Source organism: Populus euphratica, unplaced genomic scaffold (genome assembly GCF_000495115.2).
Source record: "Populus euphratica unplaced genomic scaffold, PopEup_1.0 scaffold48.1, whole genome shotgun sequence".
NCBI classification, from domain to species: domain Eukaryota; kingdom Viridiplantae; phylum Streptophyta; class Magnoliopsida; order Malpighiales; family Salicaceae; genus Populus; species Populus euphratica.
Window position 1 is genome coordinate 242,580 of NW_011499879.1, and position 61,864 is coordinate 304,443.

A 61,864-nucleotide genomic window follows, 5' to 3' on the forward strand; every position below is an offset into this window, starting at 1 on the left:
ACAAGTCCTTGAAACGAGAGCGAGACGAAAGTAACAATAGCATGGGCAACAGAGAAGGCCAAGAACTCATAACTTCAGGAGATGGAGATGGAGAGATCACAAGAAGACCACGAGGCAGACCTGCCGGATCCAAGAACAAGCCTAAGCCCCCAATTATCATCACACGGGATAGCGCAAACGCTCTACGCACTCACTTGATGGAGGTTGCTGATGGATGTGATATTGTTGAGAGTGTTGCTACATTTGCTAGGAGGAGACAACGAGGGGTTTGCATTATGAGTGGAACTGGAACAGTAACAAATGTAACCCTTAGGCAACCAGCTTCACCAGGTGCAATTGTGACTTTACATGGTAGATTTGAGATATTGTCACTAGCTGGATCATTTTTGCCGCCCCCAGCTCCACCCGCAGCTACTGGCTTGACCATATATTTAGCTGGTGGACAAGGGCAAGTTGTGGGTGGGAGTGTTGTTGGTCCACTGACTGCTTCAGGTCCGGTTGTGATTATGGCAGCCTCATTTAGCAATGCTGCTTATGAGAGGCTCCCACTAGAAGAGGAGGATCCACAAATGCCTATGCAAGGCGGTGGAATGGGGTCACCAGGAGGAGTGGGGCAGCAGCAACAACAGCCACAGCAACATCAGGTTATGGCGGAGCCAAACGCGCAACTATTTCATGGATTGCCTCCTAATCTTCTCAATTCTATTCAATTACCAGCTGAGGCGTATTGGGCCACCGGTCGACCACCATACTAACAAAAGATAGATCCAACGCCATGTCAATTAGTTCAGTTTCCCACGATGATCACTTGCAGCTTACCAAGGAGGCGACAGGCTTTGTAGCTAGGGAATTTGGGTTGTTACTTGAGCATTTTCAGGTTTTGTTATTTCTTTTTCTTTTTTTTTTCTTTAGTTGTTGTTAATTTGCATTTGATAATTAGCTTAATTATATGCCTGATTGATGATTGAAGGACTGTAAATTTTAAGATCTATATTGCTTGGGTATGATTTCATGTTAATAAGTGATGCAAACTTGTCCCATTTTGACGACGATGAAAAAAAGGGAGAAAAACAGCCACAACAATGGGAGGGAAGTACACTCTTTCTATCAATTTTTTTTCTTGAACTCTCTTATAATAATGTTCCTACGAGGTTTGATCATTGTGCCTTCATTTGGGACCGAAATTCCCTCAGTCCATTCTTGTTAGAAAAAGCTTAGCAACAGAACCCACTCTCCTCTCTCAAACCAAGACATTAAAACACAATTTTTCTATATATATAGGTACATTTTTTATCATTTCCTCCTCATAACTACAATAAAAGAGTAATAAAAGTAATGAGAGTAGTATATTTAGTGTTGCCACGCTGATAAGGTCAAAGCAGGTTCAATTAAAAGCTGGTTAGTGACGGTTTCAAGGAGCAGGCAAGGTGTAAACTATTTACGAGAAGAGCAAAGAGGTGCGGGCTTGGAGGTTTCATGTCTTTTACTTGAGAAGTTACTAGGGTTTGAGATACAGAAAGATATATGAAAATATACAGGGGGTGCTGGTTTACACTTGCACTGCTATATATGAACTAGCTCCTTTTCGAGGCAAACCATAGCACTTCCATAAGAAAGGCATTATATTGTCTCTCATTTGGATTCAAAGAATAAGGGATTGGACACCTGTAATTTCAAGATCATATAAATTAAAGAAAACATACCCAGATTATCCGCACTGAATTAAAACTTGCTTTGTTGTAAAAGCAATATTTGAAGTTAATTGAGGTTTGTCTACATTCTTCTTTGGTGACACTACTAGCTACATTCAAATTTTGCATGCCTTATTGTTCTTTTCTCCTTTATCTTCCCTGATGATATCTCAAAAAATCTAAATATCTTGAATGCAAGATTTATATCTTAGATTATTAGTTAATCTTTTTATTCTGATAAGCTCATTTATCTTTTTATTCTGATAAGCTCATTTATTCTCTCTACTTGAGATGGCAAGTGGTTCGTGCCCTGATACCTGCAAAATGTTTAGTGAATTCAAAAACTCTTTGATGTTTAAATACATATTTTTTTTAGAAGAAAAGTCATTATATCTTAGATAGATATTCTTCTAAAATAAATATACGATAGAGAATGAAGATTCCACCTTCTTTGGCTGAAAGGTCTCTTGTGTATTTATAACTCATGAATTTGTTTATATAGAGAAGGGGAAAATTGTAAAATCTCCTTCGCAATTTTGTAAGGAAAAATATATTTAATTTATTAGAGGAAAATATCTTTGACTTTATCAAAGACAAATATCTTTGATTTTATCAGAAAAAATCAATGACTTTATTAAAAGAAAAGCAATGTTTGACAACGCTTAAAGATGTTGGGTCTGGTAACCTTGCCAGACCCATGTATGATTAGACTCGGCACTTAGCTAAGTTTATATCTTAGATTATTAGTTAATCTTTTTGTTCTGATAATCTAATTTATTCTCTCTACTTGAGATGACAAGTGGTTGGCGCCCTGATACCTATAAAATGTCTAGTGAATTAAAGGACTCTTTGATGTTTAAATATATATCTTTTTTTAGAAGAAAAGTCATTATATCTTAGATAGATATTCTTCTAAAAATAAATATATGATAGAGAATGAAGATTCCAACCTCTTTAGCTGAAAGGTCTCTTATGTATTTATAACTCATGAATTTTTTTATGTAGAGAAGGGAAAAATTGTAAAATCTCCCTCGCAGTTTTGTAAGGAAAAATATATTTGATTTATTAGAGGGAAATATCTTTGACTTTATCAAAGACAAATATCTCTGATTTTATCAGAAAAAATCAATGAATTTATTAAAAGAAAAGCAATGTTTGACAACGTCTAAGGATGTTGGGTCTGGTAAACTTGCCAGACCCATGTATGATTAGACTCGGCACTTGGCTAAGTTTAAGGATGCTAGGTCTTGTAACTTTGTCAAACCTATGTGTGAACTATACCTAAGGAGGTTAGGTTTAGTAGCCTTGCCAGACTTGAGTATGATTAGGCTCGGTGTTAGGCTGAGCTCAAGAATATTAAGTCTGGTAGCCTTTTCAGACCTATGTATATTTGAACATAGTGCTTAGCTGTGTTTAAGGTTTGTTTGAACCATCCATCTAGCCCCAAGTTATTCTCAACGAGGATCCAAGTAAAAAACATATATGAAACACATTTATCCATTAGTTGTCCCTACAGTCTTTGAGTATTCAATATTCAAATATTTTGAAAGGTCAAAAAAGATTTAATGAAAGATTCTAAGTTCTGTGAGATCTTGTTTATCTCACGCAGAACTATTGAGATCCTTTTGGTTGGGTGGCTTGCCCATATTAGGGTAGGTGTTCCTTAGGAAGCAAAATGATGGCTTTATATTTAATACAATAATTAAGTAGGTTTATGGAGATTCTAGATGACACGAAAGGTCATCATTCATCTAACAACATGAGTGAAAAAGGTTGTTTTTATAATTGTAGTCTTTCTTACTTTTATCTTTTCTTTTACCTTCACTTTTTGTGGTTCCTAAAAAACTACTATATAGAAAAGACCTTAATTTATCTTTATTCTAATCTAAGAGTAAAAAACTTATTTTTGGTATTTTTCATCTTTATTTTTTTTCCTTTTCTTGCCTTTAAATAGAAAAAATAAATCTAAGAAGAGTCAAATCTATCTCTAAAAATAGAGATGTTGCTTCCCCTAAAAAAGAGTTCAAGTTCTGACATAAGAATGAAAAAAACAATCAAGGATAGGGGTCTATTAGATTGGATCCAAGAACAAGAAAGGGTGACACACTATCATCCACCTCTTATAGGGAAACAAGTAGCTTTTCTTGTATGAGTCCTTCTTTTACTACTGCTAGGGAACCTCGGGAGAGAAAAAGATTACCTCAAGCCCATGAGAATTACACCACTAATAGTTTATGTGCTAAGGATATAGAATTTATTGCTTGTCTTCATTCAAAAGAGTACAAACTCAGATGCCCGATGAGACTGCATGTATTAGCCAGTAAACCCAAGGCTCTGTCCATTATCATTTTAAGACTATAGCCCCCTTTTGTATATATTCAATATAATATTCCTTTTCTCTTTAAGGGTTCATGAGATAAGCGTTTTGATATTACCAGCCAGATCTTAGCTAGTTACATCTCAACAAGTGGATCATTTTATCATTTTTTTAATAAGTTTGTAGGCTCGTTAAAATAAATGGTACAGTTAGTGTCTTCAAGAATTTTTTATAATCTACCTTTGGTGGTGATTAGGGATGTTAATAACCTAACTCTTGAAAAAAAACAATCAATGGTCTTTTAAAATGTTTCTCACAAACGGTGTCAATGATGATGTCCTAAAAATTCAAGTAGCTTGGGAGCAAAGCCTATGTCTTATATTATCAGTTAATACCTTATCCATTCTACCTAATCGAGATAGCAAGTGGATGGTGCATTAATACCTGCAAAAGACCTTCTTTGGCGAATTCAAAGACTCTTTAATGCGTAAGTGAGTATTTGTTTTAGAGGAAAAGCTATAATATCTTAAAAATATATTATTCTGAAATATGTAGTGGAGAATAAATATTTTGATCTATTTCGCTTAAAAGTCTTTTATGTATTTATAGCTCATGAATCTTTTTATGGAGAGAAGGGGGAAAGTGTAAAATCTCCCTTATAATTTTAATGAAAAAAATATCTCTGACTTTATTAGAGAAAAATCTTTGACTTTATCATAAGAAAAACAGTGTTTGGTGTTGTCTAAGAATGACGAGTCTGGTAACCTTTCCAGACACATGTATAATTGGACTAATTGTTTGGACTAGTTCAAGGACGATGAGTCTAGTGGCTTTTCTAGACACATGTATGATTGGGCTAAGCATTTAGTCGAGTCCAAAGATAATGTGTTTAGTAGCCTTTTCAGAAACACGTATAATTAGGTTAAGCATTTGGCGAAGTCTAAAAATGCTAGTTTTAGTAACCTTTTTCACACCTGTGAATGATTGGGCTCAATGCTTGGCTGAGTCTAACAATACTAGGTTTAGTAGCCTTGTCAAACCCGTATATAATTAGGCTTAATATTTAGCTGAGCACAAGAATGCTAGGTTAGATAGCCTATTCAGATTCATGAATATTTGGACTCAGCATTTAGTTATACCCATGGTTTGTTTGGATCATCCACCTTGCACTGGTTTTTCTCAATGAGGATCCAGGTAAAAAACATATATGAAAAATATTGATCCATCACTCTTTTTTGTTGTTCATCTAAATTTGCAAAATAAAGATTGGTTCTTGGACCTGAAACTACCAATTGTTTTCTTCTTTTAGTAAAGTCTATATGAATTAAGTTCACTTTTATTAATTTTGATAGCTTTGAAACCAACTCTTTTTATGTTAGGAGCTTAAACTTTGCTATTTTAATTGGTGATATTACGTCTTGATCATACAACTTGGATCTCTTTTTCTTTCATTCCTTTTCTATCTCAAAAGTATCCACACTTTGAGAGACTACATTCACTAACACCTTCCTAGTCGAGACAAGTCTTTTGTATTTTTTTTTATTGAAATTGATTTATATACTATTTCACTCAAGTTAATTTTAGGAATATTGTTAGAGAAAAAAATTAGGAGGAAATTTATTTTTTAAACAAAGCTTACCTTGTATATAGTTGATCCTTACGAGTTGAGATAATCTAAATTTGTACACGGATTTAATGTTTGATAGTTACTGTCATCCTTCATGCTAGTGTTGGGCAACTCGATTAACTATCCATCTCAAATAGACATGAATTTGTTAGTTCCTTTAAAGATATATAGAGGGATAGAAATATAAAAGCTAAATGCTATTTGCATTTCATTAAAAGACATTTTTTCTTAGTAGGTACTATAATAAGATAAATATTTTTTATTTTCCTTTTATTTTTTCCTGTAATCCTTATGTTTTATCACGTACGAGATTGTAATAGGATTTTACCATTCATGCATGACGCACAACAATGCTTTAATTTTAGATTTTAATGATGATTTTGCAGATAATGCTAAATAGTTCTGCAATTTACTTATTTTTTCATATCTAAAATATGGAAGAAATTGAAATTGTGTTATTTTTGTTACCTAGTTTGTACATTCTTAATATATATTTGATCTTTATTTCTTTGTTTTTATCATGAATTTTTTTAATTCTAATCTCATATATATTTATATATTATTTGTGAGGGCTATTGACGGGGTTTGATATATCTCCTCCACTGAGTTGATTGATTAATAAAACCACTAATAACTCATTAGAACAGGGAAGTCTATTTAATATATGATTTGGTACCTCTAAAGCAGTAGATCACTAATCATTGTAGAAATCAAAAATTCAAAGGAAAATTTTATTGCATATTCTTGAAAAGAAAATTGTACAAACATGAAAAATGGTATCAATTATGTTCTCAAGGTGATGTGTCTTGATCGAATAGGAATTATGAGCGTCTTTCACAAAAAAAAAAAAAAAAAAAGAGAACGAAAGAAAGAAAAAGAAAGATTTGTTTATTGGTACACATCATAGAAGATATAGGCCGATTATAATGAAATCAAAGAGCAATGAATTGGTAATTGAAGAGGACAGATAACCTAGTGGCTTTATTTATAAAATCAAAATAGATAGTTGTCTAATTTGTAGGAGAGGTGGTGAGCTACCAAAAAATCTAATTAATTTAGTAGCAAGGTATCTATCTATAATATGTTAATCTTTTAGTTTTGAGTAAATCAATTCTTTTTAATTAAAGTAATTGATAGTAATATCGAATATCTGTAGACAAAAATAGCTGATAATTAATATCTATAAAAGTTTATGTTTATAGCTTTTGGGCCTCTAGAATATCTTTTTAAAAATTAAACTCTAAAATATATATATACTAAAAAAATAAATATGGTCAGTTTGTTGGATTCGGTTTTATCAACAGGAAAACAAATCCATTTCTTATAAAGCTCACCTTTCTAAATCATTAACGATGTGACTTCGTGTAACAAAAGATGATGCCTTTTGTTTTTTCTAACATTAATTTTAGCATGATAAATTATTGTCTTTCGCCATCCGCATACAATTGACCATGTGAACGTATCAAAATTATGACATAAATGGTTTTCTATTTGAAAGTCTCGGATTCAATCATTGAAAGCAAGATGGGATTTGGGGAAGAGAAAGAATACCCTTATCTTATAGCCAAGGAGACATAAATGGGCTTGGGCTTTCGGAGGAGCTCATGCCTTGTTGTCAAAGGTGATGTGAAGCCATGTGTGCACATGTATTTGATGTCTAGAACCTTGATTGAAATTATCGATTAATTCTATGAGCCTGTCGGCCTAATGATTTAATTATTGTGACTGTTTCGGTTTAAGTGCACCCTACCCTCCAGCCAGTTTTCAGTTTTCAGTTTTTACCATACACAGTTTGGTAACACCTATGGCTGCGGGTGCCTCCTCTCATGTTTTTAAGGGAACGCGACAAGAAAGGGTGAAGAGAAATGAAATCTTAGATCGCAAGGAATTGTCTTTTATGACGAGTCAAAGCCTGCTATTCAAAACAAATTACTGCACAAATCAATCTTAGGTTTTTTTTTTTTTTTTTTACAAGAAATACTTTCATGTTAGTGTTCACCTGTTCATTTCATCTACAAACAAATTTATACACTCCCCACCAGCAATGAGGGGGAAGGTCTCACTAGGGTTAACAAGATGGTAACTTCTGTACTCAAACTTACGGCAGACCACAGTACAAACCCGAGTATAACAAGACTTAGACAGGAACAGAGCTGACAAGTTCTTATTAGCTGAAAGCCTTCCTGCTTTTTTTTCTGTCAAAAGAGATCCATCATTTCACAAGGAATTAATTTTGTATTTGATGCGCTCTAGTTTATCTTCAACGCAACCAGCCACTTCAAATTCATCAATGATCTATTCGTAGTCGTCTCATTTCAGCTTGGAAAGTGGGACTGGAAGTCAGCGTTCGATGGGCAAGTGTCCTTATATCCTCCCTCAAACAGTCTCGTGAAACACGAACCAGTTCCCAGAGTGCACCTCCGCTAATCATGTCTTTTGCATTCACTTCTGCATGGAGTAAAGGCTAGCATCTCAGATGATATTCAATGGGCGATCAGCTTGTTCGTTCAAACTTCAAAAGAAGGGAAACAAAATTACCATGTTGTGCTAAGTGACAGAGCGCAAGCTCTACATGGTGCCTGATTTGTGCGGCTTCACTTTTAGCATTCTGTACAATCCATGGAAGCGCTCCATCCTCAATCAAAAGAGATCTTCCGGCCTTGGTTCCTGCACAATTAAGTGCCGACATTATGCTTCATGTAAGTGTCATAGACAAGGAGAGGCTTCACTTGGATTTTAACACGGCACAAACAATTTTGGGTGCATAGTCTAGTAGACAATTCCACGACAAGCAGAGCAAACCAAATACAGACAAACTTAACCAAGGCCTCTTTCTATGCTATGTACCGTACCTTGAGTAGACGCTTTGGACTCGCACTTGGCAAAATTTGCTATTCCACGGGCAACTTGTGCAAGTACATCAGGATGCCTACATCTAACCATCCCTAGCAAAGCCTTGATGCCACCTTCACCTCTTAGCTTCATCTGCAACTTATCTGAATAATTCATCATGGTACAAGGTTAAAGCTTACAACAGCATGCCAGCTGATAGACTAACTTGAATAAATTTTTAATTTGGTAGTAGCCTTAAGTTGTAACAAAGCTCACATTCAAACCTCACATGTGCTGCCTCATCATTTTCCTCAGATTACTTGTCTATGTACAAAACTTGTATGAAACTGAACTATTTCGAGAACTAGAGCTATTTATATTTTTGTTAACATTTGAAAATTTCCAAAAACCTTAGAAATGTCAAGTTTTCAAGTGAATTGGCAGACCATACAGATTCATGTAAACACACAACATATTTCTATAACAAAGAATTTTATATCAAGCTTCTTTGAATTTTTCTTCAGTTCAGATGAGACCATATTAATTTTGGCATAGCATTATAGCATGAGCTCAGTAACATGCTTTTATGCACTGTCCATGCAAAATAGGCTAGTCATGTTGAATGAACAGTTGTACAGATCCCAACATGTACAGAAACCAGCCAACAAAATGAAGGCCTTAATAATACAAGCCTCGGGTAACAGTATCAACAACTAGCTTAGCTGCTAAATTTACACAGCTCCCAAGTTTTTCAGGTGAATTTGGATGCTAAGGCAACTAATTCAAGAGAAACCACTACTTTACTCATCTAAGGAGGCGGATATTTGCATTTATAATCATATCTAGCTGGTGCAAACCATAAGATTGGATTCCTATACGTTTGCAAATGCTAATTTAAACCAGCTAAAGTTACTGATGCAAAGTACCTAAACGGGAACCAACAATTCATATACAGTTAATTTTGTCCGTCTGTTTGAAGGGTGATTTCTAGTAGAGGTGAATGAGATCAGGGTTTGCTTATTTATTATTTCATCCATTCCACAGTCATGCGAAACAAACTCTAATCAGATATCCATTTTTAGAATTAAGTAAAGCTTCAAACAAGCTTAAAATGCAGACAACTAGCAAACTCAGCAGAATAAACATCAATGGGTTCAAGAAGCTTACCATTGCCACAAAGATTTGCAATGGCTCCAGCAATCATTCTAAGTGTTTGAGGATCTTCAGCGTTGCCTGCTGTCATTGATAACAAACGAATGCCTCCTTGAGCCATTATTAGCTCTTGGTTGGTTTCTGATCGTATACATGAAGAACATGCATGAGGTGAAAACAAAATTTAAAGTACCCATGATAAAAGTAGCAAGAGTAACGCCGAGATATTCATGATAAATTTGATTATCTCCAGTAATGGATACTAAACTCACCATTCATAGCAAGATTGGCAATTGCACCTGCTGCAACTCTATATATGGTTTCATCCTTGGAGCTTCTGAGCAGTGTCAACAAGGACTTAAGACCACCAGCTTCTACAATCTTCTCTTGATTTTTTTCTGCATATTAGATGGGAATTGCAATCATTTTGGACAAATCTAAAACGAAGCAGGGCCATTTTGCCCTAGAAGAGATCATGGTGTTTGCAGAAATATAATTTTCTTGTGGTGTAGACTGTCAAAGGTATCAATAAATCGAAACAAATTATGAGAAACAACTCCTAACACGACAAAACACTCATCTGATATTGCACAATAAAATTGAGTGCATAAATGTTACATTGGTATGCAATGCTGCAGTTCTTAGCAAAACAATATAAGATGAGTGAGGGCCTTCGAGCTTGAATTGTGTGATTCAAAATGCATGATTCATCTCTTGGTTTTCCAGTGTTTGTTAATGCAACCTTTCAATAGACATTTTGAGTTGATTAGTCCATACTTCTTCCAGTAGAGTTTTTAGATTAATTAATACATCATGTTGTGGCTGTGTTAAACTTCTTCGTTGGGAACTTATGCATGTATAACAAATATCAACTTCTCAAGTTTAAGACTGTTCGACTTAGAAACAGGCCAGTTCTTAACATTATTTAATGACATGAAAAAATAACAGTCCTTCGCATCCAATCTGCAATCCATAAATCTGTCAAGGAGACAGGTGTTATCCATTCCAAAGATGTGTCCCTTGCAACTCCATAAGTTCACAACTTAGCCCAGCATCTATTTCCATTCAAAAAATCCCCCCAACTAACCTTCTTTATTCATCAAATCAAGTAGGCAGGGAATAAAAAACAACAAAATAGATGTGAAGCTTGGCAATGATTAAGTCTCAGAACCGATGTCCCCATTTCAAAAGCAATAAGCCTTTCAAGAGTTAGATGCCATCATGTTCACCAATATAAACTAGGACATGCATTAATAAGTTTGTGACACCCTACTAAAGAGTAGATCAGCACTAGCACAATTCTGAATAAGTTGGCAATGCCCATATAAAGAAGTTAAAGCAAAGTGTTGGTAAAAAGAAACCTTCAGCTGCCAGATTTGCTACCAGCTTCACAGCATGAATTCGCACATCAGCATCTTCTGCTTCAAGCAAAGACAAGATCTTTTGCAATCCCACTGAAGAAGCATTGGATTTTGTAAGGGAAGTACAGTATGAAAGCAAATCCATTAACTACCACATGGACCAAATTGAGAAAAAAAAAAATGAAAACTAATAAACAACCAGTGCCAAGCACTGACTGCTACCTTGTTCAAAGATTTTAGCTATTGAGGCCTTTTCTCCATTTCCTGAATCATTGATCTGTGGCTGCCTAACTTGCAACATCAGAGAATCTAGACCACCAAGAACTTCTTCAGACCCTCCTTTATCAATTCTTCTTGCTGTCTGAAAGATAAACATGTCAGTCAGCCTTTGAACTATAGATACCATGTGGATACATTAGCATGGATTTGATGTGTGAACATTTACACAACGGAAAATGGTAGAATAGATGCCTTTGTTGCCTGCTAATTTGTTACGAATTACAATAACTGATATTACAATCCATGGCAACCATCATCTCTCACTATTTTCTCAGTTTAGGATTCAAGAAGAAATGATCACACCTGTAACAATTTAAATGCTTGTATTTGAAGTTTCCAGGTAATTACCAAGTTTTCCATCAACATAGACACTTATTTCCTCACTTTCTTCTATGAGAAATATTTTATTCTCAAAAAATTCTCAAACAAACCGTTCCTGAAGAAAATCTGATTCAAGGTAGGTTTCACTAAGCTATAGTTATAAATTGCTTGAAGAGTATACCTCATCAGCCTCAAAACTTATTTGCAACAGCTGACTTTGCAGTGTTGCTATTTCCCCTTCAAGCTTTTCTTTCTGACGACCCACATCTTCCAGCATCTTTTGAAGCTTTGAAATATCAGATTTTGCCGATGCCTAAGTACATTGAAGTTATAGTTCTATATGAACCCAACCTGGTAAAAGATACAGATAACGGAAATTTAAGAAGTTCTGGGAAGTGGAACTGGTCAAACATACCTCTGACTTCTTCAATCCTGCTAGTTGACTTTTAAGGATATTAACTTCCCCTTCAGCAACCTTCCTCAAGAGAGTTTCCTTCTGAAGCTTTCTTTTCATTTCAGCAAGTTCCTCTATATTAGCTATCCTGGAATCCTGTGAGTATTGGGGGGAGAAACCAAAGGCTAAAAATTGTTAGTCAAACAGCTGGGGACAATGGATATACATCCACAGAATTTTGGAGAACTCTAGTAATACTGTATGGAGAACATCAAGTAAATAAGGACTCAAGAAAAAGGAGGCATCACAAGAAGGCATCAATTACAGAACAACCTTTCCATAAGATATCGCATTTGAACTTTCATCTTTGAGTCCAGGTATATTTTCTCCACCAGCATGCTTCTGTTGATTCATCATCCATTTCTCTTCTAGCTTCTTTATTGATTCCATATACTCTTTCTGATATTTAGTTCTTTCCTTCTATCAAAAGTGAACATAGGGAGTTAGCATATCCCATGCCAAGAGCAAGAAGATGCCATAGGAAATTCAGGAGGCCAAAAAGGACATAGGCAGTACAAGTAGTTTTGTTTTCCCACATCTACCAATCCCAAGAGAGATATGTAAACATCCAAATAACCACAAAATCCGAAAGTTGTGTCAGCATAAGTTGGCAACAAATTATTATCAGCATAGAGTTTAGAAAGGTCAATGTTTAAATTTTGCATTTTGAAATTATTGTGCATGTGACAATAGAAGGCATGATTTTATTCTAAAACAAAAACCAAGCAACCCCAATGCATCTGCAACATAAATGCCTGCACCAACTATTACTTCATTATTACAACACTTACCTCCAATGCATCTGCATTGTTTCTTTCAGACTCTGAAATTCGATTTTGTGCTTCCATAGTTACTCTTTCAATTTCTTCCTCAAATGCTTTCTGCTGCCTTTCATGTTCTGCAATAAATTTGTCTAATTGTAGTTCTAGCCTTCTAGACAAACTTTTGTAATCAAATTCCTCCTTTAATTTCAACATATTCTCCACCTTCATTGCCTATGAGAGGAAACAACTTTTAAAAACAAAACAAGCAGCTTTTGCTAATATGCGAACAATTAATACACTATTGATTTTGTGTCTATGCAACATTCAAGGTATAGATATTTAATGGTGCCAAACATATCACTATTAAGATCACAGCACGGATGAAGTATGTCAAGACATAATTGCAATGACTGCTATGTACATGACAGTAGAAAACAAATAAATGAACTACACACGCCAGGCAGTGACTTCAGTTATTGGTACCCACTCTTTGTCCAAACATTATAGTACTTGCTGTTTCTCCTCGATGGCGGGGTGATGGACCAATAGTAATAATCAGTGAAGTCCTAGCTGTGCCTGTTAAGATTTCACAAAGTCAGGCAACACCTATCATATAAGAAGATTAAATAATTCTATTAATGCAAATGTATTACCTCCGAATGAATCTCTAAGCAATCTAGTAAGCTTTGAATCACGAACTGGGACATGTGCGCTATTTTCTGCTAGAGCATTGATGCACTTCCCTAGTGCACTCAAAGAGAGATTGATGGATTTGGCTTCCTCCAATGTGTGTCCCTCACTCCCTGCCAAATAATGGATGACTAAACAAACTTTACAAGCAAAAGAGAGCTGGACACTCAGAAACATATACCTAAAGAATGGCCCATAAATAAGCAAAACTAAAATGAAAAAGGATGAATATTTTGTTTTTTAAAACTGATAAAAGTTGACTAATCAAACCATCTATCAATAATTACACACCTTTTGCATCCCCCAAGCCACCATGCAGGAAGCAAAATTTACCAAAAAGATAATTGGCTGTCTGATTTAGAAATGTATTGATAAGAACAAATTTTCCACATGAATGAAAAGCTGGCATATATACGAAGAAAATAGTACTAGACCGTGTTAACATGAAAGGCAGGAAAGGGGCCTTTTAATATCCATTTCTTGATTTCATGAAACCTGATTTATCAATTCGCTCTGAACCAGCAAGATCTACTATGACTAGCTTTCCCTTTCGAACAATAGGAGGCTCCAGAATTTTAACCATGCGGGAGTTGTTGCCATTTTCGCTTGAAAGATCAGAATCTCTTCCCTTGACAGATCTCTTTACATGTACCTAAAGCATTTGCGATGCCTATTTCTTGTCAAAATCTCATTTTCAATAGGATTGCTGCAGTTTCAAAAGCACCAGAAGCATCAAAAAGTGTATAAGCAAATTTATTCACCATCAGTATAGCATGACTACGGGATGATTCAGCATTCAATTTTGTATTTGCAGCAAAGCGGTGAGCTTCTCCTAGTCGCAACAGTTCAACAAAGCTCTGCTGATTCCTTATTTCAACTAGGCTAGCCCCAGGAAGTGAAACATCTCCATTTTTTGGGTCTTCCACAATAGAAATATTGTCATTACTGGGATTGAGGAGGTCTTGTATGGTCTCCATATAAAGCTGCACATTTTTTAAGAACAGGAATATTAGAGATCCTTGGATCTTGTAAAATTCAAAATATACAAAAAATAAACAAATAAATAAAATAGCATAGATATTGAACGAGGAAAATTACAATATCATGCATACAAAAATAATCATTGTAGATCCAACAACCTGCAGATAGGATATTGAGACAGAATTGGTCTCTAGAGAAACATCTGCCAATATGTCCTCCATAGCACGAACCATAATTCCACGAGCAGCAGTGTCTTCCTCTCCAAGTCGTCCGAGAGTGTATGTTTTACCAGTACCAGTCTGCCCATATGCCATGACTGTCCCATTGTATCCATCCAGAACACTCTGCAATAGCAAATTACAAATTAGCATGTCATCGCAATCCCATGAAGGAAAGAAATTTAAAGACATAGCCTTATTGAACACATAAACTAAGATCATTGTCTTTATAATTCGTTGCTACAAGCAGAAGAAGTGAAACAATTAATGAAGTTCATGACACTAGATTAAAAACGAGCATCTGTAGTAACATTAATTTTAAGTTCCATCACAAATAATGAATCAGAGACTCTATTAGAAATTATGCATGCGGGAGATTCAACTAATTGAACAATTTCTAACTCTATTTGTGGAATTGCCTAATCAAGCATGTTCTGATAACATTGCTATTTTGTGACAATGAGCCCCATTTGGGCCAGTAAAAGGCATCTGAAACTATGGTCCTAATTATAAAGCTTCAACAAAATCATAGAATTTGAAACTTCATTTGCCGATACCTCTACAACAGGCTTTGCCACAACTTCATAAACACGTTTTTGCGATGCAAACTCAGTCAGCAATTCATCAAACTCGTATGTATCAGAATCCCAGTTGTTCTTCCGAAGTTTCAACCTCTTAACCTGAAACCAAACCAAAATAAAGTTAGGTACAAATAAAAAAAATCACAAAAAAATCACAGGCACATTTAAACAATTTTGTTCTAAAATTACCTCAGGCTGTAATTCTACACAGTCAGCAAAATCAGCATCAGCTACCATTTCCTCTGCATTTCGCGGTCGCAATCTCACTGCTACCCTGACTCTTCCAGGAACTAAAAATAAATAAACAAATAATATCAACATCAACTCGATAATTAATTCATCACTCTATGAATTAGAAAATCATTAAAAACAAGAGAAATTCAAATTAAAGACGCAACCTCTACACACACAAAAAAAAAGAAAAAAAAGAGTAACGTTGCATATTAAAGAAAATTAAAAAGAAATCAGAAATAATGCAAGATCTCGATAGATAAAAGAGAAGGCCAGAATAATTAACCTCCAGTGTCATCTTTAGCAGCGCCAAGAGCAGCAGGAGCGCTCTTACGTAATGACTTGGATTTAAGTGAGTTTTTAGGGTTTGAATTGACAGAGGGAGGCCTCTCCACTTTGTTATTGTTAGTGATAAGTGAATTCCTACTGTAATTGCCATTTCTATAAATACTTGCCGTAGTAGCCATACTTACTAGCTCAGTGAGCGAGCGAGCGAGCGGGAAAGAGAGCTCGTAAATCTGATTTCTCTGTGTCTTCGTTTAATTTTATGTTTGGCTAGCGAGAAAATTAAATGGAGTAACGGTTAGGGAGTTGAAGCTACAGGGAGAGAGAAAAAAACGGGAATCGTGGGTGAGGTTTGAGTTTTTAGAGGGAGAAATGGATTGTGGGACCCGGATTTCACTCTCCATGTTTTTAATTTCTTCGTGATTTAGGCGAAGGTTACGGGAATGCCCTTGCTCAGATTATGAGAAAGAAAGAAAGAAAGAGTGTATTTTATGGTTATGATTTGCGTGGCGGTGCATTTGATGTGTCGTGTTAATTTGGCGTGATCGATTAAATGGCTAAACTGACCCTTCGCCCTCTTTTACTTGACGATTTCATTATTGGTCGTTAATTTTAAATTATATTTTATTTGAAAATATATAAAAATAATATTTTTTTATTTTAAAAAATTAATTTTAATACTAGTATATCAAAATGGTAAATATATAAAAATAATATTTTATTATTTAAAAAAAATTAATTTTAATACTAGTATATCGAAATGATAAAAAAGTAATTTTAAATAAAAAAATTAAAATTTACCCAATTTCTATTTAAAACACAATACCAAATAAGAGTTTAATGATTAAGAGTTTATAAATTTTAAGTTTTAACTAGTGGCATGTTTTTTATTTGAAGAATTTATGAATATAATCTCTTAATCATATGTTATTTAATAAAAAATTAAGCATGAGCCCATATTGTTAGTTTATAATCACTAAAAATGATATTTTCATGAATAAATAATACTTGGTGGTTCATAATTATTATAATTGCAAAGCAATAGAGTTTTTTTTTTTATCAAACACACACGGGTATGTAGTTATAAAAAAAAAAATTATTATATTAAATTAATTCTTAGAGTAGAAACACAAAAATTCTCTCCTTTTTTTAATGGACAATATTTGAATTTACAATTCTCTCTTTTCCTTTCAATTCAATCGGCATCCACATTGTGCCATGATCACTGTAGACTAGAAACACTGTATTTTTTTGTTTAAAATTAATTTTTTATTATTTTAATGTGATAATATTAAAAATAATTTTTAAAAAAAAATATATTTTTTAAATATATTTTTTTATAAAAAAACCCATCATTATTATACACTCAAATTACAAGGACAACCTTCGAAACATATCACCACAAATTTAAAAGGTTCAGGCGCGAGAAAGCAAGCATGAAAAGGCGCCAAAAAAAAGAAGAAGGAAAAGCTGATTAACAAAGTATAAAAAGGGGGAACAATAATGCAAGTGAAAGTTTGAAATATGTTGCTGCTATTTGTATGCAAAACATTCAAATCCCAAAGGAGCCAAAAAGTGTAATAGCCGAAACATTATTGATGTTCATCCGCTCTTGTTTTTTATCGATCGAGGTAAGCTCAACTTCAAAGGAAATCTCTTGCCTTGTGAGACAATCAACTGTCCTTTCAAATCACTGTCACACACACTTTAGCTTTGTTTTCTTCTCTGTCATTCAGGTCCAATGATAAAAAGCTTTGCGGACAATAAAAAGACAATGATCCCACTCAGGCCTCCCTGGAAAAGGGAGAAACTTTCGCTGCAGACATGGTACACCTGATTGGACTCTCAAATAGTTTTGCGCGTCCTTCTTTTTGTGCTGTAATTTAAAACAAAAAACAAATTGCAGGTATTTAAATTATTTTGTAAAAACACAATTAAAGTATAAATTAAAAAATGTATACAATTATCTAATCAAATAAACCAATTATTATTTATATAAATAAAAAAATTATTAGCAATAACCAAAAAAAACTAAAAAATTAAAAGATTGATATGCCTTTATTGTTTAAGTTGGGCATTAATGTCCTTTATTTAAGTCATTATTGTTTTGTTAGAGTACGTGTCCTCTAATTAGTTTTTGTGTTTTCTAACCACTCTAAGGAGTTTGCTAATCTTTATAAGGGTCTGTTAACCCTCTCTTGGGTTCTTTAACCTTGCATCCAAAGTTTTTCGAGACTTCTTATAGTCTTGGATCCACTAGTTATCTTGTATGGATCTATTATAATTTAAAAAACTTAATTTCTTGGAATAGTGCTAATCTTAAACTAAGTTTTCTTATCAAATTATAGTAAAAAACAATAGAAAATGTTAGCTCCACAACTTCAAATCATACCCAAAATTGCTTTATAATGAGCAAGAAAGGAACAAAACCAATTTTATGGTGATTTTATGATGGTTTTATAGGTTTTTATGGTGATTTGGCGGTTGGTTTACAAGATTTTTGATAATGAATACTCATTTGAAATCTCCAAGCTAAGAGAGAATAGAGATTAAAAAAGAAAATGATCAAATATTATGATTTTATAAAAGTGATATAGTGAGAGCAAGCCTTATATAAGCCTATAAACCATTAATAATAACCTATAATTTCTCGATGATGCCTCATTTGTCAATTTTAAAATTTAAAAGGTGCTAACATTTTATCTCCTTATCATACACTTACATTTTAGCTTTTGATATTTTCCTCGTGTGTTTTTTCATTCTAGTTCATAAAGAGATAAATATATATTTGTATTCAAGATTAACTTGAATATGAGGAAATTACCTTATATGATCCTGGACAAAAAGTCTTGGATAGCTACTAAAATGTTTAATCTTAATGCCCCCATTTTAAATCTTAAAATGAATGCATCAATGATTGACTTAAGATTTAGACAATAATTAAGCATAAAATATGAGGTAAGGTCAATCAAGATCACTAACTTAAAAATTGATAGACCAATAATCTTATCTATACACTCCACAAACAAATAGGATTTACTTTTCTTTTGGGTCCATGCCATAAAAGGTTACATAATATCCAAGAAATATAGATGACCCAACTTGCATAGTTTTTAAGAAACCTAGTTAACTTAACTATCATAATTTCTAAAGTGGCTTAACTGACCAATTACATACAAACTTTTTTATGGGCATGGAGTGTCCTTTAGAGGGGTAAGCCTGAACCTAATTTTTGTATCCCTAAACAAGATTTTCCAAACTTAATTTTATTTACCTACCTTTTATGTAATTAGTACTTAGTATTAAATGCTAACATGAACCTTTTAATATAATTAAACTCACAAAATGGTATTAAGGCATGTTCATGCCAAAGCATGACTCACCTGACATTATATTTTCTCAATCAACAATGTAACTATCAAATATTAAAAGATATTAACTTAAATAATTACCCACCAACTACGTTAAATAATGTTTTTCTATAAATACCTATATTGCAGCTAACACATATTTTATCATATGAATAAGTAGGAAATAATAATTTCTGAGCGCCACCAAAAATATTTTATGACTTAGTTTTTCATTTGAACCTAAATCTTGGAATATTCAATCAACTAGGTATAGTTATCATTATTACACTCTTTTATTAGTAACACTGGCTTGAGCAATCTTTTTCTTAGAGTTTGCTTTCTTACCTTTATTTTTGTAATCTTTGACCAAATGTCCGGTCTTGTTGTGGATAAAACACTTGTCATTGAACTTTTTGGTAATTTTTTTACCTTTCACACCAAACTTCATTTAATTTTTGTTGTGAGACTTTATTGCTTGTTCAATAACATTTTCTTTTAGAGCACCAGAAGAATTGATTCTCTTTTCAAATAACTTATTGTCATCTTCTATCTCGAACCTCAAAACGAGGTCTTTAATTATCATCTTCTTGTGTTTATACTTAAGATATTTCTTAAAGTCTTTTCAAGATTATGATAATTTTTCAATGATTGTAGCCATTTGGAATGACTCACTTAGAGACATATCTTTAACATTCATGTCATGTAAGATCAGTTGAAACTTCTAAACTTGGTTCATTACAATCCTTGAATCAACCATCTTGAGATCTAGAGATTTACCGACTGTGAATTTTTTCATATCAGTATCTTTAGCTTTGTACTTTTTATCTAGAACTTCTCATAGTACTTTTGCAGTCTTGATTGAACTATACATATCATACGATGTATTGTCCAACTTATTCAAGATGTAGTTCTTAAACATGATATCAGTATGTTTGCAAGCATCCACAACCACTACAGTAATAAGGTCAGATTTATTTTCTAATGAATTTAGCGCTTTCTCGATTAAGAACTTTTTCGAGTTCAAAGTAGCCAGATAAAATAATATCTTTTGTTATGACCTCTTAAAGTTTAATCTATTGAACTTTTCAAGTTTCTCATCATATAAGACAAAAGGTGATGATAAAATCCTTACTATTAAAGTAGTACTTGTCAAGTAATATATATATATATATATAATAGCCAATAATATTTGTAAGTAAATATTTTGACTTCACAATAAGCAAGTAATAAAATAAAAAATTATAGGAGAGAAACTTTTTAAATAAAGATATTTAAACTATGCAAGGTAAAATCCATAATCATTCATTTTATTAGGTTACTATATTAAGCCCTATTTTGTTCACTGAGATCTATTCAATTATCATTACTTCATTTACAAACTATAACATATACAAAAATAATGTCATGTAAATAATATTTTTATTAAGTAAGTTCTTAAGAAAGATTGGAAGGGTCACAAACAATTTCATTTAAAATTCATTTTTTTTAAGCAGGACTTCCTAGACTGTATCTATTCACCACACTAACTTTCTGTATATATGAACAAAATCAACCAGATAACTTTTATACCACTCTTGTAAAGTATAAGTGAGATAACTTAAATTATCACAAATAAATCAATGATTCACTTATTGAAAAATATAAATTAATAAGATTTATGACATGCATCAAACCATTCAAATATCATGAAAAATAATTTTTAAAGATAAAGTATAACTTTAAAACAAAGATATATAGCAACCTTCTAAAATTAAACAAGAATAAAAAAAATTAACATACCAAAAGATTATAAATTAAAGAAAAAAATTATATGTGAGAACATAACAACTTGAAAGAAAGGTAATCAATAACTTAAATTTTAAATATGTTAAAAATCTCTTTCACAATTAGTCTATATAATAGTTTTTATAAATATTTTTTTCTTACATGATAAACTAAACAAGGTCTAATATAAAAAGGATAAAACCTTAAGATTGTAAGATCAAAGTTTATATATTAAACTAGTGAGTAATGATATTTAGTTTATCATAACAAGACATGTTAAATATAAAGAAAAAAATTCAAGGAAAGCCTAAAGTTCATATAAATTTATTTTTAACACAAATATAATAATATAATAATAGCTTGCATTCTAATAATAAAAATATATGCTTAAATTAAAATAAAGAATGATATTTTCTTGTTGAGACACTTTAAAATAATGAAATTTTGTTTGTTAAAGATTAATCATTTGTTCTTAAGACTTTATTATATCTCACTTGTTTATTTTTGCAATATATCTTTCAAGATTTGAATGCCATCATTATATTTTAGATGCACTTTTAAATAATATTTTTAAATCAAAAAATATAAAACTTAAATATCTCTCAACAAGATGAATCTAAACTCTAGATTTGAAAGGAAAATCAAAATACAAAATGAAATAAAAATACTAAAAATGATGTGAGAAAGAATATAAAAATATGAAAAATCCAAGTCGAAAACCCTTTATTCCCTTTTTTTTTTATAGTGAATTTTAAAAGTTAAAAGGATGAATAATTACAAAAGAATTAATTCTTATTATTATCAATATTTAATCAGCTATCATAAATCAAGAATTAAATCTATAAAAATTAAGAGTTTTTTAATGGAAAAATAAAAGGTTATTTGAGATTAATTTTTTATTCATATATAATTTATTTAATTAAAAAAATTCCAACAACTAATCCAAGTGATAGTTCATAGTTTTACAGTTCATAAAGAAATCAATAGAGACAGTAGCCAATTTTGACTACAAGTTTTCAATGTCCCTGCTTCGACCGAGCTTGACAAATTATTTCTTCACATGGGACGCTGTTCCATTGTAGCTTTGTTGTGTATTGATTCAATTCGATTTCCTTGCTGTAACTCTTCGACGCGATTTCAGTTTGACAGAACTCCAGAAACTATCAAAACTAAAAAGCGATTCGAGCCCCCAGCAGGCAACACCCTTGCTGTAAGCGTACAGCATCTCGCAACTAAATCTTAGATCGGATGGCTGAGATATTTGACCATTTCAACTTGAAAAATAGCAATTCAAACAAAATTGAGTAAAAAGCTAAAGGAGCACGAACAAAATACGACAAAATACAAGACTGGACTTGGACAGGTTCACGGCTGACAATTCATTCACAGGCCGCCTCCTATTTCTGTTGCAATGGAGCCTAGTAGCATGAACAGAGACAGACTACAAGATGAGACATGGCGAGGATGAAGAAAGATAAATTGTTCAGTTGCGTGCCTGACAGGTCCTCTACCAACACGATACAGACCCTGGCTAGAAAGCTTCTACACTCACTGTTTCAATTCGACCCTCACTGTTTCAATTCGACAAGCCAGGGTCAAGCGGTAGCCGTAATACCAGGTGCTTCTGTCCTACTCTAGGGTCCCGCTAGTTGCTACGCTTCTGCAGCAGAATCTTTTGCATTTCCATTTGACCTTTTTCTCAATCTGTGCATTCCTATCATAAACACATGCTGCTAATTATATGAACCTCCGATGATGCAATTTCACTGTGGTTCAACTTCAACTTCATTAAAGAAGAATGAACCAAGTAGCATTAACTAGTCCAGGCAATATGAAGGAGAAAGTAGGAACCACTCCAATATTGCGATCTCTGAATTAACCTTATGGAAGGGCATAATTAACATTTACCGGTACATTCAGGAGAATGACTATAAAGTGTAGCATAAACCTCTATGCTTATTTGAACACCCAGGAGGATTCAATACTTCAATTGCCATGGTAAGAATATTCAAACGGAGAACAGGCAATCAGGGAGAATCAAACATTCTAAAAAAATAGAAGGCGTGCAAATATTATATAGACAGATAAGTAGAGATACACCTTGACGTGGTAAAGATTTCTTATGAGAAACAAGAGAGGAAAGCCATTCAAACCAAATTGCAACTAACAATCCATTGATCCACTTCATTATGGAATCGACCATCCACAAACCCCCCAAATACATTCATCTGGTGCCCCCATTCCTAATCTCCACCATCCCCCATAAAACACTCAACCATAACCAGTATAAAAAGCAACCATTCAGAACCAACTAGCACTAAATTCCTAATTAAAACCACACCAAAAAAGGAACAGAACCAAATTCACCAATCCCTTCAAGGATCAGCATCAGAACCTCCCCACCTTATCAGCCTTAATCACAGGATTCGCCTTGGCAATAGCATTACGGCCAGCACCCTTGAAATCGAAGGAGCACTCGTGATTCTCAGAGTACCTATGAGTCCCACAGTATGTGCCACCGCATTTGCACATGAATCCTGTCAAGCCAACCTTCTTGTTGCAGCTGAAGCACCTATTTCCCGGCTTCGATGACACCTGATCGCCAGCAGCAACAACAGTTTCTGCCGACGAAGAGGCCTCAGCGGATTGCATGGAATTAGCCACCGCAACTTGAGGGGCATCAACAGCAACCCTAGAGTCAATATGTTGTTTTGACTTGATGTTTAGAGTCTTTTCCATAGCAGCCTTAGCAAAGGCAGCTTGCTCTTCTTCAGCACGAAGGTCGCGGTAACACTTGGAGCAAAGGTTCATGTTTGCAGCCGTGCCAAAAAAACCACACCCATTAGCACAAAGCTGTGGCTGTGACGATGGAAAGCTTGTACCCTCGTTTTGCTCAGAACCCATGTTTTCCTTCTTGTTTCTAGAGTGAAAAAAAATAACCAGGGTTAGGTAAGTCAAACTTTTTTCTTGTACTCAATCCGATGAATCTCTAGATGTAGAAAGACCACCGTTCGTCTATTATGCGTGGAGTTCTTATCAACCTAACGTCCTGTGCAATTTATAAAGAACTGCTGGCTTGAGAAATTAAATGTGAGAGGGGCATTTATGTATTTAACAGGAGGTACTTTTGTCAAGTGGACCGAGTACCTAACATGATATTAGTCGTGGAAATTTTGGAATTTAGAAAGTTAAAAATGAAAGATGAACTAATAAATAAACGTGCAACTACATAAAGACGAAAAAGACCCCGAGTAAGTTCCTTTTTTACAATACTGAGGAGGACAATATTGACTTTTCAAAAAACCAGATACCATTAAAAACAATTCCAGGACCTTCTTGAAGAATCCCTCCAGTTTATAGAAAGTTTGGTACCGTTGTTCAACGGTGTTTTTAATTTGTTGAAACATTTTTAAATTGATATGTTAATATTAAAAATAATTTTTAAAAAATAAAAAAATATTAATTTCATATAATTCCAAACAAAAAAATATTTTAAAAACAAACTTCCGAGCAGTATTTAAATACTAGCATTTAATAATAAAATCTGCACTGGCCAAATTCTTCATGCTTAAGGATCAAACGGCTCTAACACTAATCCACCAACAAAAAAAAAAAAAAAAAAAAACCAAAACAACGGCGAAGCCATCATAGGATTTCTCCAGAAATCTGTTATCATCGACGAACAACACAAGGAAACAGGAAGATCTCAATGGACAGACACGATCTGTTTATGCAGAAAATAAAAAAGACTTCATACCTGATGATAACCTGGAAAGAGTCGAAACTTTTAAACGCTCTCTGACTTCTGTTTGCGTGTCGTATCTTTTTTTTTCCCGAATGATTGCTCTAAATCAACGATTAAGAAAAATCATAGATTCAATTAACATAAGAAGGAAATTAGTTCTTAGGAAGTGGGAAGAGGGGGGGAGAGGAGGAGGGGGAGGAGAGAACAGAGAAGTGACCCAAAACCCTGATTCTTGAGTCGATTGAGGGGTAATAAAGAGAGCCAAACCGTTGTCCATGAGGAACCCCCGGTTTTATTTATTTATTTATTTATTTTTCTAATGTCGGCAAAATAACGCATATCGTATTATCATGGAACAACAAACCTTAGCTGTCCGATTGAATTCCAATCTGACTCTGACGTCAGTATTTTCCAAATCGGCGGTTCCTTAGTGTGGACTGTGGAGCCCATGAGTGTATTTATGTAGTTTTTTATTTAAAATACTTTTTTGTTATCAAGAGAGAGAGAGCGAGACCTGCCTTTTACGAGCCAAATTCTTCGCTTGCACGCTTCTTCCCGATGCAGGTACTATGGCCCTACTTACTTTTAACTGGACCGGTGGGGCTCAAATCTAAAATTCTAAATCGGGTCACCTTGCTGTGGGCCAGTACAGGAAAAGATTATCGTCGAGAAATGTGGTTTCATGGCAATTTTTAGTATTTCTCGTTTACTATTTTTATCATATTGGACCTTGCACTATAAAACTATGCAACAATCAAATGTCCAAACACTAAATAATAACAATAATAATTGTCATCAATATTTGGTTTCCCATTCAGATTTAGATAAATGAGGACTTGTCACACTATTTCTTTTCTCTTATGATAAATCATGTACATTTTCCTCTCCCCACATGAATGAATCTTTATATATAAAAATCATAAATTACTTTCATAGTACTGAGAAATGTTATTTTTATCAAAATAAGATAAAATTTGAGAAAATAAATATTTGACAATCATAGTAATTGTTTCTCTCATCTCACCTTAATTGAAGATATGAATAAAGTATCTAATTTATATAATTTTAAAAATTTAGTAAAAGCTATTTGGTACTTCTTCGGGTATATCCTATGTGCATACATAATTTAACCAAGTATTATTATTATAGTAATTGTTGTAATATATTTATCGTTTAACATATATTATTTATCTTGTACCATCTTACAATGAGATCTTATAACATTATATATTTTATGCAGTGTATATAATAAAAAAAAATTATATTTTTTAATTATTTATAAAATTAAAAGATATTTGTACTTGACTAGTAATTTTTATAATAAATTCTTATTATATTTATGAGCTGTACAACATTGTATTAAAGTATTAGTAATGAGATCTTATAACATTAGGTTCTGGGTTCAATGAAAAATAAATCAACAATGCATTAAAGGATGCATAAGAAATGTATGGTCAAGGCATGACTTGGGAGTTCAACTATATAGTTAACAAAGCAATAAGTACACTCACTTGCCACCTATATCAACCCTCAAAAGCTACCCATTATTTAGTTTGCCAAATTATCAAAATCAATGGTGAAATTTTAAGATTAGGGGCAAGCTTTAATAGAATCGGATAGAAGGGTCCGCATTGACACAAAACTTAAAGAATAAGGACTTGATAAGCTCTTTTTCGTAAAGAAAGGAACCGGGGACTGGATGTGGGGTTCAAATTCAAAAGAGAGAGCGCCTGCGGGGTGTTCTTATTCATTAGTGGAATTGGCGCGTTTTAAGAGCACGTAGCTTGGTGAGCGTGATGGTTGATTTATGTTCTCTATGTCGTCACTTGTGACGTGGATGTCATGCATGAACGGGCCCGTAACGCCGTTGCTTTGCTGGGCGCATTGCTAGTGTCGACGACTAGCGGTCTTTTTCCTTGTTTGGAAGGATTTAAGTTAATTTTATTTTATCGCCACTTCCTTCCATTTTATAATCAAATAACGATATAATTGCCATTGAGGAAATTTTGATCATCACCTTATAAGCATAAATTTAAAATTATCATAGTGGTTGTGATTTAAAATAATTTTTATTTAAAAATAACATATTAAAACATAAAATATAATAATTTTTTTAAAAAATAATAATTAAAATTAAAAAAATATTTCAACCATATTTCTAAATAATCATTAAGACTTTTTACACCACGAGAAGCACCAAAATATAGTAATGGATTACGGAACTCATTTTAAAAAAACCATCTCCAAGTTTTTCAGAGTGCTCTTGAGGATATAGATTTGAATTTAAGTGGAATTCAATTTATTCAAGCCATACAAAAATAGATCAACCAGAGTTTAATTAGCTACAATAAACCATTTAAAATTGAGTTAAAATATATAATAAAAAAGACATACAAATCCAACTTGCAGCACACAAGATCCTCTCTTCTTCCTTTCTTTTCCTTCACAATCACTCAAAAATACCAGTAGAAGGATCTGTGCTTCTAGATTGGGAAAAAAAATCTCAAGAATTGTGATTTGTGTTGGCGAAATCATGAATTGATGGAATCATCTTAATCTGTTTACGTTTCTTCATCAAAATATGGTAAGATACAATTAGATGTTGATATTGTATTTTATAAAATTTTAAAAAATAATTAAATCAGGTTAATCTATAATTAAGTTAGGTTAATCTATCCTACAGTTCCTACTCATACTATGGATCTTATACCAACTTAATTCAGATTTAATAACTATAAATCCAACTCATTTAAAAAAATTAATTTTTTTCTTATTCCATCACAAACATATGTGTATCCGCAAAAGTGAATATTTAGAAGCCCAACAATGATTTTCTCTAAAAAAAAATAAGAATTATATATGTCATTATGCTAAATAATACCAACTTCAAATTTTGAACAAGTGATTCTGTTTAAGAATCAAAGTGAAACTTTATTCGATAGTTTGATATTTATGGATTGTGTCTATAATAGATATATATATATATCTAAATTAAATATTTATATTCTATTCATTATTTTAATTTAGTAAAAACTTTAGATATCCATTTATAACTCATCAGCTTCAAATCCATTATCTAAGAAAAATCATAAGGTTATAACCTTAAATTGTAGAAAAATAAGTTTAGAAAATTCCTTTATTCTATGAAAATTTTACAATTTAATAATATGATGAAAATAAATAATACACTAATAATATGGTTGAGATCATTAACTTTATTTTTTTTATTTTTTAGAACTATTCTTTAATTATACTATGTTAAAAATAGACACACATGGTAAAAACTTTGCATAAAATTTAAGGGAAAAAATAATATATATGTTATGAAGGATTGTACAAAAAAAAGAATTTTTTTAATTAAAAAAAAGGATGCAATCTCATTCATATATATATGTAAAAATGAAAAGATATTTTATCAAATAATATTTCAAAAAGTTTATAAATTAATTTATTTTAACAAAGACCAACCGAAATGAACACCTCAAACATATTTTTAACTAATTTAATGTAATTAATTTTAATTTAATTTGAATGCACCGAAAAAGGGTAAAAGAATGCTAGACAACTAGTTTAGGTGTTATTTATCCTTTTCTTTTCTTTTCTTTTTCTAAAAACAATATAGATGACATATCATTTATGTTTTTATATTCAAACTGTCAATTAAGTGGTTGAGAAATTAAGATGTAAGATTTTAACTTAAAAAAATATTCTTCAACCTAATTTAACATTGAAACACCTTAAAAACACTATTATAATCTCAGAAAAAAAAATATTAGCCTAAAATAAATCTAAATTAGTCCAATAACACACAAAATTAAATACAAAAAAGTAAAAAAATATGGTTGGAATTCTATGTAAAAAAACTTGATTAGGCCTTTTCTAGATTAAGGTGAGATAAAACTCAAGACTAATTTAAAAAGGCTAAATTAAATGAAAAAAATATATATCTAACACATGTGTCAATGTAAGAAAGGCTGTCATATTGGGGAGGCGCGGCTCCCTCAAAGCTCCATGGATTGGGGAGGCGCGGCTCCCTCAAAGCTCTATGGCATTTGTTCGCATTTGTTCTTGATACCATTGGAATCATTTGGGTAAGGGTTTAATTATATAGCCAGCATGTTGATGTTGTAGCTCTAGTTACTTATTTTTTATTTTTTTATTTTCTTATCTCCTCTTGTTGATTTCCACACCTGATTTCTTTATCATTTCCCTTAAGGGGAAAAAATTCCAAAAGAGATATCATTTTTTTAAAAAAATTTCATTTCTAGTCTTATCATTTTTAGTTTTTTAGAAAAATGAAAATTTCAAACATATTTCTGCAAAATTAAGTGTTTACCAAATATCGGAAGTTTTTTTTATATATATACCTTGAGAACCCAAGATCAAGTTTAACAAAATAAATTATTAAGTTAAATATTGAATCAATTCAATAAAAATAATAATTTATTTTTAAAAACATATAGCTGAAAGGGAAAAAAAATGGCACTGAATGAATCCATAGTGCTAATACTATTATGTATGCAATATAATGATCAAGAAAAAACCCAACTTCTTTAATGTTTTGTTAATTGGCATCATGGATAATACTAAATGAATCATTTTTTTTTTTTTTTTGTGAAAAGGCATGTGAAAATATCATTAAGGATGAGAGTGTATAGGGAATTTGATTTATTTATTTTTTATAATAGGGAATTTGATTTTTAAAAATGAAGTTGTTTTTTCCTTTTGAGATCAAGTGGATCTAATGATCATATTCTCCTTGGAGCCATGCTTGAATAAAAATAAATAAATATCAAAATGGGTAAATTATTATATATTTATGCACATTTATATTTTTTAATATAGCTTACTATTTTTTTCAAAAAAAGGTATTGTGACAAAAAAATATTTATTTTTGACAACAAATGATATCAATATTCCATATCAGTTAGGAGTTGAGAGTTTAGATAATTTATAAATTTTAAATCTTATTTTGTTATAAAAGATGCCTTTTCATAATAAAATTCAATGCAAGTTATAAACCCAAACATAAAATAATATCTTTTAAGATATAAACCATATATTAGATCCCTTAAGTAGGAAAGCTTTGATGATATTAATATCTCAAATCAAATTAAAAATAAATGGTGAAGGCAACTTATAGATTCCAAGTATTACCTCTCTTTTAAGATGTATGAAAAATTTTAAAATATATCTTTTTATGATAAAATCCATTATAAAGTTATAAGCTCAAACATGAAAACTAGAGCTATATATATAAGTAATATTGGTCGTTGATTTGTTGTATATATTTTAAGATATCAGGTTTAGAAGTGAGCTCATGTTATTATAAAAAAACTATGAAAAAGATAAAGTCTAAAGCAAAGAGTATATAAAAAATTAAACTAGGCTACTACAAAATATCTTTTGAGGAACTGGTTATATAGTGAATTTGGATAATCTTATTATTAATGCTGGATATAAAAATTAAAAATATGTATTCTTAGCTCTTAAAGATCTCAACTAAAGAGCTATGATATTATCAGTATTTTATATTGGCTAGGAGTCAATGGCCTAGGTATGTTATAAGTTTTAGGTAAATCTTTTTTTTTAAGGGGTGTTTTTTTTTAAAAAAAAAAACTTATCATGATATTTTAATGGCTACTACAAAATATCTTTTGAGGAACTAGTTATATAGTAAATTTGGATAATCTTATTATTAACACTGAATATAAAAATTAAAAAAACATATTCTTAGCTATTAAACATCTTAACTAAAGAGTTATGATATTATCAATATTTTATATTGGCTAGGAGTCAATGGCCTAGGCATGTTATAAGTTTTAGGTAAACCTCTTTTTTTAAGGGGTGTTTTCTAAAAAAAAAAAAAAAACTTGTAATGATATTGAGTTTAAATTTAAAAACAATATTTTTTAAGAGATTAGCCATGATGTAGATTTGGGACAAATATCATCATTAACATCTTATGTGGGGACATTGGTTATGTGCTCTCAATTCGAAATCTCCTTAACCAAGGAAACTATGGTAATATCAATATTTGGGTTACGATTTGAGGATCTAAGCTATTTATAAATTTTAGATACCATCTATCTCATCAAAAGATATCTTCACAAGACAAAACCTATCACGTGCAATATTGAAGGCTAGTAATGTAATGGGTTTGAGTCAATATTATTATTAAAAAGATCTAATTTTAATTTTAATTGATGGATAAACTGGTCCAATGATACACCTCATTATTAATTGAAAAAACAACAACAATATAGCTCGCCTAGTGAAAGAAACAAGAAGAAGAAGATGAAACAGGGCTACCATTACCGACCCCACCTTATCCAACCTTCGGTCTAATGGGCTGGATGAATTCAAGCAGGGACAGCTAATTTAAGCTGGGCCTATAGAGTTTCAAAGAAGAGAGATGAGCAGATGGCGAGAGACTAGAAAGTGGCGCCGAGTTGAATATTGCTCAAGGAAAAAAGTATCCATCCCTCTTCTTGGATCTCAAGTTGAGTGTGCCAGAATGCTTTTAAGTTTCTGAACTATAAAGACCTTCTGCTGCTAATAGCACGGAGCCACACATATATATTTTTTCCAAATTAAATACCTCTCATATTGAATATGAAAAATGCAAATGAAGACATCTGCAAATATAATTGCAAATGTTACTTGTGTTTCGAGCCACAATATTTATGCCCAGCTACTTAACTTTCCACCGCCACCATCTAATATCTATCAATTTCTGCCAACTCTATAGCTACTGACTCTTGAGCAGGAGGCCAATAAAGGTCAAATAAGCAAGGCCATTATGATCATGACCCCAACTCCCAGTTTTCGTGGAGTAATTAACCTGCCATGGTCTTTTCATTTTTGGCAGCCATATGCTTGTTCTAATCTCCTAACCTGTTCTAATTTTCATCATAAAAGGAAAAAAACAAAACACTTTAAATCATTTCCCTGGCTTCCAAATACTGCATCTTACACTATATTGAACGTTATCCTCTTGGAATCATAATTTTATGGTGGTTTCCTAGCTACCATTCATAGATTTACAAGGGGTAACATACATTAAGTAATATCCATAAGTATACATATCATAATGTACAAGTTGAAAAGAAAACACTCATGATTTCAATTATCAAATTGCCATGATACCCTGTGCACGATATATAGATATGGGTGGCGATGAGGTTGATGACAAATGCACACACCAATATAGCAATCAATTGCAGTGCACATATAGGAGGAGATATAGTAGATGGATTGGACATTTAAATGGGAAATTGTGGAGCCATCATAATTGATGCATGCGAGACCTAACGTCAAGGATGGTGTGCATGTTTACAAGTTTTTACGGCACTTGAAGAGGCAGGAGAAGAAGATGAATTCCATTTATTTCATCGTTGACTATTGCTCTACTCTCATGTCTGTGTTTTGAGTAGTAGAGGTAGTAAAAGAAGAAATAAGTGAAGAGTCCTGTGAGTGTGGTTCTAGTCATGCTCTCTTCGATTAATGGCTTCTCCCTTCTCTCCATTCAAAAAATGACATGATTAGGGTTAGAATTTGCCTACGCTATCAAGCATTACAGGCGTGTACGGTCAACATTCATATATATTTTCGGACCAAAGGCATAGGTAGCATAATTTCTCTGGCATGTCCAATTGGTCCTTCGACTTGAGCTCCTCAAAGATTGGCTTTCATTTTAAGCAAGACATAACTTCGTTACCTTACCGAGAACGTTCCGTGGCCGATCTCAGAAGGGTAGCACTCCTAAAAATCACTTGATAAATGAAGAATCTGCTATAATTAATTTAGTTCTCTAGCTGAAACAATTATAGCATGAGAATTATGCGTGTTAAACCAAATTAACCAAGCAATTATTATCAAGGGATTTTTCACCATAATATATTAGTGTGTGTGCATGCAAGATCCACTGATTAGGAGGTCTTCTTCTTCTTCTTCTATATATAGTTGGTGCAATTGCACATGTCAGGCTAATTATCTACCTGCATTAACAATTTAATATCATTGCAACCATTATTAAGTAGTGGAGAGGGTCAAAGAAAGAAGTGAAGGTAGTTGGAATACATGTATGTGAAATATCACTAGCAGAAAGGGTAGTGCAAGAAAAACAGCGGCCTGACCTCTAGTATCACTTGAGACTCCCTCCTCCCCTTTTTTTTTTTAATAAAGACAGCTAAAAATTCATTCCATTGGTTCATCATCATCAAGCGCATAATAATTATGGATATGATCATGATCTACTTGAGATCCTATTATAAAAGAGCTTAATGTTCGATACATGTGTAAATATAATTTATGTTTTTTTTTAATTTTTTTTTCTTTTTAGTTTTATCCTTTAATATTGAATTAACCGGGATAAGTTTTAGATTTATTTTATTTTATTCTCTATAAGGTTATTCTAATTTCATAACCTGAATTACGGGTTTGACAAATTAATTTGGGCTAATTCGAACTTTGTTTTGTATTCTTTTTTAACATTGAATTGATTGAAAATTGAGTTTTATAATTTGTTTTAATTTTTTTTCAATTGAATTATTCCAGTCTCATAAATTAAGTTTGACAATTTAATCCAGATTTTCAATTGAATTATTCCAGTCTCATAACTTAAGTTTGACAATTTAATCTAGATTATTTTTTAATTGATTTTTTTGAAATTTTATCATTCAATATTGAGTTGATTAAAAATTAGACTTCAAAATGTTTTTTAATTTTTTTATAAAGTTATCACGTTTTTTTTAAATTTTATCATTCAATATTGAGTTAATTAAAAATTAGACTTCAAAATGTTTTTTTATTTTTTTATAAAGTTATCACTATCTTATAGCTCGGATTACAGATTTTACATGTTAACTTAAACTAACTTGCGTTGATGAATCAACGTATTCTTATCTTAATATTAAAAAAATATATATCATCTTACAATTTTTTTTAGTCAAATCATGTAATTTTTTATTATTCTTGTTTTTAAATTTATCAAGTCAAGCCGATGATATTAATTTAATTTCTACTTAGTTTAAATTTTTTAAAAATTTTAAAAATAATTGAATCGATACACAAGAGGTAAATGATCTAGTGTGTCCCTCCATATGCACAGTGAGTTATCATGAACTTATTCCCCATTATTTTCATTTCTTTTTTTGGGCCATGCATCATTTGTCCCAGACGCAGAGAATACTAGTACCAAGGAAATGGTGGGGTTTTCAGGCCCTCAATGTCAAGTCTGACTCTTACATTTGTGTTCAAACCAAGTATAATGAAACATACAAAAGTGGAGCAAGGGAAGGGTGGAAATGAAGATGCCAACTTCTCCCTGTAATGGTCCACAACCCCAAAAGTCGAGAGAGAGAGAGGTGAGCTTTTACAATCTCTACATTGCATTAGGCTTGGAATGGGGCCATAAGACAAGGTGATGCCAAGAAGCCACTTGTAATCAGCCTAATCATCCATGGATGCTTGCTGACGTGCAACTACGAAGTGCCATCTCAGAAGGACCATTATAAATTTCAAACATAAACTATAGTTAGCTTTTCCTAACGAAGCTGATCTTTTCAAATCAATAGCTTTAACATGAATAGAACTCATGCTCGATTGGTTCTATTAATTTTAAATTTTGTTACTCCTTAAGGCCAAGTGTGCAGGAGATGATCAAAGAGAAGCTTCCGTGATCCTAGGCTTTTCTTTGTTACTTTCCTCATCCATCATCGATACAAGGGGTAGCTTCCCTTTGCAATCATGAATCCAATATGACATCATTGCTATAGAAGATAAATCTATCTCTCTATCAAATGCATACCCACCATATGCCCTAGATAATCATGCACACTGTCACGACACAAAACCACCTGTATATATAGGAACTTACATCCCACCCTCTTTTCTCAATTCGCTTTCTCTCATCTTTCCAATAGCAATAAATATAATGTGCACTAACGGAGTAGAGAGGTTCCCATTTCCTTTCCACCCTTCAAAAAGAAGGCAAAGATCAAAGAAATGTAAGGTTCAAGTTATTGGGCTCACCTGCAGGTATGTCTTGCCGAGCAAAAACTTAGCATGTGCTTGTAACGCAACCTTTACTGTCCCAAGTGTTTTGATGTTTCATTTGCTGTATAGTTCTTACAAAAAATACATGTTTGACGTGAGGAATTTTCCTTGTTCTCTCTCCTTGTGTAAAGCAGGAGGTCAGGATATGAAGAAATGGAGGGGAAGGACATACAGCTAAAGAACTTGAAGTTGTGTTTAGAGAACCAAAGAATCGTTGAAGAGAACAAGAAGCTGAGGAAGAAAGCTAATCTTCTCCGCCAAGAAAACTTGGCCTTAATGTCTGAATTTCAAAAGAAATTCTCTCATTTGGATCGCTTATCCACCACCCTACTTCTTGTACACAACACTAGCAAAATGTAACATAGTACAGACTAACACCTCTGTTTTTATCTCTATCTCTCGGTAGCCTTCCTTTTGTTTTCATCTTTTCTTTGCTGAATCAAGCATGTTAGTCACAAGATGTAATGAATTTTGCCTGGTGGTATATGTTATATTAATGATGGAAGCTTCGTATGTTTGCCAACTTATAAAATAAAATATCAATGATTCTCTCTGTTTTTTTATTTTTCCTTTTACTTTGGAAGTTGACGCATCACCTAAATTTCAATGATTCTAGTATTTGCTTATTTTTTAAGCCTGAAAATGAAACTGGGAAAGACTTTTTAAACCCAGCAACTAATCAGATACTTAAGCTTATCATCTTGAATAGCTGCAATGATACAGTGAAAGAGTGACAAGACAAGTGTTCTTCGAACGCATAAAGGAGGCTTTAAGACCTATTTTGTCGTGCAAACAATCTTTACCACCTTAACCCATCTAGCCCTAGCTGTAGTATAACTATAATTAAAAATCTGATCCAGTCCCTGGAGTCTACACATAAATAATACTAACCTTTTCCATTGTTAATCTGTCATTATAATCTTTTTTTCACCTTAACCAAGAAAGCATAGTAAGAAAAGAGCATTCCAAGTCTTCAACCACATCTTGCATACAACTATGAGTGAAAGGAGCTCTTAAGGTTTCCAGGCTCCAGCACTCTGCATTCAATGCTTACTTTTTGCTTAGGCTGTTCTTTGTTTCTGTGATAATTTTTGCTTCAGTGTTTTGAAAGCAAACGGACGAATATTAAACATAGTGCATTCACCTATTTTAAAGCATGAGATAACAAGAGTGTAAAGTTTGACTCCACTCTTATCATTTAAGAGTGCGTTTATTTTGAAGTTCAAAGAAGTGGGTGAATTATTACTTACCTGGGGATGCTGTGTGTGCCAATAAACTGAAGGTAAATTGTGGGTGAAAGGAGAGAAAATAAGGGTTAAAAATATATTGGAGTGTGCTTTTTGAGGGGAAAAGGAAAAGAGAAGAAAAACTTACATATAATAGCTGCTGGTAATAACAACTCTGAAGAGGTAACAAGGGTATGGTTAACTGTCTTAACAATTCCTTCCCCCTAAAATTAGACCAAACAACTGAAAAACAGAGATTTTACTTTCCAGAAGACATAATTGCATACAGGCTCTGAAACCGTCAAAGATTTTTGGGGCGTTCCTCTGATGACATGTGTATACGGAAAGCAGCAATACACATTGTGGCATTACCTATCACTGTCAGTGCGGCTTGAAGAGCTACCAATACCTACACCTCAGAAACAGACTATAGTTATTTTTCATATTCTATATCTATCCGAGAGAAAGAAAAAAGAACTGCTAATTGTATTACAATAAGGTGGATGCATGTAAATAATCATGCTCTATATTGAGGGAAATACTTAAATGATCATAAAAATATGATGGAATGGGCCAGGGAGATGCTCTGAAAACAGTAAAAATCTAGTTCAATACCATGCAGCATATTGTGGTGACAGAAAGGGTGGCAATCTCTGATGCAACCAGCATTGACTGAACTTGAGCCAATTTAAAGTAAGTTTGGTTTAAGTTGGTCAACAAGAGTATTCAAAGGGCAAAATCAAGAGGTCAGATTGGTCAATCACAAAAAACAGTGGCCCCCACAACTGAAACACTGGCTAAATCCAGGATTTTGGGCAAAAATAATTATCAGAATAATTTTGATGTTCAAACCAGGATCCAGTTCTACAAGTATTATAACTTTGACAATAACTGCCTTCTGCTTGATTTATAAAATTCAGCTAGATTTCTTGGGGTTTTTTTCTAGATTCTTATGTATTTAAATCTCTTCAAACTGCAGCCTAATCTTTCCCTCGGTTAGCACAACCCCTATTTGATACCACACAGATAATTGGGCTGTTCAGAGTGAAATATCCCAGTAGTTCTTTCACAGATAAGAGTAGAATGGTATGCTGATGGATACATGTGACATTAGGAGCTGTATGGCATTTGATTTTCGATGAATGATGAGCAGTGGAAGGTGAAGGTGAAATAGAGACGATTCTCTCTCTCAAGAAAAAAGGAGTGAAATAGATACTGTATTTTGTAATGGACATGTATAAAGGACTAGAGATATCTATTCAAGCTAAATGTCATATTCATTTCCATCTATGCTTCCCGTAGGTTAACCTAAAGCCCCATTTGATCAGTTCATTTAAGATCTTTCCGGTATCTTGATTAGCAACTATTGTTACCTCAAGAGACTCGGAATAGAAGTAAGGACAAAAAGTCAACGATGCTATGCAAATGTATAAACCAGAGCAGTAATATCCATTTGTAGCTAAGCATTGTATTCGATATTATCATGCCATGCATCAGAATCTAAACTCCCATTTGATTGGTTCATTTAAGGTTGTTTCCTGTATTTCAATTGATCTATTTATCTCTAATCTGCACCTGTGCAAACAGACAAATTCCTTTAGCCATGAAGCAATGCAACCATTCTTACCTCAAGGGACTCAGAATTGTAGAAGAAATGCCATGTGCATGCACAAAATGCTCCACCAAGTAAAGGAACCTAAAAATCAGTTGACTATAGTTAGATTAAGAAATTAAGAAATAAAAAATGTATAGATTTGACTCGAATAGTACACACACAACAACTGAAGACAATAAAACAAATCTCAAAGACATTTCCTATCATATTTGTAACCGTTTCCCCTCACAGTTCAGGCTACTCTAAGGTAACGATTTCCCAAATAAATTAAATGCAAAATTCTTACAACATATGTAACTGTAACCAATGGAAAATTAACAAACAAAATCAGAATTGGCTACAATAAATTCAGGTCTCAAAATAAAAGTTATGCCTGAGCAACAACCTATACAATAAAAGTTTTTCACCATAAAATCTTGAACATACTCACAAGGCAGGAAATATTTATTCGCATGCTCAATATTTCCATGCTATTGCCTGTTTCAAGACTTAGAAAAAAAAGTCAATAGGGACTCGGTATACTAAAGTAACAGAATAAAGATCACTGGGGACGAGATACTGATTTAGCAAGCAATTTGGAAACAAAAACAATCCATAAATAACAAAGTTATCAATTAAGAATTGTCATCGAAGAAAGAAGAAAAAATGGATCAGCATATTTAAAAGTTTTACCAAAAGGACAACTTTAAGGGTCATTTGAACACCCCATTGTAATCAAAAGAACCTTATGGTTGATCAAAAAAAAAATCTCAATCCAATATAATAAACTAAATAACAATCATGAAGGCAGTTCCAAATTGCCTCAAGGAGACATTGTGGGTTTCAGGCAAGGGACCAAGTTGCAGAAGTGATAACAGACTTGCATGATGTTTGTGTTCTAATCGGTAAATTTGTGCCTTCAAAAGCGACCCCCCCCCCCCCACACACACACACATACCCCAATCTTTAAACCAAAAGGGTATAGCAAAGCAATTCAAGACAGCCTTCATCGCTTCACCAATTTTAAAACACACCAACATCCAGATACCAGAATAGCAACATCAAATTTGCAATGCTTTAAAGCTATAACTCACCATACCCCAAGCAAGCCCCTTCCACGATTCAAGCCCCGATTTCTCCCCATACTGCCAAACCAATGCCATAGCTGCGATCCTGTTGATAAGAAAGTTCGCTGTCAACATCTCTACTATGGGCACAAAACCATCAAAACAAAGTACAATTAACTGCAGTGTTTTACATTGTTTTCAAGAAAGCACTAAACTTTAGTTTTCTTTTCCTCGTTTTAATCAGCAATCAAATATAAATCAAACAAAATAAGGTTAGTGCATCCAGTAGTTAGCTAAATTATTCGGTTTCCGGAGAATGATAATCCAATCTAATCAACTAAAAAATTAACAAAAAGAATATTGCCAGGAAAATCCAAAAGCCAAAGCAACAATACCATACATTAAAACCCAGCACCAGAACCACAAGAAGTAAGAGTAATTTGAAAACTCACCACTCAGCTACACTAGAAACGTGTATAGCCCAGGTGGGCAAAGACAGTGCATTGGCGGGTTCACTGAGTTGACCCAGCAAGGGTAACTCAGCAGCTGATGCTGGTTCCAATGCTGTCAGGGCCACACCTGCCCCAAGAAGACCCACAACACCAAACCTGGCTAGTTTTTGGGTCACGGGTTGGGTTTGGAGAGTGGCAAGTGTAGGGGCAAGTGGAGGAGAGACAGAAAAGAAAATGGTGTGTTTGGATTTACGAGGGAAAACAGGTTCCGGAGAGAGCAATGATAAGGTTTTTGTTGTTGTGGTTGCCATAGTGTTATTTTTTTGGTGGCGGGTAGTTTGAGATTCTTCTGTTGCGATTATTTCGAGAGAAGTTATTTATGCACCGTAGTAATGGAAGATATATCTTGACCGTATTTAGTAATATTGTAGTTGTGTTTTTTATTTAAAAATATATTAAAATAATTTTTTATTTTTAAAAATTTATTTTGATATTAGTATATTAAAATAATTTAAAAATATAAAAAATATTAATTTAAAATAAATAAATAAATTTAAATTTTTTAAAAAATATTTTTAAAAATTAAGATAGTAAGACAAATGATTATGATTATTTTCTTATTATTTTTATTTTCTCAATTTCATTTTTTTATACATAAAAATATTAAATTATGTTTAGTTTTCAAGGAAATCAAAACCATCAAAAAATCTTCATCTTCGTGATAAAAAAATCAATTTCATTTTTAACCAACCCAAAAAACACTTAAACCATAAATTATCTAAAACATTATAAGAGTGATAATATTAGCACTTTATCTTTTTTTCATTTAATTTTTTTTAAAATATTTATATAAATATTTAAGTTAGCTTATACATAACTCAATTAATTTTATATATATCTTCAAATTAACTACTATATAAATTTTTAATAATTTTAAAATTTATAAAACTTAAATTATTAAATTCTAAAAATTAAATCTAAAATTTAACCAATTAAATTATATCACTACAAAGTTATTTAAACTAGTATCTTGAATAGCATGGAGGCTGGGATCACACATCATGGAAGTATGGAACCCATGCGAAGCCATCGATAAATAATATTTCTCAAACTTGTTGCTGATGATGGATAATAGGACAAAACAGTCAAGTAGATATTTTCATGTGTCCGCATAATACAACTTGACGACGACAGAACTGCCGAAGAGCTCAGTGAATTCTTATCGGAGATGTGGACCATAACACCAGAAAAAAGGAACCTGTTTTGTTCTTACCGGGTGTTGCCTCCCAGTGATACCACCTTCAAGAAACCAATAGCTTTTGAGTTTTGACAATTTCAGAAGTATTAAATGCAAATGTATCCTCAAACAATGGATTTCATCGACTTGCAGAGGCAATATCTCATCACATTGCTTTCCTTTATTCTTGGATCAAAGATGGTGAGAGAACGAAACCGCCTAAGGTATGATTACAGACAGCATAGGACAAACTTGTGGTTTGCAAAAGCAATTTTCCATGCAAGTGCTCTTCTTTCTTCTAGGACCAAAGCATGACAAGAGAAAATCCCACCAAGGACATGATTACCGTCTGCAGTCACACAATGAGCTGATATTTCTCAGAATTCTGTATGAATATGAATGCCAGAGATAATATGATGAAAGAACAGCCCAAATCTAAATCATATGCGTGGATCTTTTTATGTAAAAGCATTCGACACAACATCAATTGCAATTCTAATCATCTTAGCTTTTAAGAAATTTAAAGCTAAAAAAGCCAGCGAAATGAATGGTGTGGGCAAACCTAGAAAATAAAGGGTAACATAAACCATTTGCAAATCAATGCATTGAATCCAAAAATAAGAAAAAGAATGCCTCTGTGGCCGAGGCTTCTATCACGTGCAACGCAATTTTATAAAAATGTCACTCTCCTTTGTGATGTATATACATAAGAACCAAGTGTTAAGGATTAATCAGTGATAAAAAAGGAAAAAACTGAACCAACAAGATAGCTTTCCCCTGTTTAGTTTCCCGTCACAGCTGCCTCCATTGATAAAAAGAAAGTGTGGCCAGATTGTGGAATGAACTGATTACTATCAAACCTCAGAGAGAACCATATGGAGGATCACTACACATAATGTTGCTTCTAACAGAAATTATTGTTTAGTTGCTGAAAGTAGCAACCACAATTTGCACCAGATCTTTGTCAAAGATAATCGTCAACTAAAAGCAAATGTGAAGTTTTAACTTACAAATATGGCTGGATGCATAGCAACAAGTGGATCTTTGAAAAACATGTTAGCAAGAGCGAGAGCTAGAAGACTGCTCTGCATTCCTGCAAAGGAAAATATTGTCAACCAGAGGAGTATAATCCATGAAAAATGACATCGTTGAAAAGGAAGGTGGTAAGTGTCTCATATGACATAGTTCTCTGCAATGCTTTTAAGTTAGATGCCTCAGGGAAGACAAGACCAGTAAAAAAATAACCAGCAACAAATGCTGATAGATGAATGCAGCAATGAGGTTATCCCAAAACTTGACATAACGGGGTCAACATTAACAGCAGGTGGTGCTCCAATACAACAAGCTGTTACCGGTACTGATAGTGGCGGAAAAAATGGATGAATAGCACTAGACAAATGTGGAAACAACCTGCAGGCACAAGTAAATAAGACACAATGACATCTCAAGGAAGTTAATCTTAAAAAAGGACACTTGTTTGGATTGAGCATATCACCTGTTTACAAGTAAGCCTGCAGCAATCGGAGCAACTACAATCTGCGTAATGCTGTATACCATGAGCAAAAGTGATAATAATGGTGTAACAAAAACTGCAGTAGCTGTGGCCATACAGATGTCATGACAATGCTTAGAGGAGCCATCGTAGAGTCTGTCAAGAAGTAGCATAGTTTGAAAGCTGAGCTCTGCTAACACAAGATTACCAACATGATCCCAGCACCTGATACGTAGATGCACAAGAGGCCTTGTTACAGTCTCAACTACTTTAGAAATCAGGTAAGCACAACCTCACCTGGCATGGGAAGCCCAAATACCGACACGGGAATTATGTCAAGGATGTATTCTTATCCTTCTGAAAAGGTTCGAATATACCTTATTCTTTTATCTTGTTATTTGTCCATATTTAAAATAAATTCATCAAATAAATATTGATAATTATTCATTAAGTATTTTAGAGTTTCTCGTGGCACTAATAATCGTAGAATTGGGAAGTTAATAATTTAGAATAATTTAATTTATTAATTTCAATGAAATTTAATTAAAATAAAAGAAAAAAACTTGAAAACATTAAAAACAATGTCAAATACTAGGGGCCCTAAACGGCCAGCACGCCTAACCCGTAACAAAATAGGTTAGTGGCACATTGATCACAGGACTAGATAGGCCAGGATGCCTAGCCAATAACAAAGTAGGTTAGTGGCACATAGGTCACAGGACTAGATAGGCCAGCATGCCTAGCCAATAACAAAGCAGGTTAGATGCACACAGGTCGCGAGACCATGCCAGTATACTAACCATGTTTTTTTTTTTGGTGTAGTTTGGTAGTGATTGTCAACATGGTTAAAACTATACTTGTAAAATTTAAATTTTGTTGTCAATGAAAAAAATTTATATTTTTAAATTATTTTAATATGTTGATTTAAAAAATAATATTTTTAAAATAAAAAATATTATTTTAATATATTTTTAAATAAAAAACACTTTAAACAATAACTATTATTTTATAAACAGTACCTACAAAACCAAACAATCAATCATTTATCAATTCTCGAAATAATAATAATAATAATAATAATAATGTAAATTGTTATCTACTAATAGACTTTTCAGCACTTCGGGTGTTTGAAAAGTTAAGTCCTTACTCCTTACATTTTTTTTTTTTAAAAAAAAGAAGATAATTTTGAACTTTTTTTTTTCACTTAAAAACATATTAGAAATACATTATAAATTCCAATAAACCCATATCAATACTTACAAAGAAAAAGAAGAGACGATTAATAATAAAGACTATACCAGATAATTTAAATAGAAAGAGAGGTTGTGAGGCATGTCACCATAATTACGGGTCTGTAAAACAGAGGGAGCTAGCAGAGAAAAACAAAAAGCATGATTAAGAAGATGAAATTAGGACGAGACGATTTAGATTGGTTAAGAAGATGAAATTACTAACCTAACTCTGAATAAAATATTAAAAACAATTGTATTCCTTATCTTCCTGTTAAGATCGAATTGGATCAGGGGTATAAATTGTCCTTTTCTCTGTAGGGTTTTGCTAATGTAAGTGGGCCGACTCAAGTCGTTTGGATGCCTTGCTCGCCTGTCATGCGTTTCACCGTGTGTGAGTCGGAAAGAAACCTCCGCTTCTCAATGATTTGATGAATCTTTCGACGAATGATTTTGGTACGGCACCGGATTCCGTCATCTCTTGGGATGCAAGTTTTCTCAGTAAATGAAATCAGCACCTACTTCTTTGTCCGCTCAATTGAAGTATTAAAGAAGCAAAGAATAAATTCCCAATGCTTTAGATAATGTAGATCAGAGGGCTCGATTAGTTTTGTTTTGGTGTCGGGTTGGTGCTAAATGATTTTATTTTTTTATATTATTATCTTAAGTTTAGATATAAAGAAATGCAATTTCTGGAGTTAATCAAAATCCTTAAACTTAATTAGAGAATTAAATATTTTTATTATCTTAAAATAAATTGAGATTTTTTTTTTTTTGCTTTTAAACAGGGGCGATGCTTACAACTCAGTTTGGTATTACTATATTGATTTTATTATCTTAAAATAAATTGAGATTTCTTTTTTTGTTTTTAAATAGGGGTGATGCTGACAACTCAGTTTGGTATTACTATATTGATTATTTTTTAAAATATGTTTTATTTAAAAAAATATTAAAATAATATTTTTTTATTTTTAAAAAATTATTTTTAATACTAATACATTAAAAAAATTAAAAATCATTTTTTTAAAAAAAATCACGAGATATGGTTTCAACAACAGAGATTAACAGCTACTTTTCTCATCACACGCGTCAAACAGGACCAAACACTTCAGAAAAACATGTCACTTCTTGCTGTATCTTAGCTGGTTAGCAAAAACCCCAACCGAGTAAATGAACACGGAAACTCGGTCACCAACTCAGCGTCTTAAAATTTACTCCCTTGACGGTGAGGCCACGACAGAAATAAAAATAAAAGACAACACCCGCACTCCACGTCATCAAGACATCCAATCACGTCACGCCACGTACCTTAACGACTTCCCTCAACGACAGCGGTCCCCTTCGGCCAGGTCCAGCATTACCACAACTGTAAGCAAACGACAGCGTTGCAATGGCTGGCTTATAAATTCAGACACCAAAAGAAGCCAAAATTGTGACGACAAGGTTAATTAACAATGGAAAGGACTAAAAGCCTTGCGCGATCCCCCTACGTTTTATAATTTATCAAATAAATAGTTATGGTCCTCTAATTTCAATGAGAAATTGAATTTAATTACTTCCACGCAGCCCTACTAGGAGATTATACTAGCAGCTAAAAATTGTTCTTATACCTGTTTATTTATTAAAAAATAATTTTTTTGAAAAAATAAAATTTTAAAAAATAAATTTCAGAATTATTTTTTAATATTTAATAATATAATAAAAAATAAGTTGGAAAACACTTTTCAGTGCTTTGTTATATTGTGAAAAATAAGCTGAAAAATAATTTATTAATATTTTATTTTAAAAAAAATTATTAAAATAATAAGAAAAAATTTTATAAATTAAAAGTTAAATGAGAATGAAATTAAAAAAAATTATAAATTATCTTAAATAAAATAAATAATAATCAAAATAATAAAGATCAAATCTAAAAAATAAAAAAAAATAAAAAATAAAGATAATAATAATTAACGTTTCATAATTTATTTCGAATAAAATAAGTAATAATTAAGAGATAATCGTCAAATTTGATAAATAAAAAATTTTAATAAAAAAATAATAAGAAAAAAAATAACAATTATAAAAATAAGCACCAAATTTAATATAAAAATTAAATTTTAAGAGATGAAATTGAAAAATTAAAAAAAAATATATGTATATATAACAATCAAAAATTTAAGAACTAAAATTGTTATATTTAATAAATAATATAATATTTTTAAATTTTTCTTAACTTCTAAAAAGTATTTTCATCATAAATTTTATAAAAAAATATTTTTTTGATAACTAAACTAATTTTTTTAATTAAAAAATATTTTTTAACCAACTTTTATAATAGTAAATAAATATAAATAAATTTTAAAAATAATTTTTTAAAAAATAAACATTATATTAAAAAAGATTGATTCGACATGATTGAATGTGTGTGATTTAATCAGTCTGCAAAGTATAGGTTCCTCCTAGCCTAACGGAAAGATTAAAGGTACTAAAGATCAAGGTACAGGGCAAAGGGTCCCTAAGAAGTAAAAAGACATAAAAACTAGTGGCAGTGTTTGGTATTCTTTTTATATGCTTCATAGATTATTATTCCCTTGTTATTTCTTCATCAACAAATCCCTCCTTTGCTTCCCCATCATAATCATCACCTGAAAAACTCTGTTCCTCCTTTATCTCAGGAACCATACAGAGAGTTTCAAACTTTATCAGTTCTTAGGGTTTCTGATTCAATGACTTATTATGAGGATGACAGTGTGGTGCTAGATGTGAGGATTAGAATGGAGGGTGATAAAATTGATGATAATAGCAAAGGGGATTATGTGAACTTGAGAGACGAGAATGGGGCTGGTGAAAGGTGTAATCATTTTGGTTGTTGTTGGGGGCTTGGAGGGTCTGTGTTCTGGTATTGGGTTAAGTTGGTTGTGACGTTTGCATTTTTTGGGTTATTGGCTGCTGCTTGTGTCGAGTGGGTTGGCCCCTTTCTGATGGATAAGGTTAGTTTTGATCGGGAAGTTTATGCTATTCTGGTTTTAATTGTGTTTTTCTGTTGTTTCAGCTCACAGTTTTGTTTTTCTGTTATGGTGTTTTGGTGGATTGGGATTTGCTTGCCTTAGGGTTATCTATTGGTGCTTTTTCTTAAATGGGCTGTTAATTTCTTACGGGCAAGGTTGATTTTGTATCTGAATTTTGATGTTTTTGTAGTTTTGCTAATGTGTATATGTGGTTCGGGTTTATTTCTTTTGAACTGATGCTTCCATTTACATGTTTCTGTGGTTTCACTGGTATTTTTTCCCCCCCGTAAATTGGCAGGTTTTGCTTGTGAGTTTTGATATTTTTTTATGGATTTTGTAATGTAGTGTGTTTTTCGTTGGGAGTTTTATTACATTGTCATGCTATTGGAGGTGGTGTTGTGGTTTTATGCTTTGTGATACGGGTTTGTGTTGTCCCTTAAAATATATTTTATGAGATAGATTGCCTGGTACTCTGTTATGTTTAACTGTTTATAGCTCAGGTCGAGAACATTTGTCTCATCACAAATGTGTATATATGCTCAGGTTGAGAATTGTTTACAAGTCGGAGTCTTATGAGGTGTTTCATGCATGTGATTTTCTTTCTGAGCATGTAGGCAATATTGCTTTAGAACATGATCTGCTCTTTGTAATCTTGTGGGTGTTTCTTTTCTGATACCTCGTTTCCTCTAATTGGATTCAAAATTGGTGCTCTGCAGTACTCTCTTTGTAACTAATCCCACTAAAAACTTGCCGCAGGATATGATATTACTGCTCTATACCAGCTGGAGTTTCTAGAAGTGCATTGTGGTTATTGGATATTTAAACGTATTTTAATTTGCTCCCTATTTGACGAATGAATTTTTTCAGGAGATAATCCCTATCATAAATTGGGAGACAACGACTTTTAGCACTCCAGTACTGGTGGTTCTGCTCTTTGCCTCTGTGGCATTGTTCCCAACTCTACTTCTACCATCCTCTCCTTCTATGTGGGTGGCTGGGATGACATTCGGTTATGGGTTTGGATTTCTATTAATAATAACTGCAGCAGCTGTGGGTGTGTCACTTCCATATTTCATTGGCTCTTTGTTCCTTCATAAAATCAGAGTATGAACCTTGTGCCAATATTTGTTCATAATTAATTATAGCTTCTTCTTAACCTTGTGCCAATATTTGTTCATAATTATAGCTTCTTCTTTTTTTCTTACTTCTATGTTTGCCTAATTTTATTCTAAATTACTTGGTACAGAGGTGGTTTGACAAATATCCAAAGAGAGCTGCTATTTTGAGAGCAGCTGGTGAAGGAAACTGGTTTCATCAGTTTCGAGCTGTGGCTCTGATCAGGATTTCTCCATTTCCATATATTCGGTATAATTACTGTGCTGTTGCAACAAATGTGAAGTATGGGCCTTACTTCTTGGGATCATTGGCTGGAATGGTGCCAGAGATTTTCGTTGCAATCTATACGTGAGAACTCCCCCCACCCCTCCTGCATAAAGAATTTCATGTCTGTGTGCTTCTGATTTTAGAGTCTTACATTAATGCATAGCATGCACATTGAATTTTTCACGTACTCTAATGTAAGTGTAAGTTGTCAATTTTTTCTCAGTGCATTTCTTGCTATTTCCCTCAATTTTTAGAGCAACAGATCACCATCGTCTTTTCATGGTGAAACACAATGTTCAATTTTTTTGTTTCTTATTGGTCACAGTAACTTGCAGAACTCAGGTCAGATGTATATGATTTTTTCTTTTGGTAGAAATATATATGAAAGGAGTAATGTGATTTTGTCCTGGTAAGAAATTCCTCCCTTGCTGTGACCTCTTCCCTCACCCATAGCATTATTCTTGAGAAAATAATTTCATGGAAGCATTTGCAAATCTAAATACAAGGCTCCAGCCATTAGTCATGTGATAACTTAAGAAGGAGAGCGACGAGTCTTGGGTTTGAGTCTTTATACCTTGACAAGGGAAAAATACGAAAGGATATAGCTTCAGTCACACTTAGCATCAGAAGCTTGGGATGGGTTGCCCTACCTTCTTTGTAAAATCTGTAATTATTTGCACTCATTTTAAGGTCTTACAATAAAAAACCTCTTGTAATTTGTGTCCAGAAGTAGCCATTCGTACTCACACCCTCTCTCTCATTTGGTTGGTTTGTAAATCCTTCTTCCCACCACCCTAATCAAATGTGCATCATAATGATTTTACAAATTACCATAAATAACCTGATCTGTATGCCCATTGAGGCTTTATCATCAACCCTCGAAATATCTGTTCTCATCTTCAGCTCTTCTTCAGTGCCTCCACCTCCACCTCTTCTTCATTGCTCAGCTCTAACTGTTGTAGAGAACAAATCAAAGGATTTCCTTTGGAGCTACCCCTTTTTTTTTTTAAAAAAAAAAGAAGCACTTTCTTTGCCCCACAGAAGAGGCCTGCTTCACACTGGATGGCGTGTGTTTTGTGTATCCTAGGTTTTGGTCTTTAATGTGAATTCTAGCAGGGTGCTAATAGTGGCATAGTGGCAGCTAAACCACAGGATTTGATTCCTTGGGGTGAACAAGTGAGCATCACATGAGTTTGGTCCTCCCTTTCCCTTTTCACTTTTTCTAAACTTTGAGGTTGGTACTTGTCAATGAGAGGGCATAACCATGCTGGGCTAGCTCAGTGTACTACTCCATGGTGGTGTCAATAGCAGTAGGGTTATTAAGCCAGATGTTTTTCAGACCTGGGAGCCAAGTCTTCTGCTTTTTCATAGATGTGTGATTCTTGTCAAGCAGACAGATCTTCTTAAAGCATTCCTGAACCTGAACCTTCTTTGATTTTTGCAGTGGGATTGTCATTAGGACCTTGGCAGATGCTTCAAATGACCGGCACGCACTCTCGGCTCCACAAATTGTCTTCACGGTATTTGGTTTCTGTGCCACGGTGGTTGCCACAATTATCATCACTGTGTATGCCAAAAGGCAGCTCAAGGTGATGCAGGATGAACCATTACTGGCATAGCTTCTGTTCTAGTTCTGAATCAGTGAAAAACATTCTTCCACGTACCAGCTTTGTCAGATTGCACACTTGAGCATGATTTGAGTGATGAAGTTTTATTTTATTAACAACTTCATCCATGTGTGTTACTGCACGCTAGCATTGATCACCATACAGAAACTACAGACTGTGTGGAACAGGCAGGCATCTAACTTCATTATATAAAGCCGCTTCCTTACTCGCTTTCATCACCCTGTATCCTCTATATTTATCTCTTTCAATTGTTGCTCGTATATGATTGTAGTATCTGGCTTAGAAGAGGCTACATTGGACATAGGCAAAGAAGTTGAAAGTTGTGAATGAAAGTTGAAGTGTTTTTGACTCGTGTAGTTAATTGCATGGTATTCTGCAAAAGTTTATGCTGGACTACTGCAGACTCCATTCCATACTTTAGCAGCATTCCGGTGTTTTTGTACATAAAATATGTATCAATATTTTATTTAGGTCGAATTCATTTGTGAGTCCATATCTTTTACTTTCGTATTTCTTCCTTCCATTTTCTAGCCAAATTCTCCTAATCCTTTGCCGACAAGAGGTGTAAAATAGCACTTTGCATTTTTCTCTTGGAAGTTTCCACGTTCGCTGAGAACTTTTTTATAGTGGGCGCAATGTGGGGTGCTCATAACCAACCCTGGGAGACTGGGACCATAGCTTTTTCGTTTTCTATGTTATCGTTTCGAAATTGAACTGAAGAAGAATGTTGGGAAATAACTGTTCTGGTAAATATACCCTTTAGAAGGAATGTCGTGAGAATTATTTATTTATTTACTAATGTACCGTTGAGGATGTAGATATCATAATTGAAATCTGGTTAGGGTGAAAATTGGCACGCCATGACTAAGCACCAGTTTCTCAACCCTTACAAGCACCACTCATTAGCAAAATAGAGATTTGTGAGCAACTTCCTGCTTTGGGTTGGTATATGGTAAGTGCATAACATTGATAACATATGACACATGCACTTCAAAATATTGAATGTTGTTGCCTTACATGCTGCAAAGTACCCTCCCACCCCCCCGGTTCTCTAAATCACTAGTGTTGATCTGATTGACCTGATTCCCTACTTTGGATTAAGAGCTTTTCTTTTACCTCTCCAGAAGAGTACTAGGGTTGTGGCTATACATGATTAATATGTAGTGGTGGAGGTGGGGGAGGGGGGCTGGCAAGGTCCTGGCCCAAACAAGAAAAGGTTTTTTCTAATCTCTTCCTTGTTTTAAAATAATTTTTTAATTTGGCCTCCCTAATTTTATGTTCTTGCTCCGCCCTTGTTAATATGGAATATGAAATGGAATGTAGGTGTCATGATATTATGGTGTCATGTGTAATTTTTATACCTTACACCATTATTAAGTTCTAGTTAACCTGCTCCCCTTCAATAAAAAGATAAATGTTTTTTGTTGTGTTAAAAAAATTTAATAAGAATTATATTAATAAGAACTTTGAAAAGCCCAAACATTTCTATATAAAATAAAAATAAATATTCAATAAAAAATCTGAATGCATCATCTAACGGTAATATTCATTTCTTTGATTTTTTTATGTGCTATTATCTATAATACTTATATTATTTAACTTTAACAAATTTAGTCGGGCTAAATAATATAAATATTACAGATAATGTTCTTCTTTGAAGAGGGGAAAGGCAAACCAATATAATCCCAGTTAGTGTTTTTCTTTCAAGATCAAGATTGACAAATGAAGTGAGCTCGAGCCCTCTTATGTTGAAAAATAAAAATGCTCTACAAGCTATTTGATAACTATCAATGACTCTAGGTAGGAGTTTGAAACTGGGCGCATGATGACGGGATGCCCATGATCGAATGAAAATGCGTGCTCCGAACTGTGGAGACTTGGTAAGAAAAATCCAAAGTGGTTGGTAGAATATTTTACAGGAGTTGACACATCCTTGTTGAATGAGTGAGCTTTTGGTTCGGATTGAATTGAGCTTTCTAATTTTGACAGCTTGGAGTTAAAGCATCTCCATGTGTCCACATTGTTTGCTTCGACTTTTAGTTCCAGGTTTTTTGTCTCACCTTTGACCTCTGACAGAGGGAGAGATTCTGATTTCAGACCACAGCATCAAATGTCATCTCTACTTTCACATATAACAATTAATAGTGGGTGTGGTGACAGAGAGGTATGTGTACATCGGCACCTCTCCCTTCACAGTTACCAAACTCTTCGTGTCTAGTGCTACCCAGTTAAATATATCAAAACTCCGTGACTCCCTTTACCACCTCCTCACTGGATCTTGGGTGTTTGAGATTGAGATTAAATATGTTTTTTATTATAATTTAAATTTTTTTAATGAAATTATTTTAATGTTTTTTTTTTTTATTGATATAAAAAATAAAAAAAATATATTATTTTAATATATTAAAAAAACTTTAAAAAACATTTACCAAACTTCCACGTATCTTCGAAATATGGATGCCTCAAAATCCCTCCTCACATTAAATGTGTGTTTTGCATCATGTTGGATTTGCAGTTTCGATTGCAAAATCAGATTTAAAAAAATATATATATAAATTATATTTAAAAAAAATAAAGAGTTCTCAATGGGTTTTTCTATTAGACTCATTAGTCATTATAAAAATAAACAAAATTAAATAGTTTTTTTGTATTCTAAGTGCACAATATAATTATTTCATCGCCCTTAACAACAAAAAAACATTAAACTTTAATCCAAAGGCTTTTTAATCTTTGATTTAATTTTAAAACAATTAAATTACATCATTTCCATTACAAATTAAAAAGTTTTGTTTTTTGTCCTTTTGATTTGGTAATTTGGTAATTTGATAGCTATTAGATGTCATAGATAGCAAGGTAATTTTGATAATAAATAAAATTTTAAAAGAAACTAGAAATACATGAATAATATTTATTATATTTGGACAGGATATACAAAGTTGTCTGGTAACCAAAATCTTTGTTCAAGGATGGAGGCCGAAGCGTCCTAGTACCAACTCTACGTACAAGTAGAGCGTGTGACATTATTGTTTCCAGTTTAGCACATATAATATTTTTTTTCTTTTTTTTTTCTCATTCTCTTACTTGATTTTTTATTTTCATGTTGGCCTTCAAAAAAATCAAGCTAGCCCATGAGATTTGTTGTCTTTGAGATCTTATTTATATTCTCTTTATTATAATTTTTTATTTTGACTAATTTATGAGATTAAGGATTTTTTTTTCAATTTCATCTAGTAGAATTTTTCATTTATTGGATTTGATTCATATTATGTTGATTCCTATTTGTTTTATTTTAGATTTTTTTAAAATTGTTTTTTTCTTGTTACAATTTCATCATTTTTTTAGTTTTTTTCTTATCAAAACTAATCTTTTTTCTTATTATTGCTATTTTTTACCTCGCATGGTTTTTTAGATTATTTTATTATTATTATTTCACCCTCTAATATTTAATTGGCTGGATGTTTAATTTATTAGTTGAGTCCGGATCTAGAATTTAACGAGTTGTGAGTTTAAAATATCAACTCTAGTTTATGAAATTGACGCAGAGTTTCTTGGTTTCCCCCTCTTCTTTAAGCTTTTTTTTTCATCTTCCAATATTTTGTTATTTTTATCTATTTTTTATAAGATTTTTTAGTTATTTTAAAAATAACGTGAGTTGTCTCGGGTTTGTTTAGGGTCGTTGTTAATTTTTTTTAAGGATTTTGTTTTAAAATTACATTAAATCAATTGATTTCAAGAGCTTTTAGGTTGAGCCTGGATAACAAATTTAATGAATTATGGATTTGAGAGTTTAATTTAAATTTATAAGGTTCACTCGGGTTTGCTTGTTTTTTTTTTAAGATTTATATTTTTGATTTTATCCTCTAACATTCTTTTTATTTGTTTTCTATGAGGTCTGTTTTTTTTTAAAATAACAAGTGTTGCTTTGAGTTTTTTTATCTGTATCAGATTAGCTTTTTTTTAAAGGAATTTTGTTTTCTAATTAAATTAAATTTATTGATTTTATCCTCCAATATTTATTTTGATGAATGTTAAGTTTCTTGGTTTGGCTTTAATCTATGATTTAATGATTACAGGTTCAAGAAATTAACCCTGGTTTACAAGGTTTACCTAGACTTACTTGATTTTTTTTTCTTTTTTTAACTTTATTGTTTTTTCAATTTTATCCATAAATATTTTTTTATTTGTTTTCTATAGGGCTTTTCTATACTTTTGAAGGTAACAGGGGTTAGCTCAGATTTTTTTTCCAACTCCGTTGAATCTAACTTTTTTATAAAAAATATATTTTTAATTAAATTTAATTAATTACATGAGATGCTTGATTCATAATATTTTGTTTTTATTTGTTTTTTGGGTCATTACTATGACAACATGTGTAACCTCTTCCAATTACTGGATTCTTGTATTTTTCTTATTTTATTTAAAACATTGATATCACATGAATATTTTTTTATGCTAGTAAAAATTTAATTTGACCCAGTAGTGATGTATTTTTCTTATTTTATTTAAAACATTAATATCACATGAATATTTTTTTATGTTAGTAAAAAATTAATTTGACCCACAACGTAGTAAATGTCATTTTTCTAATAAATACATATATAAACACAATCACCATATAAAAAGAAATACACACATACACATAGAAGCAGCATAAAAAGAATGAAAAATAGACTAGTCACTACAAAGAATGCCTACTACACTAAATATATGCATTAATACTAAACAATATTTTTAGGGATGTTTGTTTTATAGAAATTTTTTTTTTGTTTGTTTACTATCAAAAAAGTTAATCAATGACAAATATGTTTTTAGCCAGGCTTGATTTTCAAGAAAGTATTTTCATTTTATTTTAAACAAATTTTTTTCAAAGATTGCAAATTTAGAAATATTTTGTTATTTGTTGATAATATCAAATTTGATTCTCAATGTTTTAATTACTATATATTTTGTTTTTTTTTTTAAATTTTTTTATCCATTATAAGTTGATTTAATTTATTTTTTATATTAACTTTAGTTTTCTCTTTTTTTATTGTTGTTTTTTTTCTCTTATCTTTTTTTATTTAATTTTTTTATTTATCATCTTTGGTTTCTATTTTTTTATTACTATTAATTTTATTTTAAATAATTTATAAAATTAATTTTTTTCAATTTCATTATCTTTTAATTTTTTTTATCTATCACACTTGATCTTCATTCTATTGATTGCTATTTATTTTATTTAAAATAATTTATAAAATTAATTTTTTTAATTTCATCATCTTTCAAATTTCTTATTTATCATATTTAGTCCTCACCTTTTTAATAAACTTGAAAAAAAACTAAAATTTTAACAAGTTATTTTCAACTTATGTTCTATAACATAACTAAATGCTGTAAAATATTTTTAATTTATTTTTGATAATACTACAAAACATAAAAAAATAATTTATTTTTAAGAAATCCACTTTCAACAAAAACCTTTCAAGCAAATAAACAGGCTTCCAACAAAAAACATACCACATAGCTTCAATAAATATGATATATGGTGATATATGAAGTTTAATTATAGTTTTTGTAGTTTATAAAAAAATAATCCTCATACAATGAAAAAATAATTAAATAGTTCAATTGATAACATTGGCCAGGTTTAATTTATCATTTTTTTAAAAAAAAACATACTTTATTCTCACCAATTTTTTAATCTAGTATACTTCCCTTTCTTTTTTCGTTCTTAAAAAAGAAAAAAAATAAAATATAAAGATAGATAAGAATGATCAATTTGTCAATAAATTAAAACAATAGAAGGATTAAATATTTAGTTTTTAAAATAGGATTGGGTTATCATTAATTAACTCCATTTACGATATCTTAAATTAAATGTTGAGAATTTATTTAGGACAAATTTAAAAAATATCTTCGGTTAGAATGTTTATATATATATATTTTTTAAAATATGTTTGACAATATAATGCAAATTATATTTTTTAAAATTTTGATTTTTTATTTAAAATACATTTTTTATATAATTTAAAATTATTTTGATGTAATTATATACAAAAATATTTTTAAAAAATAAAATTTTTATTTTAATATATTATAAAAAAATATATTTTAAACTACCATCATTATTATAATCCCCAGTACACTAAAAAGCGATGCACAGGCGGTACATGGGTGGTTGTAAAGGGTGTCGCAGCAGCGTAGTGGACATTGACGTGGCAAATTTATAGGAGAACACAAAGGCTTTGATGTGGGACCACAGAAGAATTTATGCCGGCAACGTTCACCGTTTTTGTGCATTAAGCGTTTGATGGACCTCATTAAAAAAAAGTGAACTGGAAGCAGGACTCCAAGAGTCAAGAGAAGATGATGATGAATTGATGATGATGAGGAGGAGGAAGAAGAAGAAGAAGAAGAAGATGATGGTTGGCAGTTGATGAATGTCGTTCTTAATTTAGATGGAGGCAGAGAGGTTTCTACTGGTTTTGTGAAACCCATCTGCTGTTCCTATAATGAGAAACTAATATTACAGTTTACAGAGTAGATTAGATTGAAAAGCACATTACATTAAAAAAAACTAAAAAGCATGTACTTGTGTTGGAATATTGAAACAGCTTTCCCAACGCTACCTTACATTTCTCCCTGAAAACTTCGATGTCCGATAAGCGAGTGACCTATATATATACTTCAAGCATGTTGAAATGTGATGAAGCTGCCGGGTTTCATCAAGTTTTACACATCCCCTTTCCCATTTGCTAACTTACAAACGCAATGGAGATTAAAAGGTATAAACAATTTTGTTCATGTTAGAAAAAAAATAACTTGAGCAACAGCATATTGTGAACTATCTATCTAGTACTAACTCTATCTAAATCAGAGTAGTTAAACACGAGGCATGACTTCCCTGAATGTCTTAAACGGCAAGATCTGGATGGAAAATCAGCGGAGAGGATTTTCAATCTCTAGCTGGAAACTGTTAAAGTCCAAGCCTAGCCTAGCCAAGTCATGAGTTGTGTTTTAATTTTTAGAATTGTTGTTGCTAACTTGCTATAATCATACATCACCACCCCCTTTCAATGCAGTAGCATAATATAATAAATGGAAGAATAAATTTGACGGCCCACCTTCCCTTCCAACTACAAAAACAAATGAAGGAAACAATGTTCAATGTCCTCTCAAACGTCTCCATCGAAACGGATACAAAGAAAGAAAGAAAGGTAGTGAGAAACTTCAATGGTCTCCTCAAAAAAGCAGCAAAGAACTCGTCAACAACGCAGACAAAAAGAAACCCACAAAAAGAAATTTAGAGACCCCTTCTCTTGCTTCACTTTATCTCCTCTTTGTTTTTCTCTGTTTTTTATGCATAGCGAGTCCTTTTCTTTCTTAATTCGTTAATTTTATCAAGTTAACTAGTCCGTTCTGTAATCATATTTAGAATCCTGTGACTGGTTGGCATTGGTTGGTGAGAAATTAAATCCATTGCTACAGACAGCCACAGAAGCTACAAGGTCATGGCCTAGGATTAGTGACTGAACAAGACAGATTTCTTTCTTTCTTTCTTTTATAGCAATCCATAAAAAGATGAGTGCCCTTTTTTGTATTTTTCTTTTTTTTTTAAAGCATGATTATGTGTTAAGGACTAGAGATAGTGAGAACGAAATGGACATGCACGTGGTTCTTCTCCAAGTTGGTGTCAGCTATACATACACCATGCTAGAGAGAGAGATGGGGGCTTTTTAAAGCAGAGAAAGAGGGAGTATTAAATTGGCTCACCTGCTTCCTTCCAGCCAAGGCACTGTCAGTGTGAGTCCACCACTATTTCTACACCGTTTTTATTGCTTCACTTCCCATGCCTCATCAATTTCATGTTTTTACACAAACCTCACCAAAGTGAAACTTCCTAGATCTATTTTTTTTTGTTCCATAAACAAATTGGGTTGTTTAGTGTGCAATTGTGCTCGCCAATTTAAGTGTTTCTTTAATTGGGTTGTTTAGTGTGCAATTGTGCTCGCTAATTTAACTGTTTTCTTTAATTTCAGTGATACCTTTCAGTGATACCAGAAGTTGAAAAATGCGTCCTTTACATAGTCATGATTGTGCTCTTGTGTTTCTCAATGCGAATGCTGCAAGAATACCCCGATCCCGTTTCAATTGGATCCACCATCAATAATGCCAAAGGGCTAGATCTATTTATCAACATTTATTCAGTGAGCATGAGAAGATTGTATCGATTGTGTCTTTCCCATGCTCTTTTGCTCTTAATTTCTCTCTTCCTTGGATTCGCTGCCACTACAGTTTCACCAGCTACTGAGAAGGAGATCTTGCTGCAATTCAAGGGTAACATCAGTAATGACCCTTACAACAGCTTGGCTAATTGGGTCCCAAGTAACAATCCTTGTAACTACAATGGCGTGTTCTGCAACCCTCTTGGTTTTGTAGAGAGAATTGTTTTGTGGAACACAAGCTTATCTGGGGTTTTGTCACCAGCATTATCAGGTTTGAGATCTTTAAGAATTTTGACATTGTTTGGCAATCAATTTACAGGCAATATCCCTCAAGAATATGCCGAATTAAGCACTTTGTGGAAGATAAATCTGAGTTCTAATGCCTTATCTGGGTCAATACCAGAATTCATTGGTGATTTGCGAAGGATTAGATTTCTTGATTTGTCAAGGAATGGTTACACTGGGGAGATTCCATTTGCTTTGTTCAAGTTTTGTTACAACACCAAGTTTGTTTCTTTTTCTCATAATAGTCTTTCTGGTTCAATCCCCGCTTCAATTGCAAACTGCACTAATCTTGAAGGGTTTGATTTCTCTTTCAATAATCTTAGTGGTCAATTGCCTTCTGGGATTTGTGATGTTCCTGTATTAGAGTACATGTCTTTGAGGAGCAATGTGTTAACCGGGAGTGTGCTTGAAGAGATTTCAAATTGCCAAAGATTGAGTTTTTTGGATCTTGGCAGCAATATGTTTACTGGGCTGGCGCCATTTGGAATTCTTGGATTGCAAAACTTGAGCTACTTCAATTTATCACATAATGGGTTTCAAGGGGGGATTCCAGAGGTGAGAACTTGCAGTGGAAGTCTAAAATTCTTTGATGCTTCAAGTAATAAACTGGAAGGTGAAATCCCTTTGGGCATTACAAACTGCAAAAGCCTTGAATTTATTGACTTGGGATTTAACAGGCTGAATGGGAGTATCCCAGTTGGGATCGCCAATTTGGAGAGGCTTTTGGTTTTTAAATTGGGCAACAATTCAATAAAGGGGACAATCCCTAGAGAATTTGGAAGCATTGAGTGGCTGCTCCTTCTGGATTTGCACAACCTCAATCTTGCCGGTGAAATTCCTAAAGATATCAGCAACTGCAGGTTTCTTCGTGAGCTGTGAGTCCAAACATTATCCTGGTGTTTTAGATTTCATCAGCTTTTGTTTTCTTAATCCAAACATGACCAAAAATTTCTGTTCTTTATTTTTTATTCAGGGATGTTTCTGGAAATGCATTAGATGGAGAAATTCCCAACACCCTTGACAATTTGACGTCTCTAGAAGTCCTTGATTTGCATAGAAACCAACTTGATGGTGGCATACCGGAGACTCTAGGAAGCCTATCAAACCTCAAACTTCTAGACTTGTCACAAAACAACCTTTCTGGGAACATTCCATTTTCTCTTGGAAATTTGGCCAACTTAAAAATTTTTAATGTCTCCTCCAACAACCTTTCAGGTCCCATTCCTTCAATACCAAAAATCCAGGCTTTTGGCGCAGCTGCATTTCTTAACAATTCCAGGCTCTGTGGGACACCTTTGGATATCTCTTGCTCAGGAGGTGGCAATGGCACAGGCAACAAATCGAAGAAAAACAAGGTGCTCAGCAACTCTGTTATTGTGGCAATTGTTGCTGCCGCACTGATCCTTACTGGGGTTTGTGTGGTATCAATCATGAACATCAGGGCACGCAGAAGGAAAAAAGACGATGTGACAACTGTAGTTGAGAGTACTCCATTGGGTTCGACAGATTCAAATGTTATAATTGGGAAGCTGGTTCTGTTTAGCAAGACTTTGCCTTCTAAGTACGAAGATTGGGAGGCTGGAACCAAAGCTTTGCTAGACAAGGAATGTTTAATCGGTGGGGGATCAATTGGAACAGTCTACAGAACTACTTTTGAAGGCGGGGTTTGTATTGCAGTGAAGAAGCTTGAGACTCTGGGTAGGATCAGAAGTCAAGATGAATTTGAGCAAGAAATTGGACGGTTAGGTAACCTTCGACATCCCAATTTGGTTGCATTTCAAGGGTATTACTGGTCTTCAACAATGCAGTTAATTTTGTCGGAATTTATTCCTAATGGTAATCTATATGACAATCTGCATGGGCTTAATTATCCGGGAACCAGTACTGGTGTTGGGAACAGAGAATTATACTGGTCCAGGAGGTTTCAAATTGCTCTCTTAACAGCTAGGGCTCTTTCTTATCTTCACCATGACTGTAGGCCTCCAATTCTCCATCTCAACATCAAATCCACTAACATACTATTAGATGAAAATTATGAGGCCAAGTTGTCTGATTATGGGTTGGGGAGGTTGCTTCCCATTTTGGACAATTATGGTTTAACCAAATTCCACAATGCAGTAGGGTATGTTGCACCAGAGTTGGCTCAGAGTCTAAGATTAAGTGATAAATATGACGTGTATAGTTTTGGAGTGATTCTTTTGGAGCTGGTTACTGGGAGGAAACCGGTGGAGAGTCCTACAACAAATGAGGTGGTGGTTCTGTGTGAATATGTTCGCGGGTTGTTGGAGACTGGCTCTGCTTCAGATTGCTTTGATAGAAGTTTGCGAGGTTTTTCAGAGAATGAGTTGATTCAAGTCATGAAGTTAGGATTGATTTGCACATCTGAGGTTCCTTCAAGAAGACCTAGCATGGCCGAGGTTGTTCAGGTCCTCGAGTCCATAAGGTCTGGAGTGGAATCATCGTAGATTTTCGAAGTGCATTAGATGGTTTCCTTGGACCCCCTCAGAGTTCATCTAAACTTTTAATAATAATAATAATAAAAAGGTGGTAGTCTAGCTGGAAGTTGGTGTGACTCATTGTGCAGATACAAGGGAGTTGGATATTAGGGGAAAAAAATAGAAATCATTCTTTTGTATTCATTTTGAGATTAGAAGAGTAAATTGTTCCTGACATTTGCAACATTTTGCAATAAAATGATTCATTCATTGTATCACACATGGCGTGGACATTGTAGGGTAGGCGATTAGCTATTAGATTGGAACATTAAGAACAGTGTCTCGTCCTCCGTCCTCACCAATGCTATTCAGCCTCTGGGAAGCACTTTGATCCAGCTCCTGTAAGTGGAATGATTTTTTCACAGTACTCTACCTGTCTCCAAATCAAATGCAGCAGAGACCAGCTTCACTTCGGAGGTAATGATTTTTAGTATTCCAGCAGTAACTTTCTCTCATGAAGCTGAACCTTACAGATTAACCATTTAATTTGATGGAACATTATGAACACTGTTTTTTTGGCACCAGTAATTTAATTTGATAGTTATTGGTGTTCCATTTCAGTCTTCCATCACTGGAAAAAAAGTGGTAACAATAAATTATAAATGATCTTTGAACATTTGCACTAAGTGCTTGACATGGTACATTGAAAGAATCATTGAAAACAATATATACCAGCATTATCTCAACTCACTTCCGCCCATTGTTGGCATCAAAAGTGTGGAAAAAATTAGTACTAACACTAACTTCTGTTCTCCAAGATCATTTATAACTAAGCTTCTTCTACCTTCTCCATCGTCAGCAGGGAAACTGCCAAAAGATCTGCATGGGATCTAATTCCTTAGAATAAACCAAACATTTCAACTGCTTGCTTTACAGTCATCCACACTTCTCTGAGTTCGTTACATAAGTACAGGAATATCCCTTTCAGTCAAGTTGGCAGAACAGAATTGGAACCATCCAGGTTCAATACAATGACAGCAAGATCCCGGAGTAACATTGAGCTTTGCCTTATCCAACAATTTCTCCCAAAGCTCAAGCTCCCCTTTCTCTCTATTAGAGCTGACTAACTCACAGAAAAAGCCCCCATTGCTCTTTGTACACTCATCGCCCAATTGCTTCAACCTGCCACAAATGCAGCCTGCATTCTTTGAAGCCTCTCCCTATTATTCTTAATTGCCTTCTGAACAAAGTCTGTATCTGAAAGCATATCGATAAGTAGATGCTTAAAACTCATTGTAAAGGTAATTATTCTTCATGATTACTCTCATATGGTATGTTTACGACCCCACTCTCTAATGACAATTTCATGTAACCTGAGGTGTATAAATACTTAAGACCACTAAATAAAAAGACAAACAAGAAAACTCGTATGTAACAATAACAACATCCATTCTCCTACATTATAGCTATTTTTGTTATACATAATTTTCCTCCAACACGTTTTTTAACTTAGACATCAAAGAGTTCCCTATCCTATAGAGAACTTATTTTGCAACAAGTTCGTGAGCCACAGGCCTAGTCTAACAAGATACAGCGCAACCAAAAAAATATTTCAAAGCCAGGTTTAATTTGAAGTTTTCCTGCCTTGACTATAATTTGAATGAGTTTATGATAAGTTAGGGTATAAGATTGAAAATCTTAATTTTCACTTTCAGGATTTTAACGTTTGCGACTCCAAAGCATTCATGTTTCTTTCTTTTTCGAGTCTATAAATCTTTATTATGTAATTCTTTTGAAATACTAGCATTTTATATCAAATTGCTTTATATTGCTCTAACAACATATCTTATATGAAGAAAGGAGCTTCATGATGATATATCACAAGCATATCACTATTACTTTGTCCTAGAATTTTAAGAGTGTATCTCCATTTATATTTG

At 32.9% G+C, this 61,864-nt stretch overlaps 6 protein-coding genes, 1 long non-coding RNA gene and 1 pseudogene across 10 annotated transcripts in view; 4 read left to right on the plus strand and 4 right to left on the minus strand.

Moving 5' to 3' along the window:
- Positions 1–1,040, plus strand: part of LOC105128949 (putative DNA-binding protein ESCAROLA) — a 1,900-nt gene extending 860 nt beyond the window's left edge. Inside the window, exon 1 of the mRNA XM_011030808.1 lies at positions 1–1,040. This exon is cut by the window's left edge and continues 860 nt beyond it. Within this exon, the coding sequence (XP_011029110.1) occupies positions 1–755 (755 nt within the window). The 3' untranslated portion in view covers positions 756–1,040.
- Positions 1,041–5,424: 4,384 nt separating this feature from the next.
- Positions 5,425–16,202, minus strand: ARK3 (armadillo repeat kinesin 3). 3 transcript variants are annotated; one of them, XR_842977.1, is made up of 20 exons: positions 15,786–16,202; positions 15,458–15,558; positions 15,245–15,367; positions 14,628–14,813; positions 14,250–14,471; positions 13,984–14,140; positions 13,452–13,601; positions 13,286–13,374; positions 12,826–13,029; positions 12,308–12,454; positions 11,996–12,130; positions 11,762–11,893; positions 11,203–11,341; positions 10,981–11,073; positions 9,892–10,017; positions 9,635–9,760; positions 8,488–8,631; positions 8,174–8,302; positions 7,720–8,083; positions 5,425–5,438 (listed from the first exon to the last, which is right to left on the minus strand). XR_842977.1 is itself a non-coding variant. In XM_011030810.1 (20 exons), exons 1-20 carry the CDS (start codon positions 15,964–15,966, stop codon positions 7,923–7,925), a joined length of 2,715 nt encoding a protein of 904 aa, XP_011029112.1. In that variant the 5' UTR covers positions 15,967–16,202; the 3' UTR covers positions 7,517–7,922. The 3 variants fall into 3 exon arrangements, 2 of the variants coding, with proteins under 2 accessions (XP_011029112.1, XP_011029111.1); XM_011030810.1 differs by lacking the exon at positions 5,425–5,438 and having other exon boundaries at positions 7,517–8,083; positions 12,308–12,340; positions 12,371–12,454; XM_011030809.1 differs by lacking the exon at positions 5,425–5,438 and having other exon boundaries at positions 7,517–8,083.
- Positions 16,203–22,944: 6,742 nt separating this feature from the next.
- Positions 22,945–24,904, minus strand: LOC105128951 (zinc finger A20 and AN1 domain-containing stress-associated protein 1). The gene is made up of 2 exons (XM_011030811.1): positions 24,656–24,904; positions 22,945–23,818 (listed from the first exon to the last, which is right to left on the minus strand). The coding sequence occupies exon 2, from the start codon at positions 23,800–23,802 to the stop codon at positions 23,287–23,289; it is 516 nt and encodes a 171-aa protein (XP_011029113.1). The 5' UTR covers positions 23,803–23,818; positions 24,656–24,904; the 3' UTR covers positions 22,945–23,286.
- Positions 24,905–33,716: 8,812 nt separating this feature from the next.
- LOC105128954 (uncharacterized) lies at positions 33,717–37,547 on the plus strand. Of its 2 annotated transcripts, XR_842979.1 has the most exons (3): positions 33,717–34,684; positions 34,837–35,066; positions 36,908–37,547. It is a non-coding gene; the product is annotated as an uncharacterized LOC105128954 (long non-coding RNA). The 2 variants fall into 2 exon arrangements; XR_842978.1 differs by lacking the exon at positions 36,908–37,547 and having other exon boundaries at positions 34,837–35,256.
- Positions 36,002–39,423, minus strand: LOC105128953 (YCF49-like protein). Its single transcript, XM_011030812.1, has 4 exons — positions 39,042–39,423; positions 38,617–38,695; positions 37,556–37,624; positions 36,002–36,337 (listed from the first exon to the last, which is right to left on the minus strand). Exons 1-4 carry the CDS (start codon positions 39,350–39,352, stop codon positions 36,230–36,232), a joined length of 567 nt encoding a protein of 188 aa, XP_011029114.1. The 5' UTR covers positions 39,353–39,423; the 3' UTR covers positions 36,002–36,229.
- A 1,036-nt stretch (positions 39,424–40,459) lies between these two features.
- Positions 40,460–43,477, minus strand: LOC105129120 (probable sodium/metabolite cotransporter BASS6, chloroplastic; annotated as a pseudogene).
- Positions 43,478–45,552: 2,075 nt separating this feature from the next.
- Positions 45,553–49,502, plus strand: LOC105128955 (transmembrane protein 64-like). The gene is made up of 4 exons (XM_011030813.1): positions 45,553–45,971; positions 46,857–47,093; positions 47,236–47,453; positions 48,817–49,502. The coding sequence occupies exons 1-4, from the start codon at positions 45,708–45,710 to the stop codon at positions 48,989–48,991; spliced, it is 894 nt and encodes a 297-aa protein (XP_011029115.1). The 5' UTR covers positions 45,553–45,707; the 3' UTR covers positions 48,992–49,502.
- A 7,529-nt stretch (positions 49,503–57,031) lies between these two features.
- LOC105128956 (probable LRR receptor-like serine/threonine-protein kinase At1g12460) lies at positions 57,032–60,408 on the plus strand. Its single transcript, XM_011030814.1, has 2 exons — positions 57,032–58,364; positions 58,463–60,408. Exons 1-2 carry the CDS (start codon positions 57,070–57,072, stop codon positions 59,952–59,954), a joined length of 2,787 nt encoding a protein of 928 aa, XP_011029116.1. The 5' UTR covers positions 57,032–57,069; the 3' UTR covers positions 59,955–60,408.
- Positions 60,409–61,864: the final 1,456 nt, after the last annotated feature.

Bases quoted from the DNA above. Each gene is read 5' to 3' on its own strand.
- ARK3 (XM_011030809.1), bottom strand. From the start codon at position 15,966: ATGGCTACTACGGCAAGTATTTATAGAAATGGCAATTACAGTAGGAAT. The intron at 15,559-15,785 runs GTTAATTATTCT...ATTTATTTTTAG, and splicing joins TGCTAAAGATGACACTGGAG to TTCCTGGAAGAGTCAGGGTA. The intron at 9,761-9,891 runs GTGAGTTTAGTA...GTATACGATCAG, and splicing joins TGCCAATCTTGCTATGAATG to AAACCAACCAAGAGCTAATA.
- LOC105128951 (XM_011030811.1), bottom strand. From the start codon at position 23,802: ATGGGTTCTGAGCAAAACGAGGGTACAAGCTTTCCATCGTCACAGCCA.
- LOC105128953 (XM_011030812.1), bottom strand. From the start codon at position 39,352: ATGGCAACCACAACAACAAAAACCTTATCATTGCTCTCTCCGGAACCT. The intron at 38,696-39,041 runs GTGAGTTTTCAA...TCTTATCAACAG, and splicing joins GTTTCTAGTGTAGCTGAGTG to GATCGCAGCTATGGCATTGG. The intron at 37,625-38,616 runs GTGAGTTATAGC...ACTGATTTTTAG, and splicing joins AGGGGCTTGCTTGGGGTATG to GTTCCTTTACTTGGTGGAGC.
- LOC105128955 (XM_011030813.1), top strand. From the start codon at position 45,708: ATGACTTATTATGAGGATGACAGTGTGGTGCTAGATGTGAGGATTAGA. The intron at 45,972-46,856 runs GTTAGTTTTGAT...GAATTTTTTCAG, and splicing joins GCCCCTTTCTGATGGATAAG to GAGATAATCCCTATCATAAA. The intron at 47,454-48,816 runs GTGAGAACTCCC...TGATTTTTGCAG, and splicing joins ATTTTCGTTGCAATCTATAC to TGGGATTGTCATTAGGACCT.
- LOC105128956 (XM_011030814.1), top strand. From the start codon at position 57,070: ATGATTGTGCTCTTGTGTTTCTCAATGCGAATGCTGCAAGAATACCCC. The intron at 58,365-58,462 runs GTGAGTCCAAAC...TTTTTTATTCAG, and splicing joins TGCAGGTTTCTTCGTGAGCT to GGATGTTTCTGGAAATGCAT.